Source organism: Parambassis ranga, unplaced genomic scaffold (assembly GCF_900634625.1).
Source record: "Parambassis ranga unplaced genomic scaffold, fParRan2.1 scaffold_33_arrow_ctg1, whole genome shotgun sequence".
In the NCBI taxonomy this organism is placed as follows: domain Eukaryota; kingdom Metazoa; phylum Chordata; class Actinopteri; family Ambassidae; genus Parambassis; species Parambassis ranga.
This window is the reverse complement of record NW_021144803.1, coordinates 694,116-765,916: the sequence shown is the minus strand read 5'-3', so window position 1 is coordinate 765,916 and position 71,801 is coordinate 694,116. Positions and strand designations below refer to the sequence as shown.

Here is a 71,801-nt window from a genome sequence, read left to right as displayed (position 1 = left end):
AGCAATAGAGAAAGCCCACACATCACCTGCTGCTGCCGCCTCCGCCGCCGCAGCCATGCTGCCCCCCCCGCATCCCACCTACCAGCCGGCAGTCGTCATTCCTCAATCTCTTCCTTCATCATCTGCTCATTCTGGCCTCTGCTCAGCCGGCTCCTCTCATAGGTAGGCCTTTTATTTCTCAGTCAGCTAACATCTCCCCTCGGCTGAGGGCCAAGATCCTGCAAGGCAGGGACATTAATCTAATCAGTCTCATTCTGCCTTCTCCTCAATGTGACAAAGCAGTTGCATCAGGCGAAAATCTCACCGCAATTTTAAAATCTGCCGATCCCAGGCTTAACTGTGACCTGACCATCGGGCAGTTTTTAGTTGCATTTGGTATCCTCCGCGACGTTATCTGTTCAGTGTTTCCTGCAAGGCGCCAAGAACTGGATAATTACCTCGCCTTAATCGGGGATCTGCACCTTAGATACGGAAAAAACATTTTCTATCAGTACCACAAGGCATTTTCAAGCAAAGCAGCATTATACATCTCCCACCACAATACTCGTCTGGATTGGTCTGTCCTCGACACAGAACTCCTCGTAATGATTGCCGGGGGATCCCAGATGATATCGTGCAACTCTTGCGGCGCTTCCGGCCATACAGCTCTCCTCTGCCCCTCCGTGCCTTTTCAGGCTGCCGTCACCCGCAGCAATCCTCCCTTCGTTCATCCCGCTATGGACAAACAAGGCCGCCAGGTTCACTTCTTCAACAAAATACCTATTTGCAATAACTTTAACGAAAATGTATGTACTCACCCCACTTGTCACTTTCTTCACATCTGTAGCGCATGCAAGGATGCGCACCCCAGATCTGTGTGTCCTCGTCGCCCACCCGCTCGGACGCACCCTCCGGTGCAAAATCGGAGAGCTTCAAAGACTTTCTAATCAATCACCCCTCTACCCCAATAAATTTAGCACACTTAGCAGCAGACCTGTCTTCTCATCCTGATTCAGTATTTGTTGATCACCTCCTCACTGGTCTCTCTCAAGGTTTTCACGTTGGTGTTTTAGCGCCTCTCTCAACCTCTTATGTATCAAAGAACCTTCAGTCAGCACTGAACGAGCAATCCATAGTTACCGAGCTTTTAGAGAAAGAAATAAAGAAGGGCTACATCTTAGGGCCTTTTAAATCCCCACCGTTTTCACCCTTTCGCACCAGTCCCATCGGCATCGCCACTCGCAAATACTCTGGCAAGAAAAGATTAATTTTCGATCTGTCTGCTCCTCGCTCAGGTCCGTATTCCAGCGTGAATAGCATGATTCCACCCGAACCGTTTTCCCTTCATTACAGCTCTGTAGATAATGCAATTAAACTCATTAAATTAATGGGCAAAGGAGCTTGGCTTTCCAAAGCCGATATCACGGATGCTTTCAAAATCGTTCCCATTCACCCTTCCCAGTGGAATCTTTTCGGCATGAAATGGGATAATAAATTCTATTTCGCTGTGCGCCTCACTTTCGGATGTAGAAGCAGCCCTTGCATATTCAATCTCGTGTCCGAAGCCCTGTGCTGGATCCTGCTAAATAAAATCAGGGTTCCTTCGGTATTACATTTGCTGGACGATTTCCTCTTAATAGATCCCCCTCACGACAGTTCGGGTTCGTCCCTAAAAAAATTAAAATCCTGTTTCAGTCATCTCGGTGTTCCGCTATCAGAGGAAAAAACACTGGGTCCCAACACCCGCCTAGAATTCCTCGGTATCACGCTCGATTCAGTTGACATGAAAGCCTCTCTCCCAATAGAAAAATTAAATCGCATTAGAGAGATCTCAAAATCCTTTTGCGAAAGGCAGGTTATTTCCAAACAGCAGCTCCTGTCCCTTCTAGGTCATTTAAACTACGCCATGCGCGTCATCCCTCAAGGCCGTTCGTTCATATCTCGCCTCCTGGATACTGCCTCCGCGGCGCCGAATCTCCATGATCTCGTCACACTGGACCAAGGCTGTCGTTCCGATTTGCGTTTCTGGTCCGACCTGCTTCAGCACTGGAACGGCGTCTCCTTTTTCTACGACGACGTAGTTCACTCTTCCGATTCTCTTAGGTTTTTCACAGATGCAGCCCCCTCTGTAGGTTTTGGGGGGTTTTTTCAAGGCCAGTGGTTCGCTTCCAGCTGGCCTCCCCAGTTTTCTCAATTCTCCGGCTCCTCCACGCTTCACGAAATATATCCCATAGCTGCAGCCTGCCACATCTGGGGTCACCTATGGAAACGTAAACGCATCTCAGTGCTTTGCGATAATCAAGCTGTCACCGAAATCATTAATAAAGGACGCTCCTCATGAAAAGACGTCATGCTTTTCATGAGGAGCATCACTTGGTCCTCCGTCATGCACAATTTCATCATTACGGCTAGACACGTCCCCGGCCATTCCAACACTCTCGCTGATTCTCTGTCTCGTTTCAACTTTCAGACTTTCCGGTTCATCTGCCCCGAAGCCAATCCCGTTCCAGTCTCAATTCCTCCATTCCATCTCCTAGCCCTCTCCTAAATCCCAATCCCCTCAGCTCCTATTTACTTTCAGCCAGCGCTTATATGAGAAAAGGCCTGGCCTCGTCCACTCTCAAATCTTATGACTTTGCTTGGAAGGTTTTTGCTTTCTTCTGCTTATCCATTAACATTCCCCTCGAACCTGTATTTACTAACACTGTTTGTGCTTTCGTTTGTTATTGTTTTGAAGTGCGCCACTTTAAACTTCCATATATTAAAACTCTGCTAGCTGGCATTCAATTTAATCTGCGTTGTTCCGATCCTTCTTTCCCCGGGTTTCTCTCTAACCCTTCCATTAAATTGCTACTCAAAGGTATTTCAAAAGTCTCACCCTCTACCGTAGATAACAGGCAGCCTATCACTCTCCCGCTCCTTCATAAATTAATTCTAACCCTCAGATCAGGCGTATTTTCCCCTTATATCGATTCTCTCTTAGAAGCCATTTTTCTCCTAGCCTTCTACGGGTTCCTCAGAATAGGCGAATTTACCACAGCCTCCCTCACTTTCGACCCATCTAAAGACATATCTTTCTCAGACCTAGTTTTTTATCCTAGTCATTTCAAGCTTTCCCTAAAACACTCTAAGAGCAGTGGTGCCTGCTCCATTATCATAGCCCGCAATAATTCATCTTTCTGCCCCTTTAAATCCATGACTAATTATCTACGCGCTCGCCCTCAGTCCGAACCTCTAGCGCCTCTCTTTCTTATCCCCGGAAATTACCCTCTGTCTAGGAATTGGTTTTACGCTCATTTCAAACAAATTCTCATCAAATCTCATCTATCCCCAAATCAATACTCGGGTCACTCCTTTAGAATAGGCGCTGCCACTTCCGCTGCAGCTCAAGGCATGTCCCCTTCATCTCTGCAAACTCTCGGCCGATGGTCCTCTGCCGCCTTCACCTCCTATATTCGCCCGAACACAGACCACGTTCTCGCATCTCAGAGATCTCTCCGCCCCTGGTGAGTTATTCCATTACTGGTGTAATTATATATTCTCGTCTGCTATCCGCATGCCTTCTCCTCCCTCTTCTCGGCATTCTCTAGGCCTCATATTGACACACCCTCAGCCAGTGGGCTCAATTCTCTCATAGCCAGTGGGCTCATTTCTCTCATAGCCAGTGGGCTCATTTCTCTCATAGCCAGTGGGCTCAGTTCATGCAAGCCGTTAGCCATGCTATCCCAGCATCTAATTTATCTCAGCTGTTTCCTTCATCCAGGCATTATCGCCAGCGAGCTTCATTCTCTTAAGGTATCTTGTCTTATCGTTATTTGCAAAAATAAATAATTATATATATATATTATGAGCTCGTCCAGTTACCTCCCCTCATGTTCTATTTTCTTTTCTCTCCGGCCTTTTCCGGCCTTCTTCGACTTCATTGTCATGATCTTGTTAGTTTTCTTCATCTACTGGTGGTGGTGTATCTCTCTAATCATGTTATAACGTTCTCTCGCCCTTCTCTCCTATCCTACTCGCTTCTTCTATTAATTTCATTCTGTCAGCCCGTGGGCTCTCTGATCAAGGCTTCATAATGAATCCATAATATAGCAATCTCTGCCCGTGGGCTTCATCCCGATTAGGCCGCATCTGATTCTACCTCAGCCAGCGGGCTTCGTTTAATTAAAAAAAAAAAAAAAAAAAAAAAAATTCTCTTTCTACGTCGCCCTATTCGTCTTTAGCTTGAGCACACGCTCGCTAAATTCTTCATAGCTCGAGCTTACGCTCGCTTCAGTCCTCCCTCGCCTTCTTTACTAATCTCTCCTCTGTACTGTTTCCCATCTTTCCGCTCTCTTCCTCCTCTCACGGCATCGATTGTTATTTAGCTAGTATATTCATTGCATTCTCTCTAACAAATATGTTTGTCTTTCATGTTCTCCATCTAGAGCCCGCATCGTAAGTATCATCCTTATTTCTCATCTCTGTTCTGTTTTGGGGGGGTTTTCTGTTCAGCGGTCTCCCCTCCTGCGGTTTCTCCCTCCTTTCGGACGTGGTCTCCACGACGGGGTCTAGGACGCCAACGCACATTTCTAAATGTATTCTCAATAAATCTTTCTCATTCAGTTCGCTGAGTCTCTCATGATTGAAATGTAGCTCTCAGCGTAAGTTCAATCAGGAAGACTCTGTTTCCCATCATTCCCTTCATCCCCATCTGCTTCCTAATCTCTTTTCCTCCTCACTCCTCCGCTCCCCCTCTCTTCCGCTCTCTGAGTCAGGTGCTTAATAGTTAGCACCTCCCTCTCCAATCAGCTGTCTCCTTCTGTCCCTCTCCCGACCAATCACAGCTTAGCATGGTATTTAAATGTCTCCATCTCCTCTCCAGCTGCCTTCTGATCGAATTCGGCAACCCTCCTCCACCCCATGCACCTCCAGGCCCACGCCAGTTCAGACCTCCTATCTCTTGCCCTCCAGCTCTCCACCACCACCAGGTCTAGACCCCCGGGGGGTTTTCTGTTCAGCGGTCTCCCCTCCTGCGGTTTCTCCCTCCTTTCGGACGTGGTCTCCACGACGGGGTCTAGGACGCCAACGCACATTTCTAAATGTATTCTCAATAAATCTTTCTCATTCAGTTCGCTGAGTCTCTCATGATTGAACTATTTTTATTTTATTTTAGATACTATATTAAGGAGACAAAGAAGCAAAAGAGACTCATTATTTTCTACTAAAGGAACAAGAAAACACATCAGGTTTTCTAAAGGAGCAACAACAAGCAGCAGCCCTACTAACAAAAGGACAAATGTCCCTCTGTGTCTCATCTTTCCTCCTTTGTCCTTTGTCTCCTGATCAGCAAGTGGAAGCAGGTGAGCTCAGTCAGAGGAGGACTGGGAGTGTCTGGAGGAGCACAGGAGAAGAAGCAGCAACTACTCTTGTAACAATTCACCAGGAAAACGCCACAACGCACTATTCTCATGGGCGGGTCTTATTCTGCTGCTGCTGGTTTATCTGTTAATAAAAACCACCAGGCTAGGCCACACACACCACACCAAAATCCTAATAATATTTACAAAAACACAGAGGAGTCAGAAATCGATTGTTTAGAGTTCACGCTGTATTGCAGGCAGAGCTCAGGTGGTCAGCTCGCACACACAAGCAGCGCGACACAACCGGTCTTTTTCCCCAAAGTTTGTCCCCTGTAACCCCCAGAGTTTAGTGCAACCCGATCAGTCCCCAAATAATACAGAATATTTATAGTTCAGAGTTCGAGAGAACGGTCCAAATGAACCCGTGTCCCTCCGTGTGGACTAGATCAGCAGTTGCTCGGTGAGACGTCGCTCCATTAAAAAAGAATAAAACTCCAGTCGTTCGGGTAAAATCCTTTTTAGTCCTGGGGTAATCCACTGTCTTTGGTAAATCCAAATGTCCGTAGATTCCACTTAAATCGCGGTAAATCCAGCCAGGGAAAAGGCCCAAACGCTGCTCCACATGCCGGCGTCTTTCAGGAAAAGGTCCACTCCTCCACCTGTGTCTTCCGTGTGTCTCCTGTGTCCTCCTGTGTGACCTCCGTAGAGACATTTAAATGTTCCGCACAGGGATCCCACACCTCTGCAGCGTAGATTGGCAGGTGACAAATATACATACATGACATTGATGATGTGAAATAATATCCTCTTTTCTCTCATTTCTCAAACAGCCATGTAAAAAGGTGATTATGAGGCAACCTTTACACTCTCTAGGAAGCTTTGAAGTATTCAACTTTTGCTGTTTGTGTTTCCTGCTTCTGGTTTATTCAGGCTTTTGCTGCACCTGTTGACTTGCTTTAGTTTCCTCTTTTATTTGGAAATGGATTGTCCTTGTGTGTCTCCATGTGTGTTACTTGCTCTGGTTTTCCCTCCTGTGTGATTGTTGGCCGCCCTGATCATTTTGACCTTTTTTGTTTTCTCCTTGTCCAGACAAGACGGTAATTTATACTAAAAACGTGCTAATGATTACAAACGGTTGTAGTTGTTTTCAGTCAGAAATGGTGTTTCTCCCTGTGTTGCAGTTTGTTCTTCTTGTGGGGGACTCCCATTTGCGATCCTCTGCAGATGGGATTGTGAATATGCCAGAGGCTCCTTACAGGAGTATCACATAACGCAGGAAGCGCAGCATGCACATGGTCCTGAGCATATCAGCACATGCTCCTAGTGTGGACATGACATTGGTGTCATGACATTGGTGTCATGTCCACACTAGGAGCATGTGCTGATATGCTCAGGACCATGTGCATGCTGCGCTTCCTGCGTTATGTGATACTCCTGCTAGAGCCTTCATATAAAACACAAAGGCTCACAATGGATATCATGGCAGCCAGAGTTTTGTGAGATTGCCACATCTTCCTCTCGCACAGATAAGACTGTTATCAGAAGTTGAAAAACACAGTTCCATTCAAATGCCCTGTAAAGCATTCAGACTGCAGCATTATGTTGGACCTGTTCCAGAGGGCCTTACAGTACAGGGAGCTACAGACAGAACAGTCTTGAAACCCAAGGTGTGTGGAACAGTGCTGAGAAGGAAGCAGTTCGTATGCCTGCTGGACCATCACTGAGGATGTGGAGTGTGTCAATCTCCTGGTCGCTCCGTCCATGATCGGCATGTCCACATGTCATGACTGTGGTACTGTTGCACGGGGACCCACCAGTATGATAGGCTAGGATTTCGGTGTTTAGCTTGCAAGCATGATTTTCACTAAAATCAATATGAAGCACCATCTTGTTGTTCTGCAAGTTCTCTTTGAGATTTATAAACTGCTTAATTCAATTCAATTCAATTCAGTTTTATTTATATAGCGCATATTACAATCAGACATTGTCTCAAAGCGCTTCACAGGAACCCCCCTAAGAGCACTGTGGCAAGGAAAAACTCCCTTTAAGAGGAAGAAACCTTGAGCAGGACCCGTCAACTTAAGGGGGAACCAGTCCTGCTGCTAGTCAGAGAGGATGAGGGAGAGAGAGAGAGAGAGAGAGAGAGGATGAAGGAGAAAGAGAGAGAGAGAGAGAGGAGCAAACATGATACAAACATGATACAGTACAGAGCAAACATGACAGCAAGATGAAACAGTGATTATATTGCAATAGATATCTATATATATCGTCGGTCCATAAGTAGGAATAGTAATTTGATAGTAAAGATGAGCAGCAGGGGCTAGTGAAGTCGATGAGCACAGGAGAGACTGCAGGTCAGTATGCAGGTCTTGAGACCTGCAAAGAGAGAGAGCGAGAGCGAGGCACAGAACTACAAGGAAGACAGTTAACACAGATTATGAGACGATATTACCCAGTATGATCCAGACTAAGGAGAGTGGAGGAGAGGTCAGAGGGTGTTCAGAGGATCGTGTTTGTGCCCCCCGACAACGTAGAGCAAGAGAGACTTCACGGGCCGGACTGCAGGTCATCATCCAGGTCTTGAGACCAGTGTGAGCCAGACTAAGGAGAGAAAAGGAGAGGTTAGAGGGTGAGAGGGAAACTGCTCAGTGGATCATGTTTGTGCCCCCCGACAACGTAGGCCTAGAGCAGCATAGCTGTGCTACACACTAGGTCTAAGGCTAACTGTACGCCTTACTAAACAGAAAAGTTTTAAGTCTAGTCTTAAAGGTGGAGGCAGTGTCTGCCTCTCGGACCCAGATTGGTAACTGGTTCCATAATAGCGGTGCCTGATAGCTGAAAGCTCGTCCTCCCATTCTACTTCTATGAATCCTAGGAACTACTAGTAAACCTGCACTCAGAGATCTGAGTGTCCTATTAGGAACATATGGTACAATCAGGTCCTGCAGATACAATGGAGCAAGTCCATGAAGAGCCTTGTAGGTTAGAAGAAGGATCTTGAAGTGTATTCTTGAGTCCACTGGGAGCCAGTGAAGAGACGCTAGGACAGGAGAGATATGATCCCTTTGGCTGCTTCCTGTCAGAACTCTAGCTGCTGCGTTCTGGATCAGCTGCAGACTCTTGATGGAGTAATGTGGACATCCTGACAATAAAGAGTTGCAGTAGTCCAGTCTTGAAGTGACAAAAGCATGGATGAGCTTTTCAGCATCACTCTGAGAGAGGATGCTCCTGATCTTAGTAATATTACGCAGGTGAAAGAAAGCGGTCCTGGAGACCTGCTTAATATGAGAGACAAACGACATGTCTTGATCAAAGATAACTCCAAGGTTCCTCACAGTCGTACTGGAGGCCAGAGTAATTCCATCCAGGGAGAAAGTATTATCTGATAAACTAGTTCTGAGATGTTTCGGTCCAAAAACAATGACCTCAGTCTTGTCCGAGTTTAATAGTAAAAAGTTGGAGGACATCCAGTCCTTTATGTCCTTTAGACATGCCTGTAGTCTGACTAGCGGCTCAGTTTCTTCAGGCTTCATGGATAAATACAGCTGGGTATCACCAGCATAACAATGAAAGTTTATGCCGTGCTTCTGGATGATGTTTCCTAGAGGGAGCATGTAGAGGGTGAACAGGATCGGTCCGAGCACAGAACCCTGTGGAACACCGTGGTTAACCCTTGTACCTGTGGAAGACACATCGTTAGTGTGAACAAAATGAATCAGGTGAATCCTATTATAATGGCGCAGCCAGCTCCTCCAGATCTTTCTGGAACACTTTTATCAACTCCCCCACTGGTCCACGTTTCTTTTTTCACCCAGTTATGTTTTTTCTTTAACCATCCCATGCTGGATCATGTGCGCTGATTTCAAAACAGCATTTTGTGCATTGTCGTCTCATGCACTAGTCATTTTCTGTGCTGCAGCATGTTGATGATAGTAGTGTTGGAAAACTTGCTGTTGTGATTAATCCTCTCTTTGAAACAGTTGTAGTCTAAAGCCTCATGTTTCCATGTTGATGGCATGCACAGGTGTTGTGATCAGTGATGTAGAATGGTTTGTATCTGATGAGCTGCCGGTCAGACATCCTGCGCATTTCATCACTGTTGCCATTATATGCTCTGTCAAGGTCTTGAAGAGTGCTTGTTTTTTGGGTGCTCTGGGTCAAAAAGTGTTAACAGATTTTTCAGTAACTGTATTCAGTTGTTGTTCTTTCAGTTTATTGACAGATTCTTGATTCTGCCTTAAGAAATACTTTAATAATCCCAGAGGGGAAATTGCTTATGGCAGGGGAGTGCTGGAGGCATGTGAAGAGAACGAAGGGTCTGGAGGTGTGGAGCTGTTTATTGGTGGTGCAATGTCATCATTTAATGAACCATCAGGAGATGGAGGGGTCAAGTTTATTAAGGCATCAAGCTCACTTTTTCTGGAAAACCAGTCACACTAAAGCTGCAATCAGCAGCTTGGACAATATATGTTCAATGAACTGGGATCAATAATGACCACAGTTTATGACAGAAGATGAGAAGTTGTAGCTCAACATGTTACACCACTGAAGAAAGTAGAGGAGTTCTTCATTCCTAAAACCTTCCCACACCTTATACCTGCAGTGAAGAAGGCAGCAGGATACGACCCCAAAACCAACACATATCAAACCCAAAGTCTTCAGTATTGTCAGCGACAGCAGCGCATCAAGTACATACTAAGTTTTGCATGTTTTCTTGGAAATGCTCTCATTGTGTTACAGATGATTATATTATTATCTATTATTATACCACTTGCTACATTTGTCATCCTTCTCCTGCTGCCCAGCTCATCCCACCAGCAGGAAGGGCAAGACCCCCCTCAAGGCCTGCATCCAGGCAGGATGGGGGCAGAACAAACCCACTTGTGCAGAGGTGTTGGGAGCCTGGGTCCTGTTAAAATCACTCCCCCAAAAATCCCAACGTCGCACCTTGCACGAGTTTGGTGGATTTACCCGGTGGGCAGCAGGAAGTCATCCTGTTTGCAGCGCTAAGAATATCCACACTGGTGATGAGCTGCTGTGGGACTATGGGGTGACTAGGAGGTGCTTTGGGGGGGAAGGGAATGATGTGTCCTGCTTGAGAGCTGAATTATTATAAATAATTATGACAAAAAAAGACCTGACCTTCCAGCTCCAAGATATAACCAATAAAACAAGATAACTGAGCACATGTTAAAAATGAAGCACATGCACTCGCACAAGATCGAGCTGAACCATCTGAATACATAGCAGTTTCAACTTGGACCACTAGATGGAGCCAATGGTTTCTCAGCCGGTGTGTCGCCAAGTGGAGAAAAGTGGTTCAGTACTGGAAGTGGCTGCTATTGAACAGGCCTTTATGCATCTATATGAACACCGTCAGAGCCGAGGTTTAAAATAAAACAATTGTTACTTTAAAAAAAAAAAAAACATTTAAAAAATGTCTGTGAATTAAACTGGGTTTTTGGAGACTTAAAAGTGAGTTCATACACTTCCACACCAAAAAAGAGAAACTCAAATAACAAAAGAAATAACATGGAAAAAACTGTGAGTCCAGGAGAACAACTGCAGACACAAGCTGTGTCTCATTTCAGGGTCTGCATCCTTCGGAGGACGCAGCCTACGCGGTCTCAGGAGGCCGCGTCCTCCTGAGGATCCTCCGGAGGATCCTCAACCATTGGTAAATTGGGACAGTCTGGCCTTCAAAGCACTTCCTGATTGTGGCGCGACGTAATAAATTCTGCCCCCCAAGCCCGGGAAAAACAAACGCGGACAGACAGCAGACGGACACGGAGTGAAAAGAGAAAAGAGACGCAAGACACGAAAAGGCAGAAAAACGATGGAAATGGAGATCGAGATTTATATTTTGTTTTGTTTAATATTTATGTTGTTGGAGGAAGAGGAGAGGTGGCTTCAGCGGCAGAGAAATCAGCGGTGGCTTCAGTGGCAGCGAAATCGCCGCTGACTCGTTTATTTCAGGCTGGGAGAGCGCAGTGGAGATGTAACGTTAACCCACTGCTGTAATAACCCATACTATTGATAATAATTAATATACCAGTTACTGAACAAATGCCTGCCATATAAACAGTAGTTGACAAATATGATTAAATGTAATATGTATTTATTCATTTGTAAGACTTGAATACTTTACTAAATGTGTAAGAACTGTTAACATCCAATAGAATTGTATCAGCTGTAAATCAATAGCTGTAGTTTAATCCTCTTGTTCTTACCCTCATGTCTCCAGACAGGGCGGATTTACTGCCGTATAAATGTACAGGTCCCTGTTCTACAAACCTTCCGGCTGAGCAGAGAGTCCCTGGCGGTGCTGCTGGAGCTTCTACACCAGGAAAGAAGACACGGATGGGGTGCCACAATAGAGACCTTGGTTTTCCTCTTCTGGCTGGCGAGTGGGACGTCCTACAGAGTGGTGGCAAGGGTGTTCGGGATGCCTCGCTCCACTGTTCACCGCATCGTCCATTGAGGTGGTGGCTATTTGCCACAAGGTCATCTACCTCCCCAAGACGGCAGAAGACCTGGCGGCAGTAAGCAGGGGCTTGCAGGGCTGGCGAGACACGGAGCTTTCCGCAAAGCTGCTGGAGCAATCGACGGCTGCCATGTGAGGCTCAAGCCTCCAAGCGGCCCTGATGGTCACTGCTACCGCAACAGGAAACTGTTTTCCTCCATTTTATTGCAGGCAGTGTGTGACCATCAGGGCCGCTTCATTGACACGTACGTGGGCTGGCCGGGGTCGGTGCACGACTCCAGAGTACTCCGGCACAGCCCACTGTACAGGCGTGGCTTCTACCCTCCTCCAGGGCACTTCATCTTGGCAGATGCGGGTACCCATGTCTCCAGCATCCACTCCCCCTCATCACTCCTTACAAGCAGCCGGTACAAGGTGTGGCAGCCCAGCGCTTCAACAGCCATCATTCCAGGGCACGCTCCATCATAGAACGTGCCTTTGGAATGATGAAGACAAGGTGGCGATCCATCTTCCTCCAAGCGCTGGAGGTGCACCACACCTTTGTGCCTCAGGTATTCTCACTACATGAGAGAAATATTGCTTATTGTCAAATGGTGAATACCATGTAAGTAATTCTTCTTTTCTACAGGTCATCACAGCATGTGCCTGCCTGCACAACATCTGCCTGGGTGCTGGTGACATCATGGCCCCAGAGGATGGAGTGCAGGAGGACATGCCGGAGGATGAGGGGGAGAATGGGCGGGAGGCAGCCAGAGGGGCTCCCTGTCGGGATCAGCTGTCTGCTGAGGTGTCTGCCCTGGAGGACGGTATGCTCGACCATGATTACTTTAAGAGGGTAATCCTCTGCAGCCTCATGTCCTCCCTCTGCAACCTCATGTCCTCCCTCATTAGCTCCAAAAACTCGTTGTTTTCTCTCCTCCTCTTCCTCCTTGTTCCTTGTTGTGGTCCTGGCTGCCTCTCCTCATTATCGTCATCATCATTATCCTCTTCCTCCTCTTGCTGCTCACCCTCTGCAGCACCTGGCCCTGGTGTGTCCTCAGGGATGGAGGCAATTAGGACAGGTGGGGAAATAGAGGGCCTCTGTCCTAATACCTCATCCATAAGGACAAACCAGGGCCAGGTGGCAGCAGTGGGCTTTCCAGCGACTCCGAGCCCTGTCCCTGGATCTTTGCATTCCTAAAGCAGAGGAAATCAATCATGTCAGCAGATGCAATTTTCTGCAGTGTTTATTTAAAGTCTAAATGAGTGCTTGATGGTCTCAAATATAAACATGTTTAAGGTGCTGTTTGGAATGGGATTCAGGTAGTCCTGCAGAAACAATCAATCTGTGTGATTTCCTGAGAAAGGCTTGATGCCAAAAGGTATTATAACTACTTGGGAACAGTTACTTTACACAACAACAGTTAGTTTCCCTATCATTATCCAAACCTGCACATACTTTATATTTCTTTTTCGCCTGTTGGGGCTCAACTGTGCCCTCCAGGCCCATTCTGTGCAGGATTGTTCTACACACAAGAAAAGCATGACAACAGGTAAACGCACAAGATCACACTATCACAGATATGTGAAGATTCAGGAAAGAGTGGCATCAGGTTTATCACTCAACAGTTACCTCCAGCCGAGGATGGCTGTGTTTTTTGCTCCTGTGAACAGGTGATCATTTTGACCAAGGAGTTTTATAAACTCCTCAGTCTGCTCCTTACTCCCTACAAGAAAATGACAACAGGCAAAATGACCGTTTGATGTAATATTGCTCCTCACGTGAACTATACTTTATACTACACTACAGTAAACAGTCAAGAAACAACATTCAATCAAAATGTTTAGTTTACAGCGCCTCGCATCAACAGGACGTCATGTTTGTAAACATAAAACATAAGCATTTTAAAAATCCTTTGAACTACTGCTCTTTACTTACATTTAAATGTGAATTCGGCACTCCTGCCGGTGCCTCTGCCGCTCGCTTGGTCCGTCATTGTACTATTGGACAAAAAGTAGGCCCGCAAAGCATTGTGGGATATTTAAGGCCACGAAGGATGGTAGCGATGCATCCTCCAAATTCAGGCAAAAGGAGGACGCATTTGGAGGACGCATTTGAAGAACCCTTCGACTTTTGGCGAATTGGGACAGCCTTCGCGCAGCTTTGTGACGTAAGCGGCCTTAAAATGCGCACTCCGAAGGATGCAGACCATGAATTGAGACACAGCTTCCATGTTTCGCCCACACCATTAGTCGTGAAAGACTCCATTAAGGCCCTCCCTGATCTGCTTGACATTCAGCAAAGATGCAGTGCTATTGTAGCTTTTTTTCATGACAGCACAACTGCAACAGAGAAGCTCAAAGAAATTCAAAAACAACACAAGTTTCCAAAACACAAACTCATACAGTCTGTTGAAACAAGGTGGAACTCTGTGTTCCACATGTTCGAGAGACTGCTTGAGCAAAAGGAAGTTGTGACAACAGTACTTTGCCTTCTTGGAAAGAGCTCACTGTGCTTGAGTGAGGAAGATTGGTCCGTGGTTGGTCTCTACCTCAATGCCTTGAGACCATTTGAGGAAGTAACATGGGAGATCTCATCAGAAAAACATGTCTCTGTTTCAAAAGTGATCCCCCTGTAAAAATAATTGATGTGATTCAACTTAAAAATTTGAGTTCATTTGCTGCCTTAAAATTGTGAGTAAGCTCAACCTGAAGAGAAGGTTTTTTTAAACCCAAAATGACAAGTAATAAAAGTAGCTTAACTTAAATTTATTTGTTGTTTCAACTTGTTACTTCAAGTTAAATTAACTGTGACATTAGTCACAACAACTTGCTTCGTTATAAATCTATAGTATTTTAACTCACATATGCAAGTTAAAGCAACTATCAACTATATTCATTCTAAAAGCATTTAAAGTTAGGTGTACTCACATTTTTAAGGCAGCAAAAGTTGAAAACTGAAAATGTGCTACCTTAAATGAGCACTGTTTACTTTGAGCATCTGAGAGTGTTAACATCCCCTTTTCATCCGGAACGTCTTCGACGTAACTTCCGGGTTAGCGTAACAAAACATAGTAACGCTAATAAGTCAAATTAAAATAAAAAAATAACAGTGCATAACAGGGGTATACAGAACAACGCACTTTCCGGCTGAGATAACGTTCCGCTACGTGTCTAGTCATATACGACACGGTCGACTCCTTCGGTGTCAAATAATAGGGGAGCTTTGTAATATTTTAAGAAGGCTGAAGCCCGCCTAAATTATGGCTAGCGACATCACTCTTTTGAAATTGCCGCCAGTGGCCTTTTTTCTCTCCGGTTGCTGTTTATCAGGGTGAGCTTAAGCTGGCAGCAAACAACGAATAAACAACACTGAAACGTTTATGCACACGTCATACTTAAAGTTGTCAAATGCCTACATCCTAACCTAACCCCAAATCCGAATTTGACCCTGGGGATCAGCTAACTCTCTGTTCAGACACTGACACACACACACCACTTAAGCTAGCTCACTCAAGGAAAAATGGTGTACTACAACAGCCCATTTGTCTAAATATCAGTATGCCTCAAATTTATTTCTCTTTGACTTAGGTATTAAAACGGTTGACTTAAATTGTTTAAATGGTTCACTCACCTCCCGTTGCTTTCCTCTCCTCCTGGAGTGAAATGACGAGCACCAAGCACGTCGTCAGGTCATGTTCACCAGCTTCGTTGTGAACAAACGTGTTCTTCCGCCGACCGCTGCTCGGCTTACTTCTCTGTTGTTGCTCCGCTCCACTCCTTCTCCTCGGTTTTTAATTAGCAAATCGAGAGGAGCATAATCATATCTGCTGATGAATTAAACAGTTTTATGTTGTGGTAGAAGCCACGTTGGTTCAAGAATTACCAAATTTTAAGTTAACACACATTAACTATTTAATGTGTGTATTAATTCTTGCAGTTGAACAGTTACATCCATAATAAAAACTTACAGTTTTAAGTTCATCTTACGCATTGATTTTTTTCATGTAATTGATTTGGCTTGTAAACATGAGTTTAAATGCTGACAACTTAGGAAGCTTAATTTAGAAAGCATTACTCATGATGTTAACTGGGAGGAAATTAAAGATGGAAGTTTGCATGACTTATTGCTCAGATCCTTTTTTACAGTAGTTACTCTACTTCTGAGATCAACAGCATCTCATGAGGCCCAAGGTAGCAAGCTAGCTGGTGTGCTGTCAGCACAGTGTCAGCACCGTTTCAGAAGTATTGAAACCTTTTATGGTCTTGGTGTCAGCACTTACCTGGATACAAGATTTAAAAACGTTGGGTTCCGGGACAAGGTAAATGTTGACTCCGTTGTAAAATGTTGTAAAAGCGCGACTTATCACTGAAATTCAATCAGTGAGACAAACCTCAGCCCATTCTTCTCCTCAACCAAGCGCAAGCTCTGCAAGCTCTCTCACAGCAGTGCCTCATCAAACTACCTCACACTCCGCTGCAGGGGGTTCTGCATCTGCAGCAAAAGGTGGAATATGGACAGTTTGACACCCAAACCTTGCATCCCAGCAGCATCGCACAGCTGGCACTGATGCTGTTGTTGAAATGTGCCGCTACTCAGAGGAGAAACCTATTCCATGTGATGCAGACCCCCTTCTTTGGTGAAAATTTATGAGGCAACATTTCCTTCTCTCAGCAAGGTTGCAACAAAACACCTGGGTGTAATTGCAACTTCTGTACCTGCAGAAAGGATTCTCTCTAAGGCAGGACAGATAATATCTCAGAAAAGAAGTGCGATAAAAACAAAAAATGTAAACATGTTAGTGTTTTTGAACAAAAAATATGAGGTGGCAGCTGGAGCGGTGTGTAACAAGGCCCATTGGACCCTCATGGTAAGAAATCACAATATGACTGCCTGATCAGCGTACACCCTGCTTTGACACCCTGCTTTGACCTGCTTTGAGTTATTGTTGAAGATCATGTACCTGAAAGAAGAGGTCCCTGTACCTTGATCCATTTGGCGCAACAGCAGATTAAGTTGCAAAGTGCCGGGATGTCACAAAGTAAACACCAACGGACATGTGTGGGTTTTAAATATGACAGCATTCACTGTTTTCTCCTTGTGTGTAGAGCACTGGTACAGCAGACATGCCCTGCACTGGGGAAGTGGACATGTGCCACACTGTCCCACCTGAAACAGCAGGATTCAGCTTCATGTGGTGCTTTGTTTGTAAGGTAACTAATCAACTTACACCGTATAATTTATAATACTTATTTATAATCACAATTAAGGCTGCACATGGCTGCATATTTGCTAGAAGAAACAGGTATACTTAAAGACCATGAATGCATCTGTATTAAACATGTTTACATGTGCATTATGTGCCCCCATTGTTTCTGTCTTCCAGAGCAGTGGTCCCCAACCACCGGGCCGGGGACCGGTACCGGTCCGTGGGTCATTTGGTACCGGGCCGCACAGAAAGACTGAGCAAAACATATATTATTCATTATCTGAGTCTGAAAGCCGTTTCATTTATAAATCGATCAGATTCATCCGCCTGTGCCTTTAAGCACCTGCCCAGACGCTTGTCTCGGTCACGGGATACGGAACCCCAAAATTAAGCCCACAAGCAAAAATGAATAAAAAACAAACGTCTTTGGAGAGCTTCTTCGGAAAGGGGAAAGACCTAACGAGGAGACAGAAGAAGAGGAGCCTACCCCTTCAAAGAAAAAGAAACCCGCATTTAAAAGACTATATCAGGAGTCCTATTTAAAATACGGATTTATTGCAACAGGTGATTCTCACACACCAAGTCCGCTCTGAGTGATGTGGCGACAGACTCGCAAATGAGGCAACGAAGCCTTCAAAACTGCGAGACCGAGCACCCTGCATTAAAAGACAAGCCATGGAAGAAAACATGAACAAGAACGACTGAAGCAATTAATGACGGCCAAAACAAAATTACGGAGTGGACTGGACATAAGAAACACACTTCGGGTGTCATGTCTCCCATTATCCCTAGATGGGACCGCCTCATTGCTGAGAAAGCTCAAAGGCTCCCACTAATTAAGCATAAGAGTAAGTTGTCTCTTTATGCACTTTTTTTTCTGTGCCGGTCCGTGAAAGTATTGTTTTACATGATACCGGTCCGTGGTGCAAAAAAGGTTGGGGACCGCTGTTCCAGAGAACCTGTCTGAGCTGTGCAGGGCATGTGGCGAGAGCAGCTCTGGAGCTGAAGGTGATGAATGGGTGTTCATCTGCAAGACTGGAAAATGGAGGCGACATCCTGGACATCACTGGGTGGACTGGCACATCAGGTCAATCCATCCAGGAACATGGTTTAATTCACTTCACATGTGTTTCTGTGGACCCCTGAGGACACTGGGACACCTGAAGGAACTCTACTGATTTCTAATACCCACAGCTAAGACTTCAGTCTGTTTATTTGCTGTTGCAGTTTGGTTGAGGCCAATATGATTATCACATTTGTATCTCCTGAAACATTTACAACAAACAAAAAGAGTAACTGAACAAAAAAAACAAATTGTGAAGACAGACAAAGACAGGACCAGAGAGGACACACAGAGTGGAACATACACACTAACCAAGAACCAGGAGAAGCTCGGGGATTATATACACAAGGACACAGGTGAGAACAATCAAGGCGGGGCAGCCAATCAACATGGAGGAACAACAAGAGGAAGCAAAGCAAACAGAGACACACAAGGAAACTAGATCTTTCAAAATAAAACAGGAAGCTAGAGACAGAGGAAATGAATCAAAGCATGATCAAAGCAAAAGCAGGAAGAAGACAAAGAGTAATTTTCAAAGACAAATGAATCCAAGAATCAAAGAGGAAGAAGAAGAGCTAAAGCTTTCCTTACATGGAACTTTCAATACATTAACATCTTCATATGATCTTCCAGCATGTGCAGCTAAAAGTCCATTTACATCCCTCAGCAGGTCAGAGGACAAGGAGAGGAACAAAAGCTGAACTAGGAGACAAAGAAGCAAAAGAGACTCATTATTTTCTACTAAAGGAACAAGGAAACACATCAGGTTTTCTAAAGGAGCAACAACAAGCAGCAGCCCTACTAACAAAAGAACAAATGTCCCTCTGTGTCTCATCTTCCCTCCTTTGTCTTTTGTCTCCTGATCAGCAAGTGGAAGCGGGTGAGCTCAGTCAGAGAGGAGGACTGGGAGTGTCTGGAGGAGCACAGGAGAAGAAGCAGAAACTACCAAGAGCCCTGAGCACAGTGTTCAAGAGTTAACAAGACACAAGTGACAACAATCATGGCGGAGCAGCTGACCAACAAGGAGGGAAACACAAGAGGAAGGAAAGAGTCCTTTCACAATAAAACAGGATATCCAACAAAACAACAAAGTACATGAAGCAGGAAGATAGAGGACTTAAAGGGAAACAAAGCTGACACAGCTGGCATCATGACATTAGAACCAGTTCAAATGCAGTAAACATGCTGCAGACATGTGTTCATAAATGAACTCAAACATCAAATGTGCCGTCCCATTCACCTAAATGTTACTAAGAAGAGGACTTCCTGCTGCTCCTTAAACATGATGGTCTGCTGTGGGTCATGTCTTTGTTCTGCACATGTACAGCTAACATCTCCAGTGTTACACAAACACATCGTGTGCTGCTTGACTTGTTCCATTCATGGTAGGAAAGCATGTGGAAGTCACACATGTCAAATCTGTGCTAGTCTCCCTTCATTCAGCCCATATGAAGACAAAGAGTCTTCAGGTCCAGGAAGTTATAATTAACTATCATTAAATAACAAGAACTTATGATGCAGCCCGCACATTTATACCATGAAGACCCCTTTAAAAATAATAAACCTCAAAAACTGGTGTTTTCATCAAAAAGTGAGTGGCCCCACAGTGAGTCCAGGGGCTTATTTCTGCCTCAAAAGGACTTGATTTCACTCTGGTCTGTGATATTTAACAGATTATTGTTGAATCCTGGAACACTTCAAACAGACCAGTGCTGTAGGTGGACTGACTTGCAGCCACCCTTTCAAATATCTTAGAAATAAAGGTGAGGTTGGAGATCACAGCAGTTTAATAGCCTGTGGTACTTAACCTGTTGCCAGAGACAGGTTGATCTGGCCACACTTGTGTGAAACCAGCCTGTCCAGTTAGGATCAACACTGATTGTGGATCAGTTTCAGCTGCTGTTGTGCAAATGGAACAGACAACAGGTGGAAATGAGAGGCAGTTATCAAGACAGCCCCTATAAAGGAGAGGTTCTGCTTCTCAGGAGGGTCACACCCTAATACAACTTCCTGTTATGCAACAAACTTTATGATTCAATGTTGAGCTAATGCCACAGCCACAAAAAGACATTTCTCCCAGCTGCTAGACAGCAAGCCTTATCTAGACATGGAGGACAGTCTCCTCATGGAGGACAGTCTCCTCATGGAGGACAGTCTCCTCATGGAGGACAGTCTCCTCATGGAGGACAGTCTCCTCATGGAGGACAGTGATATGCAAAGTGTTCAGTCTTTGTTGACACAGTTAGAAGAAATCTTTGTTCATATCTTTACCAATGTCAAACTAAGAAGAACATGTGCTTTGTGTTGTTCTTCCACCGACTGAAACATGAAAAATAAAAGGTCACACATGGCTCGTTGGTCTAGGGGTATGATTCTCGCTTAGGGTGCGAGAGGTCCCGGGTTCAAATCCCGGACGAGCCCTGATGTTTAACTTTATTCCATTGGAGACCAACTCCTTTTTGTTGAACTCTTTTCAGTTCCTTTCCAACTACTACATAGCTTTACAAAGCTAACAAAGTTCTATTCAGACTCATCCCAATCCAGAGCAGTTGTTACACACCCTTGTTCGGGCTGGGTGAATGGGTGGCCGTCTTACACACACCTCCGCCACATCTTTTACATTCCATTTCGTGTTTATTCAAAGCTGAACAAAGGTCTTAAAAAAAATACAAAATAATTTAACTCAAATGAAAATCACTCAAAATTAATAATGCTTGGCCAAAGGTGGTCAAGAAACTGTTTGCCACCTTCTTCCACCCTCCCCTTCCTGTAAAAACCCTAACTAAACACTAAATGTAGACTTGTTACGGGTTGCAAAATAATAATAATGGCACAACTTTCAAATAGACTAAATAACCAAAAACAATATTGTACAGTGCCAAATTAATCAAAAAATGGCTACAACAATATAAGTGTCACAGCAAAGGCTCTGAATACTTGGGACCATGTCATATTTCACTTTTTCTTTTTAATACATTGAGTTTGGCCACTCCCCCGAGTAGCATCCTCAGTTCTGCCGAGTGGCTCATCAGATTACGATAACATCTTCCCAACCCATCTACTCTTGGAGAGACACAGTCATGCTGTCTACACTTTAACAATGCTACGTGACTATGCTGTAAATGTGTCTTCACATCATCTGAGCTGCTCTGCACTGTGTGCCCTGGTGCGGCCTCTGCAGTGCGCAGTGCTGCCTTTGCAGTGCAGCCTTTGCATTGTGCAGTGCGGACTTTGCAGTGTGCAGTGCGGCCTCTGCAGTTCAGCCTTTGCAGTGTGCAGTGCGGCCTTTGCAGTGTGCAGTGCGGCCTCTGCAGTGCAGCCTTTGCAGTGTGCAGTGCGGCCTTTGCATGTGCAGTGCGGCCTCTGCAGTGCAGCCTTTGCAGTGTGCAGTGCGGCCTCTGCAGTGCGGCCTTTGCAGTGTGCAGTGCGGACTTTGCAGTGCAGACTTTGCAGTGCCATTGTACAGAACAGAGCATGCCTCACTGCACTGGACTGCATATATCCAGGGGTGGCAGTAAAAAAAAGCAGCTTCCCTGAGGGGAAGATGCTGTAACCTCTGTTATGCTGACTTTTAAAAAAAAAAAAAAAAATACTTTAAAGCCACTGCTTTGTGGCTTTGGTGCACAATGGATAGCGCATTGGACTTCTAGTTAAACACAGGAGAAGTGATTCAAAGGTTGTCGGTTTTGAGTCCCACCAGAAGTGCTTTTTAACTTCCTGTGGCGCTGTCCTTCAGGGTGGATACCTGTTGCAGCAGCTCTCGTCCTGAGAGCTAGAAAAAAAATGAAATGTTCCTTTCAGTTGGATGAATCGACAGAGCAGAGCATCTCCAGTGCTGCTCAGTTGATAGTTTTGGTGTGCTATCCCTGGAAAGGCGATATTTTGGAAGACTTTCTGTTCTGCAAGTTATTGCGCAGATAAAGTCTGTCAATCCAGAGATTAAAGCTGCTCACTGTATGCTGCTGAACATGAGGCACTGCTGGATCGCTCTGAGGTGCGATAGGTGTTGCAATGGCTGCAGCACAGCGCTCAATCAGAGGGGAAGTAGAAGGAGCAACATCACTGGAGAGCAGACTGGAGAAGAAGGCAGCGTGGTCAGAGCAGTCAGAAACAGGTGCTGCAGGGTTTCAGCCTTTCTCTGACACACAGGACACGACCTGGTTCAGACCATGTGCTTCATCTGGTGCAGAATGATACAGCTGTAAATCCCTCTGTGCCTCATCTTGAAATCTGTGTCAACACGTGCTGTCTCAACAAGTCTTTAGACCGAGGTGACATTCATGATCAGTATTGAGTATTTTGGTGTATGAGATGAGGGTAATATGTTAAGCTAGTTGTGTAACGTCTGTTTAGAAGCTGTGTTCAGCAGTGTCCTCAATCAGCTGTGGATCAGCCATGGTCACAGACACTCACATGTTGTCATCAACTAAATTAGCTGTCAGTGTTCCAGCAGCTCTTTGATGCTAAGTGAGTGCTCTACCATTTGAGCTAATCCCCCTTGCTGGCACGTGCCAATGCCAAACATTGCGCCTTGTCCTGCTGCAATATGGAGCCAAATCTGGGTCATACATTGTCAGCCATGCTGCTACAGTCCTTGTGTGGTGCACCCAAATATGTGCAACCACATTTGGTATTTTGAGAATCAAAAAGCAGGTAAAAATTTTATTTTGTTGATACTTTAACAGTGCTGTAATACTTTAATAAGTAATAAGATCATTATTTTGCATGTATAAAAGGTATGCCTGTGCGAATATGAGTGAATTAAGTGTTATAATGGTAAGTGGAACCTTTGGCATTGTGATTGTCACTCCTCGGTTGTGTACTGCGGACCAACTTCCTGTTTCCTGTTAGAAGCAACCCGGAGAACGAAGCGAGTGCTACTGTGTTTCTTTTGCTAACATTCTATTATTCTCAGGTCAGTATTTGGTTAAAAATGGTCACGAATGAAAGCCTTAAGCTTCGTATTGTTTCTTTATTCGCTGACAGTGATTTCATAATGATTTGGGTAACTTTGAGTAACTTTAAAAGTAGTTTGTAGAAGCTAACGATGCAGCTAATTGGAAGATAGTAGCGGTATAGCCGAGCTGTGGGTAATCTCGCGCTACTTCGAGTAATTATCGCGCTGAAATGCTCCGCTGTAATTTGTATCAAGTATATGTATATAGCACACTTACGTCGCTCCAATTGAATGTATGTCTCCTGATGTGTTGATGTGTGATTATAAGATAGAGCTGCATTATTTGTTCAGTGTTAAATGTAATGTTTGATGAAAGAATGCAAATATTATTGGGTTTATTTTGGTGCAATGTCCAAGTCTGTGTAAACTTGTATGTTTATTTAGTGAGAAATACTGTTATACTGTTTGGTGGGGAAACATGGTTTATATGTGGTTACAGACCTGCTGGAAAAACGGAGGTGGTGGCCTCAGACATCATCTTTCTACCACATACAATGCAGTGGTTCCATCCATTCCAGGAAGTTTGCACATACTCACAGCAAGAACTGTGTCAACCAGAAGAAGGACTGTCAACCAGTCCCCCTCCGGCAGTCTCACAGTGGTTAGCCAGTCGTTAGACACACCTGGCCCAGGCAGCCAGAACATCACAGGTAACTATGGAAACATTTAGTGCTATTGTTTTTTTAAGTTTTACCCAGACCCACCCACTGAGGTCCTCCACCACATATAAAACATGTTTCCCACCAAACAGTTAGAACTGATGAAGCTGCTTGGATGAGCAGCGAAACGTCTTCACGAAAACTCTACAAGTCCAGACGCCTTGCTTCAATCTTCTCTACGTATGATGACCTGGATGACTGAGAATCTTCATCAACAGGAAACATGACCCACAGCCTGAACAAAATGTGCTTAAAAATACACATTATGAGGCTGGAAAAAGAGAAAGACTTCATGAGGATGTTTTAATGGAGATGTATCTCACCCAGTCTCTCATGAAGGAATGTGATTTTAAGTTTCACAAGGTGCCTGGATATATACAGCATTACCAGGTTGATCCATTTGGAGTACATATGTACACAGAGACTGGAGTAAGCATCCTCATGCGGGAAAAAATGTGGCTGTATATCTAGATGCTACAGGGAATGTGGTATCCAAGGTCCCTAATCAAAGTAAACGACTGCTATACTATGCCCTAACCCTTCCAGGTTGTGGTCAAAATGCACCCCCCTCCCAGTCTGTGAAATGATGACCAATGAACACTCCATCCTACTTTCTGGCTACAGTAGGATGGAGTGAAAAGTATCACAATACACTCAGAAAAGTATCACAATACACAACCCTGAAAGTAAAACAGGTTGAAACAGAGAGGGAGAGCATTGACAGCTATTTAGACAGAGCTTTTGCAATGTGTTCTAAATGGAAGACAGAGAAGGACATACAAACATTCACAGTCTTGTGCATATGCTCTGCACATGTGATTAAAGCTGTCAGTAAGGCAATTGGGAAAAAAAACTGCAGATAAGAACTTGAAAAGTTTTGCCACATTTGCATTTGCTAGGTTGCAAAACAGTACTTCAATGGCTGCAGTACTCACCATCTTCCGTTCTCTCTGCCGTGTGTTAAAAGCCAAACACAAGAGCAGTTGTGTCCAGAAACATCTTGAGACATTGCATGACTTGATTAAAACAAACATCATTCCAGACATGGAACAAACAGGAAATGCTGACACACCCCTAGCTCTGGAAGATGACAAACAAAGAAGAAATTTCAACACCATTGTTGGAGGATCTCCCTTTACACATGTGTTTAAGAGCATCTTGGAGGAAGTACAGACAGAAATGGAAGAGGATTCAGAGACCTCACTTCCTGAAGACATTCCCTACTTCTGTCCTGCCGTCCTTGATGTTCTCTTTGACAACTGCCTTGGCATATTTCCCCTTTGGAGTGGTCTCATGTTGAGACGTGTGAAAAGGGATGCATGTGACCAAACAACAAATCACAACCAAAACCAGAGAGACAAACTGCCACGTGGAGAGATGGTTTGGAATAGTTAAACATTGTATTTTGAAAAAGCAGAGGTGCCTGAGGCCAGCAGCATTTGTTAGAATAATGTATGGGTCCTTACAGGGAAGATACAGAGAGCATATCATGTATCATAACTCTGAAAACCTGCTCATTGAAACTATGCTCAATTATGCTATGCTTATATATCATAGCATAAAACACAGGACAGGAGAAGAGCAAGCAGAGCAGAGAGCAGCAACAGAGAATTTGGGTGTAGCTGTTTTTCCTCTGTCCCCTTGGAGCTGTGACTTGTGCAATATGTCACACTAAATAAAGACATTTTTGTGACTGTATTTATGTATTTGTTTCTATTTGTTGTATAAATGTTGTACATTATATACATAAGCTGCATATACACAATACACCCAGTAGGCATATTATGTCAGATTTGGACAAACTTACGTTTGTATTTAAACATCTTTTTTTCTAACCAGTCCAGTGTACATGAGCACCTCACCTATGGATACAGGGATAGGCTCCAGCCCCCAGTGACCCTGAAGAAGCAGGTTCAGATGATGGATAGATGGATGTTGTCCACCACGAATTAATCGTGGAAGGATGATGGTGAAATTATTAATAGTCTGACACACTCACACCAATAATTCAGACTATTAGATATAAAATGAGTCCAGTGTTACCATGTATTGCTTTGCAGCAATCAAACTAATAAGATAATGATGTCACGTTGATACAAAGTCAGGCACAAGATTCAAAGGTAAGTAAAGGATCCTATGGAGAGGCTCCCTCCATGCCAACTGTCAGCAGCCAAGCTAGTCGGCCTATAGGCTGCTTGTTTCTGAGTCTCTTCTGCCACCTGCTGGTCATATAGAATAACAGCATCATTTCTTTAGTTTAATCGTCACAATTTAGTGCATGTACTGTAGATGTGCTACATCAATGAGCCTACTTAACCAAAGTCTCAAGTACTTACTTTCAATTTCCAAGAGTTTAAATCGAGACAATTGGACTCAAGGATTGTTTTTTACATATACATGAAAAATTACCTAAGTACAGTAACAAAGTACAAATACTTAGTTACTTTCCACCACTGTGGACAGTCTTTAGAGAGAACATATTTCTATGATGAATTTTGATTGTGTTGTACAGGTTTTTTATATTTCCTTAAGATAATATTTTCATATGTGTGTTCCACATTATTTAAATAAAAGGTTGCTTATATAATCACCACTGTACATGTCTTTGTGTTTGGGGCGGCATTTCTATAGAATCTAGTAGCCCGTAGGGCCCCAGTGTTACCTTCTCGCCTAGGGCCCCTATAGTGTCAAGCAATGGCTCTGTTCAAGAGTTAACAAGACACAGGTGACAACAATCAAACCCTTTGCAGTGCGCAGTGCAGACTTTGCAGTGCGGACTTTGCAGTGCACAGTGCGGACCAGTGCAGCCTTTGCAGTGTGCAGTGCGCCTTTGCAGTGCGGACTCTGCAGTGTGCAGTGCGGCCTTTGCAGTGCGCAGTGCGGACTTTGCAGTGTACCCTTTGCAGTGCGCAGTGCGGACTTTGCAGTGCGCAGTGCGGACTTTGCAGCGCAGCCTTTGCAGTGCGCAGTGCGGACTTTGCAGTGCGCAGTGCGGACTTTGCAGTGCGCAGTGCGGACTTTGCAGTGCGCAGTGTGGACCAGTGCAGCCTTTGCAGTGTGCAGTGCAGCCTTTGCAGTGCGCAGTGCGGACTTTGCAGTGCGCAGTGCGGACCAGTGCAGCCTTTGCAGTGTGCATTGCGGCCTTTGCAGTGCGCAGTGCGGACCAGTGCAGCCTTTGCAGTGTGCAGTGCAGCCTTTGCAGTGCGCAGTGCGGACTTTGCAGTGCGCAGTGCGGACCAGTGCAGCCTTTGCAGTGTGCAGTGCAGCCTTTGCAGTGCGCAGTGCGGACCAGTGCAGCCTTTGCAGTGTGCAGTGCGGCCTTTGCAGTGCGGACTCTGCAGTGTTCAGTGCGGCCTTTGCAGTGCGCAGTGCGGACTTTGCAGTGTACCCTTTGCAGTGCGGACTTTGCAGTGCAGACTGCAAAGGGTCCGCACTGTCATGAGTCCGCACTGTCATGAGCCAGGGTCTTGGCTCATTGTCTTTTATTATTATATATATATATATATATATATATATATATATATATATATATATATATATATATATATATATATATATATATATATATTATATTGTATATTTTATATTGTTTATATTATATTGTTTATTTTGTTATTTAGTCTTCAGTGTTTGTCCTCTTTCTCTGCTCCTCCTCAGTCCTTCCCTCTCTCCTTCTCTTCCTCCCTCCTCTTTCTCTGCTCCTCCTCAGTCCTTCCCTCTCTCCTTCTGTTCCTCCTCCCTCCTGTTCTCTGCTCCTCAGTCCTTCCCTTTCTCCTCCTCTAGCCTCCTCCCTGATTATCAGCTCCTCCCTAATTGTGTTCACCTGTGTCGTCTCTCCTCTTTTTAAGCCCTGTGCCTTCCCTTGGTCTTTGTCAGTTCTTCCCTTGTGATTCCCCGTGTGCACCCCTGTGTGTACTCCCTTGTGATCCACCTCGTGATCCACCTCGTGATCCACCTCTTCGTCCTTCTTCTTCCTCCGTGTTTCCTCATGTGTTCCCGATCATCCTCAGGTTTGGTTTGGTTTATTCTTTTGTGTTTATTTTGTACTTTTTACCTTTTGTCTGGCACTGTTTCCAGTAGCCCTCCTTTCGTTTACCTGCTCCTCTGGACTGCTTTTGTTATTTAGCTTTGAATAAAGCTCCTTTTGTTGAACATTATTTTTGTCTGCGCCTGGGTCCTACCCCACACGTCACATAACAGAAGAACTGACCAAAATGGACCCAGCAGACGTTTTATTTGATTTCATTGCTGCCCTGAAGGGGGCAGAGGAGCGTAGACAGTTTTTTCTGGATTATTGGGAGTTCATATGGGACTATGCCCTTCTTTCTAAATTCGAGCCATTGTTCGAAGGGACTCGGCTGGCCTTCAAGTTTCCTTCCGAAGGTGGGGTTCAGTTGATGTCATCACCTCAGGTTCCGCCCGGAGGCGGGCTCCCGACGACGTCACCACTTCCGGTTCCGCCCGGAGACGGGCTCCCGTCGACGCCACCACTTCCGGTTCCGCCCGGAGGTGGGCTTCTGAGGACGTCGCTCCTCCCCGCTCCGTCAGAGGGCGGACTCCAGAAGTCGTCGCTCCTTCCCACTCCGTCAGAGGGCGGACTTCAGACGTCGTCGCTCCTCCCGTCTCGGCCAGAGGGCGGACTCCAGACGACGTCGCTCCTCCCCGCTCCGTCAGAGGGCGGACTCCAGACGTCGTCGCTCCTTCCCACTCCGTCAGAGGGCGGATTCCAGACGTCGTCGCTCCTCCCGTCTCGGCCAGAGGGCGGACTCCAGACGGCGTTGCTCCTCCCCGCTCCGTCAGAGGGCGGACTCCAGACGCGTCGCTCCTCCCCGCTCCGTCAGATGGCGGATTCCAGACGGCGTCGCTCCTCCCCGCTCCGTCAGAGGGCGGATTCCAGACGGCACCGCTCCTCCCCGCTCCATCAGAGGGCGGACTCCAGACGGCGTCGCTTCCCCTGTCTCGGCCAGAGGGCGGGCTCCAGACGGCGTCGCTTCCCCCGTCTCGGCCAGAGGGCGGGCTCCAGACAACGCCACCTGCCACAGAGACCTCCAGTGCCCCCCGCAGAGGACTTCCTGCCAAGACAGGGGTGGCAGAGACACTGGAGGTCACCTGTCAGGATGCTGGGGATGCATCCAGCCTTGACCCTGGAGGGTCATCAGATCTGGATCCACGCCCTGACCCAGAAAGACTCTCAGCCCCAGCGACTGGTCCAGTCACTGGGGAACCCCCAACTCTGGCTTCCAGCCCTGACCCGGGAGGGTCCCCTGCTCTGGTTTCCTGTCGGGACCCTGGAGGGTCTCCTGCTCTGGCTTCCTGTCCGGACCCCGGAGGGTCCGCAGCCTCGTCTTCGTCTCTGGCTTCCTGTCCGGACCCCGGAGGGTCCCCGGCTCTGGTTTCTTGTCTGGACCCCGGAGGGTCCTCGGCTCTGGCTTCCTGTCCGGACCCCGGAGGGTCCGCAGCCTCGTCTTCGTCTCTGGCTTCCTGTCCGGACCCCGGAGGGTCCCCGGCTCTGGTTTCTTGTCCGGACCCCGGAGGGTCCTCTCTGGTTTCCTGTCCGGACCCCGGAGGGTCCCCGGCTCTGGTTTCCTGTCCGGACCCCGGAGGGTCCCCGGCTCTGGTTTCCAGTCTGGACCCTGGAGGGTCTTTTGCCTCGTCTTCGGCTCTGGCTTCCAGTCTGGACCCTGGAGGGTCTTCTGCTCCAGCGCCGGTCTCCAGTCTGGACCCTGGAGGGTCTTCTGCGCTAGCGCCGGTTTCCAGTCTGGACCCTGGCGGGTCTTCTGTCTCGTCCTCGCCGGCGTTCTGCCTGGACCCTGGAGGGTCAGCCTCATCGTCTCCGCCGACCTTCTGCCCTGACCCTGGTGGGTCAGCCTCATCGTCTCCGCTGGTCTTCAGCCCGGACCCAGGAGGGTTTGTCGTCTCGTCCTCGCTGGTCTTCAGCCTGGACCCAGGAGGGTTTGTCGTCTCGTCCTCGCTGGTCTTCAGCCCGGACCCAGGAGGGTTTGTCATCTCATCCTCGCTGGTCTTCAGCCCGGACCCAGGAGGGTTTGTCGTCTCGTCCTCGCTGGTCTTCTGCCCGGACCCAGGAGGGTCCGTCTCGCCTTCCTCGCTGGTCTTCAGCCCGGACCCAGGAGGGTCCGTCATGTCATCCTCGCTGGTCTTCATCCCGGACCCAGGAGGGTTTGTCGTCTCGTCCTCGCTGGTCTTCAGCCTGGTCTCGCCTTCATCGCTGGTGGTCTTCCGCCCGGACCCTGGAGGGTCCGCGTCTCCATCGCTGGTGGTCTTCCGCCCGGACCCTGGAGGGTCCGCGTCTCCATCGCTGGTGGTCTTCCGCCCGGACCCTGGAGGGTCCGCGTCTCCATCGCTGGTGATCTTCCGCCCGGACCCCGGAGAGCCCTCAGCCATGTCCCTGCTGTGCTGCCACCCGGACCCCGGAGGGTCCTCACCCCTGTCCATGCTGGGCTTCCGACCGGACCCTGGAGGGCCCGCGACTCTGCCCCACTGGCCCTTTTGCCCTTTTCCTTGCCTCTGTTGGGCAGCTGCCAGGACCCAGAAGGTCCCAAACCCCTGACTGTTTTGGCCCCCTGGCCATTTTTGACTCTGTTTTTTCCCCCTGGCCATTTTTGACTCTGTTTTGGCCCCCTGGCCATTTATGAACTTTGTCTTCTTCCCGGACTTTTGCCCATTGGGTCACCTTGTGTTGAACTCTGGCCTTGTAATTTTGTTTTGGTCCCTCCTCCGGACCTCCCCCCACCCTCCCGGCTCAGTTTTGGACTCTTGTTGTATTTTTCCTTCAGGGACGTCTGGGAGCCGTCCCTTGAGGGGGGGGGGGGGGTACTGTCATGAGCCAGGGTCTTGGCTCATTGTCTTTTATTATATTGTTTATTTTGTTATTTAGTTTTCAGTGTTTGTCCTCTTTCTCTGCTCCTCCTCAGTCCTTCCCTCTCTCCTTCTCTTCCTCCCTCCTCTTTCTCTGCTCCTCCTCAGTCCTTCCCTCTCTCCTTCTGTTCCTCCTCCCTCCTGTTCTCTGCTCCTCAGTCCTTCCCTCTCTCCTCCTCTAGCCTCCTCCCTGATTATCAGCTCCTCCCTAATTGTGTTCACCTGTGTCGTCTCTCCTCTTTTTAAGCCCTGTGCCTTCCCTTGGTCTTTATCAGTTCTTCCCTTGTGACTCCCCGTGTGCACCCCTGTGTGTACTCCCTTGTGATCCACCTCGTAATCCACCTCTTCGTCCTTCTTCTTCCTCCGTGTTTCCTCATGTTTCCCCGATCATCCTCAGGTTTGGTTTGGTTTATTCTTTTGTGTTTATTTTGTACTTTTTACCTTTTGTCTGGCACTGTTTCCAGTAGCCCTCCTTTCGTTTACCTGCTCCTCTGGACTGCTTTTGTTATTTAGCTTTGAATAAAGCTCCTTTTGTTGAACATTATTTTTGTCTGCGCCTGGGTCCTACCCCACACGTCACATAACACGCACTGCGCACTGCAAAGGCCGCACTGCACATGCAAAGGCCGCACTGCACACTGCAAAGGCTGCACTGGTCCGCACTGCACGAGCCGATATTTTGTGGCCCCCCACTTGACATCAAAGTTTAGAGTTAGTGCGGCCCGCACATTTTTCTCACACGCACTTATTTACTGAGTCCGCACTGCGCACTGCAAAGTCCGCACTGCACACTGCAAAGGCTGCACTGGTCCGCACTGTGCACTGCAAAGTCCGCACTGCAAAGGCTGCACTGGTCCTATTTTTACTACTTTTACTATTAAACTCGGACAAGACTGAGGTCATTGTTTTTGGACCGAAACATCTCAGAACTAGTTTATCAGATAATACTTTCTCTCTGGATGGAATTACTCTGGCCTCCAGTACGACTGTGAGGAACCTTGGAGTTATCTTTGATCAAGACATGTCGTTTGTCTCTCATATTAAGCAGGTCTCCAAGACCGCTTTCTTTCACCTGCGTAATATCACTAAGATCAGGAGCATCCTCTCTCAGCGTGATGCTGAAAAGCTCATCCATGCTTTTGTCACTTCAAGACTGGACTACTGCAACTCTTTATTGTCAGGATGTCCACATTACTCCATCAACAGTCTGCAGCTGATCCAGAACGCAGCAGCTAGAGTTCTGACAGGAAGCAGCCAAAGGGATCACATCTCTCCTGTTCTAGCGTCTCTTCACTGGCTCCCAGTGGACTCAAGAATACACTTCAAGATCCTTCTTCTAACCTACAAGGCTCTTCATGGACTTGCTCCATTGTATCTGCAGGACCTGATTGTACCATATGTTCCTAATAGGACACTCAGATCTCTGAGTGCAGGTTTATTAGTAGTTCCTAGGATTCATAGAAGCAGAATGGGAGGACGAGCTTTCAGCTATCAGGCACCGCTATTATGGAACCAGTTACCAATCTGGGTCCGAGAGGCAGACACTGCCTCCACCTTTAAGACTAGACTTAAAACTTTTCTGTTTAGTAAGACGTACAGTTAGCCTTAGACCTAGTGTGTAGCACAGCTATGCTGCTCTAGGCCTACGTTGTCAGGGGGCACAAACATGATCCACTGAGCAGTTTCCCTCTCACCCTCTAACCTCTCCTTTTCTCTCCTTAGTCTGGCTCACACTGGTCTCAAGACCTGGATGATGACCTGCCCGTGAAGTCTCTCTTGCTCTACGTTGTCGGGTGGCACAAACACGATCCTCTGAGCACCCTCTGACCTCTCCTCCACTCTCCTTAGTCTGGATCATACTGGGTAATATCGTCTCATAATCTGTGTTTACTGTCTTCCTTGTAGTTCTGTGCCTCGCTCTCGCTCTCTCTCTTTGCAGGTCTCAAGACCTGCATGATGACCTGCAGTCTGGTCCCTGATCTCTCCTGTGCTCATCGACTTCACTAGCCCCTGCTGCTCATCCTTGCTATCAAATTACTATTCCTACATATGGACTGACGATATATATAGATATCTATTACAATATAATCACTGTTTCATCTTGCTATCATGTTTGCTCTGTACTGTATCATGTTTGTATCATGTTTGCTCCTCTCTCTCTCTCTCTCTCCTTCATCCTCTCTCTCTCTCTCTCTCTCTCTCTCCCTCATCCTGTCTGACTAGCAGCAGGACTGGTTCCCCCTTAAGTTGACGGGTCCTGCTCAAGGTTTCTTCCTCTTAAAGGGAGTTTTTCCTTACCACAGTGCTCTTAGGGGGGTTCCTGTGAAGCGCTTTGAGACAATGTCTGATTGTAATATGCGCTATATAAATAAAACTGAATTGAATTGAATTGGTCCGCACTGCAAAGTCCGCACTGCGCACTGCAAAGGCCGCACTGCACACTGCAAAGGCTGCACTGGTCCGCACTGCGCACTGCAAAGTCTGATTCGTTATACTCTGTTTATAGTCGTATTGATTTTGTGCATTTTTATCACCAACACCTTGCAGCTGTGGAGCTGACTGACTGTTAAAGGTGAACTGTTATCAGTGTAGTATTCTAGTGTGACCCATTTCAGGGTAAGTCTGACCTGGAAGTGGTCGAGCTGCGGGCAGAGTTTGTCCTGAAGCTCCGCTGGGTGGAAGGAGTTGAAGGAGGAGGTGGAAGAGACACATTGGCCTGTGAGGGGTAATAGAGAGGAGCATTAAAGGGTACGCTGCTGTGGCTGCATTAGTCCTGCTGTTTGAGCTGTTTGAGCTGTTCTGCACCTGCAGGAAGTATTTCTCCAGCGCCGGTCTGACGTCTGGGTTTTTCTCCATGGCCTCATTCAGCATCTTGTCAATAACCTTGTTAAATTCCTTCATCTCTGTCACTTTAATGTCCTTCTCTTCAAAAGGAGAAGAGCACTTGGAGCACTGGAAAACAGCAGGACATTACAGAATTAAACAGGTGGTGTTCTGTATACACACACAACACCCCCTGTGTTTACTGCCGCGTCATGAAACGAGCGGTTGATTTTAAACCTGTTTTGTGGCTCTGTCGAGTTTCTCCTTCTGAAATGTGATGTCTTTGTTCAGTTTCTCCAGGAGTGTCTGATTTATTCTCATCTTTTCTCCCTCCTCTAGTCTTGTTCCTTTCCTGGAAACAGACACACACCCATGAATACACTAAAGCTGAACATGCACATACACAGAGATTCATACGAGATCAATGTCAGGCAGATAGTTTAAACAAGTTTATTTTTGGTCTAAAGCTTTCACAGGGGCGCTACATAATACACCCTCTGTATTCCCTGTAGTATTGTGCAGTGATGGCTGCACAAAAGAGATGCAGCTTTAGGCCACATGGTCTGTGGGCGACTTCTACAAAGGAGGGATCTGTGTGCTCCATGGGTGCTGGACTAAGTGTGTAAATGATTGATTCTCTAACTTGGCCCAAAGCATATCCATCACTGTGTTGCAGTGATAATACACTGACTTCCAACAAAAAAACAGTAATTTAACTATTACTGCCTGCTGAATGTTGACCATTATGCTAATAATATATGAGCTAACAAAGTATTTGCATGGTTAAGATCCAGTTAATCCAGAATCAGTCTGAATGTAACCTGAGCCGTCGAAGACTAATTGCTTCGTTCTCAGTGATCTGCTCTACACTGGCTATAAACAACAATAACCTGCATGTCCTGTTGGAGCTCCTGGATCATTTGTTATCCTTCAGCTTCCCTTCAGCAGCTCTCAGCTGCTCCTCCAGCTTCAACTTCTCCTGATAGTCCGGACCTAAAACGAAAACAAATTACATTGTGGCCAATTAAAGCTGCCACCATCATTTAACAATCAATCAATCAACAAGTATACAGTTGAAGAGGGCTGTGGCTGGTTTACATACTGGATTCTTCAGCTTTGTTGAAAGATTTGCGGTATACAGAGTTAGAGTTGCTGAACAGCTGGTTGGTCCAGAGCTCTCTTTTCCTGCTGTGGAAATATATGGTCAAACCTGGTCAAAATATATGTCTGTCTGCATATATGGTAAAAGTGTATGGTTGTGCATAGATCCAGACCTCTGGCTGAGGTCATAAAGCATTCTGATGTTTAATGATGTGTTTAGACATTCGAACTGCAAACCCCTAGTTGACCCAGAGATGTAACCAAAGAGACAAGATATACTCAAGGCCGTAACAGGAGGATCTGTGAGAATACACACACACCCTCACATCAGAGATGTGAGTGGGAGAACTTCAATGTCTTTTAGTTTCGTATACGCCTTCCACCTTGTGATTATTGAATATGCATGTTTCACTGAAAAACATTACCTTTTATGCCTTTCTATGTAAATGTAACCACACCTTGTTGTAAGACTAATAAAACGAGCCTAATGCATGGGACCGACAGAATGCAAATGGTCAGCTGCAGGAGCAGATCGAGGGGTCTGTATTGAGCTGTGCATTCTCCCTTTATAAAGGCGAAACTGAAACTGATCAGTACTGGTTTTCATTCAATGTTCTGTGCATCGGGGGCGGAGTCTGGGAATCCGGGGTGACCAGATTAGGTCACAACACTGCTCCAGCTTGTGGATTTTAGCATCCAGCTCATCACCCTTCTGCTTAAGTTCCCCTTTCTCTTGTGCAACCTGGTGAAAAGCACACACAGATGATGCAAAAGTCTGGAACCATGGTGTGTGCTTCAGTAGACTATGTGTGAAGAGCTCCGACCTTAGTGATGTAGTAAGCCTGTGACTGCTCCCCCTCCGCCTCAGGACCTGCCTTGGTCAGGGTCACGACCTCAAAATGTTTCTTAATGGTTTCAGTCTTGGACAGTTTCTCATTGAGTTCAGCACTGAGACACAATGATTGACATTGAGTGATGTGACAAACCTTTGAGAACTGAGTGATTTGTTTTTTTTTTACCTGAGTCTCTGCCTCTCCTGTTCACCGAGCTTCAGCTGCTGGCTGAGCATTTCTTTGTACACCTTGATCTCATCCTCCCTCTCTGTCATAGCTTTCTGCAGGTTCAGCTTCCTCTTCTCCAAAGACAGCACGCCGTCTGCCTTGTTGTACAGCAGATCCCTCATACGCTCCACCTCTAGCTTCATAAACTTGTGCTCCACCATGCTGTCCTGATAGGGAACCCATGAGTTTAAAATCACAGTGCATACAGCCTTTCTGTCAGGTCCATTCTTAGCTTTGAGGAAAATCTACTTCAACCTTCAGTTTCTCCTCCAGCGCAGCATTGTGGATCTTGGCTTCCTTCAGTCTAAAATACACAGAAACATAAAACAGACATTGTGTAGTACATTACCACAGCTCCAGTCAATACACACACAGAGCCCTGCTGTGATACACTGACTTGTCATTGTAGTCCTGGATGTCCTTCTTCATCGTGGATATGTGGGACGTCAGCATCTTCACATCAGAGGTTGTTCTCTCTAGGTTGCCTTTGCAGCTTTTCAGCTGCGGGACACACGAGAGTCAGTTCACTTATAATAATATCAATATGAAGGCAGTTTATTATTAGTCCACATTCAGCACCTCATCCTGCAGCCTGCCACAGTCACTCTCCTGCTCCTTCAGCTCCTGCTGCAGTTTTACTGCCTGTTTGTTGGCCACCGCTGACTTCCTCTCGGTTTCTTTCCTGTTGTTCCTCTGGATCTCCATCAGGTGCTTCTTCTCTGCAATGGCGGCCCTGTTTTCCCTCAGCTTCTGGTTGGCTTTTGCAAGTTGCTGCAATAATAATTGCAGATTAAGATTAAGATTAAGATTAAGAAACCTTTATTAGTCCCACAATGGGGAAATTGCATTTTTGCAACGGCATACAGACAGCAAGGGATAAGTTAGGAAAAAGATATATACAATATAAAATAGGCTACCAATAAAAGATATATACATTATAAACAGTTTACATATTTAACAGTTATTGCACAGGTGAGTGGAGGTAGAAATGGTTTATAAACTGTACATAGTGCAACTAAATAAATAACAGTAAAATAAAAGCACACTGTGGTGTGTAAGTATTTATTATAGAGTCTGACAGCAGCAGGAAGGAAAGACCTTCTGTATCTCTCCTTCACAGTCTGCCACTGAAGCTGCTCTGCAGGGCTGACAGGGTGTCCTGCAGGGGGTGGGACTCATTGTCCAGCATGGATGTTAGTTTTGCCAGGACCCTCCTGTCACCCACCTCCTGCACTGAGTCCAGAGAGCAGCCCAGGACAGAGCTGGACTTCCTGATGACTCTGTCCAGCTTCTTCCTCTCCCTCTCAGTGATGCTGCTGTTCCAGCAGACCACACCGTACATGATGACCGATGCCACCACACAGTCATAAAAAGTCTTCAGGAGTGCCCCTTTCACTCCAAAAGACCGCAGTCTCCTCAGCAGGTAGAGCCTGCTCTGGCCCTTCCTGTACAACACAGACGCACTGTCTGTGTTGTGAGTCCAGTCTAGTTTGTTGTTGAGGTGAACACCCAGGTATTTGTAAGAGTCCACCTGCTCAATGTCCATTCCCTGGATGTTCACCGGTAAGGGGGGGGGCTGAGTGTCGTCTGCGAAAGTCCACCACCATCTCCTTGGTTTTCCCTGCATTGATCAGGAGGTGGTTTCGCTGACACCAGTCCACAAAGTTCTGCGTCAGTCCTCTGTACTCCACGTCATCGTCATCTCTGATGAGACCAACAATCGCAGTGTCATCAGAGAACTTCTGCAGCACACAGCCGTCAGTGTTGTGTCTGAAGTCCGACGTGTAGAGGGTGAAGAGAAAGGGGGCCAGGACGGTCCCCTGAGGGGCACCCGTGTTACAGGTGAGCAGGTCAGACACACAGTTCTGGGCTCTCACAAACTGTGGTCGGTTTGTGAGGTAGTCCCTGATCCACTCAGACAGCAGGTGGTCCACCCCTGTCTGCTCCAGTTTGTCCTTCAGGATCGCCGGCTGGATGGTGTTGAAAGCACTGGAAAAATCAAAGAAGGTGATTCTCACAGTGCTGCCGGGCTTCTCCAGGTGAGAAAGAGCTCGGTGTAGCAAGAAGGTGACAGCGTCCTCCACTCCAACATTAGGCCTGTAGGCGAACTGCAGCGGATCCATGGAGGAGCCCACTGTGGAGCGGAGGTGTCTCAGGACCAGTCTCTCCAGTGTCTTCATGAGGTGGGATGTCAGAGCCACTGGTCTGTAGCTGCTGAGGTCTTTGGGGTGCGGTGTTTTAGGCACTGGTACCACACAGGAGGTCTTCCAGAGCTGTGGTACCACCCCCAGCTTGAGGCTCAGATTGAAGACATGCTCCATAACTCCACACAGCTGGTCTGCGCAGGACTTAAGGAGCCTGGAGCTAATGGCATCAGGTCCAGCTGCCTTCCTTGTCTTGGTTTTCCTGAGTTCTGTTCTCACCTGGGCTGCTGTGAAGGACAGGGGTGGGGGTGGGGGATGAGTGTCACTGTGTGGGTGTGAAGTGGTTTGATGTTGTGATAAGCTAAGAGTGTGGGGGGCTGTGGGAGAGGAACAAAGGCCAGGAGTCAGAGAGTGGAGGTGCGACTGCAAGGGGGGAGGAGTGGGTGCTACATCAAACCTATTGAAGTGTAGGTTTAGGTCATTGACCCACTTCTGATCCCCCTCAGCCTGTGAGTGGGGTGTGTTGTAGCCAGAGATGGTTTTCAGGCTTCTCCACACCCCGCTGACGTTCTGTTGCTGCAGCTGCTCCTCCATCTTCTTCCTGTAGCTGGCTTTTCCCTCTCTGATCTTCCTCCTCAGCTCCCTCTGTGCAGCCCTCAGCTCATCCTTGCTCCCTGACCTGAAAGCTCTCTTCTTCTCCTTCAGGAGAGCTTTGATTTCAGGGTTAATCCACGGCTTGTTGTTGGAGAAACACCGTACCTTCTTGGAAGGAACAGTGTTCTCAACACAGAAGTTAATATAGTCCGTTATGCAGTCCGTTATTGTGTTAATGTCCTCCCCATGTGGGTCATAAAGCTCTGTCCACACAGTGGTGTTGAAGCAGTCCATGAGAGCAGCCTCACTCTCCTCGGTCCATCTCTTCACTCTGCGTGAGACCGCCGGTTGCCTGTGCACAACAGGAGTGTACACAGTCTGCAGATGGACTATGTTATGGTCAGCTCTTCCCAGGGGAGGGAGGGGGGATGCAGAATATGCCTCCTTGGTGTTGGCATAAAACAAGTCCAGTGTTCTATTGTCTCTAGTGGGGCAGGTGACATACTGGGTGAATGTGGGCAAAACAGATGAGGGAGACGCGTGGTTAAAGTCTCCAGAGATGAGGAAGAGGGCCTGTGGGTGCTGTGTCTGCAGCCTGCTGGTGACTGAGAGCAGGGTGTCACAAGCTGTGTCCGCGTTAGCAGAGGGAGGGACGTACACCACCGTTACAATCACATGTGAGAACTCCCGTGGCAGATAGAAAGGCCTCATGCTAACTGCTAACAGTTCGATGTCCCTGTTGCACAGTTGTTCTTTAATAGTGCAGTGTCCCGGTTTGCACCACCGCACGTTCACATACACAGCCAGCCCCCCTCCTTTCCCCTTACCGCTGTCCGCCGTTCTGTCCGCCCGCAGCAGGTGAAAGTTTTCCAGCAGAAGAGTAGAATCCGGGATGTTCTGTGTGAGCCAGGTCTCGGAGAACAGAAGGACGCTGCTCTCCATGTACTCACGCTGATGGCGAGTTAGTGCCGCTAGCTCATCCATCTTATTGGGAAGAGATCTCACATTTCCCATAGTGATGGTGGGGAGAGCCGGTCTGAAGCATCTCTTCTTATACGTTTCTTCCCGGCACTGCAACCCCGGCGGGTCTTCCGAACCAGTTCCGGGGGTATTTGGTGTCTGTCCCTGGGGAACACCACAGCGCTACGCAGCGCAAACAGCTGTTCCCGACTGTAAACAACGCGAGCCGCTTCATGCATTGTCGCGCTGGATGTGGTTGTAAAAGCAGAAAAACAGCGAGAATCCTGATAAAAAACTGCAGGGACACAGTACTATACCCTACAAGTGTGTAGAGAAGAAGTTTTGTACAAAAATAAAAAGTGAAGAATAGCAAAAAGTAGGAAAAAAAGAGACAGTAAGCAGGAGCCGTTGCAAACAGCAGCCGGTCTCCACCAGCGCCGGAAGTAGAAGAAAAGAAAAGAAAGAAAAGACTCCTGTGTGAATTCACTCTAGAATGAATGACCAGTAGATGTTTAATGTCCCATGCTTTACCAGTGCACACTGCTGCATCTCAGCATCTTGTTGCTTCATGTACTTGATAGTGTTTTCCCACAGGTGGGTAAGCTGCTGTGTCTCCAGGTGAGCCTGCTGCAGATTCTCTGTCACCTTATCCAATGCAAGCTGGTACGACAGCAGAGGGATTTTAATGGGAACTGCCACAACTGCCTACACATACTGTTAGTAATAACACCATGGATGTGCTGTGTTTTTACACATTACCTGGGCTAATTTTGTCTCAGTCTTCTCTTTATCGAGTGCTTTGAGCTTTTCATTGGCCTCCACAGACTTCTTCTCTATCGCCAGAATGAGCGACTGCACCAGGGGAGGTTAGACAGCTGTTAGCTGATGATAACTCAAAGCTGTAAGTGCTGCAGAAGAGAGATGTTTTCATCTCTTTACCTTGATCCTCTGCTCATCTTGCTGAGCGTATTTGTTGATGGCCATCGTGTCCTCATATTTGCCTGCTGACTCCTCCAAAATGCAATCCATTGTCTGCTGGTCCCAGTTCATCTGCTGCCTGAACTCCTCCAGCTTCTGTTTGGCCTTGAAAATGTTGTTCTGGGGATACAGATACATGTTATTGTGGCATCACAATCTATAGCTACTTCTCTTTTCTATTTTTTATTTATGAAAGGCTCGGACCTCCAGCGTGTTTTTCCTCTCTCCTAAGGAGCTTCTTAGCCGTGTCCTGAGTCAGACGGCTAGTTTCTCTCTCCGCGAGGGCTGTGTGGAAGTATATAAAGGTTACCTACGCGCTGATATGATACAGAGCACATATTTACTCGTATGTATGCTTTCACTCAGAGAAAAAGGGGGACTCTCCACACACACACACACACACACATACACATACACCCTTACAGAGAGTTAGGGAGGATGTTTATATTACTGGAGCCCTTTTTGTGGTGAAGGTGGACGTAAGATAAATCATCCAACATAGGAGGGAAACAGAGTGTTTCACAGTCATAAATAACATTATTATAATAAGTAGGTGTGGATAACGGGTAACATGTCCCAATATGGGAATACCAACGAGGGTCTTGAAGAACTGTTTATCTATTATGCAAATGTACCTCAACTTTCAATAAAACATGCCTGTGTACAGGGAAGGGCAGAACACTTATGGACGGGAGTGAAGCAGACTGAAAGGCCTGTGGTCACTAGGTGTTCTCCCTTTTGCAAAAGGTGAAACTACAAAACCCAGGGTATTTTCTTTCACTCAATGTTCTGAATACAGGAGACGGAATCTGACAATCCGGGGTGACCAGGGAAGGTCACGACAATTTGGTGGCCCGTACGGGGATAAAAGGTAATTATATTTTTCTCAGATCCGTCAATTGAACACAGGGGTTGATTACGAACAGACAGAGGACATGTGGCGCGCCAACAATAAGGTGAGCAGACCTTTTATATCTGCATTGACTACTCTAAAGTGTAACGTGTCCCGAGCCTTAGTAGTAATCTGCCTGTAAATTATACGAACATTGACTGAAACAAAAGAATAAGAGAAATGGAAAAAAGAGGTTAAAGAATTCTTGTAAGAGTAAAGATAAAGAGTAAGAGAAATGAAAAAGAGGTTAAAGAATTCTTGTAAGAGTAAAGATAAAGAATAAGAGAAAGGAAAAAGGAAAAAGGGGTTGCAAAATCCTGAGTGTGGCGACTCCACCGGTGCTCTGACGAGAGGCCGGAAAAGCTGGGTTTGAGTCCCGGGGCTTGAGGAACCCTAAATCACTACATAAAGAAAGAGGAAAAGGAACAACAGGCAAACACATGGTATGGATGTTGGAACGACTGGAAACTGAAACAACGACCGCACTAGTTAGGCGGAAGTTGTAGTAAGTCAACAGGCTTCCAAATTACAGATGTATAAGATTCTGGTGTCGTGGAAGAGAGGCTAGTCTCAAATCCACTGGACTGAGTACTAGGGACATAGCGTGCCATATTTCTCAGTCGGCCGGAATCCAGACAGTGCAGGGCACTGATTTATGACTGTGAGCCTCTCTAAAAGAGAGACGGCAAGAACAGATGAACTGTGAGTAGTCGGACCGGCTACAAGAACAGAGGGAAGTCCTGTGAGTTCAAAAGCACCCCTTACTGAGACACACAGCTGAGAGTGAAGCTGTAACACACACACATATTGAGCGCTCATATTACGGGTAATGCATGAATGAGAAATGTGGATGAGTGCCAGGGACGTGTGAGCTTAACGTAAAGCAGTGGTCTGTTGAAGTAGGTTCACTCACGAACTGGATTAGTTTTTTTTCTGATGTGTACACAGTTTGGTAGACGACATAGAAACCTTGTAACTGCAGTTTTGTAAATTTGAATTTAAACTATAGTTTTGTAATTCCTACGTGACCACGAGATTAAGACTTTAATGACTGACGACATGGACTTAAGTGTGCACAGAGACATGACTGACGATGGGTGGGGTCCGCACAGCCCACTAAAGACGGTAGAAGAACAGCTGACGGTCTTAGGCGACATACTGAACCAGACTTATGACTCTAAGACTGCAGCGGCAGAAGTGATTCTTATGAAGGATGCTGTAGATAGTTGTGATAGTAGTGTAGATGTTGGCAGAAAGATGTTGTGAAAGTTGACGGTGAAAGATAGAGGAAGTTTGCAGAAGGAGTTTTGGAGAAAGAGGGAGAAGCGAGGTAAGACAGAGAGAGGGCCAAGGAAAGTGCAGAGCAGTGTGGTTGGACTAAGAGAGGAAATTTTAGAAAGGAGCAGGAGAAGGCGGAGGAGCGAAGAACTCAGTGGGCGAGATGGGCTTTGGTATGTCAGGGTGTAAATCACCTCATGATAGGAAAGCCCAAAGCAAAGAAAGGGAAAACAGAAAAGAGTAGCGACCCTCCCCCCTACACACAATCTAATATACTGCCCTTTATATCCTTTGCCTAGTGGAGCAGCCTGCCCCACCTTAAAATGGGATCTGAAACAGAGTCCAAGAGAATATATTAATCAAAGCAAAGACGCATGGATTAGACACACAGGTTGTCATCCAGGTAAATCAGGCATTCAGAGGGTGTGGTACAGGACCGCCGTCCTAAACAGGGTCCCAGAGAATGTGAAAAATGCCATGGAAAGTAAACTAGACATGGCAGATTGTGATTCCAATGTGTGGGAGAGACATTTAAGATAAGATAAAACTTTATTATTCTGGAAGGGAATTCTTGTGCCAGAGGAATCAAGTTACATTAAATGCAGTTAAGTACAGAGTATGAGTGTATAAGTGTCACTATAATCCAAATCAGAGTATAGTACGCAGTATGGGGACAATATATGATACTTGGATTTTTTTAGTGCATCATTTGACTCGTTCCCAGGATGCAGCACACACACAAAGTAAGGATGTACAGGAATTATAGACTCAATTATTAAAAATGCAACTGGCTGAGGCCAGACAAAAAGCTAATGACAAAAAGAAAGACAAAACTAATAAAGTCATGGTGGCCACTGAGGGCTCCACTACACCGCCTGACACACCTTGGGTGCCACAGCTATTTTATCCTAATTATGATCAGCCGCCCACAGGGTCATACAGGGGCAAGGGACCAGGGAGGGGCAGCTGGGGAGGCCGGCGCAGAAGGGGTAGACCGCCTAGGGGACAGCTGAGGGGAGACTTCAGTCGTGACCGCTGCTACTACTGTGAGGAGCTCGGACACTGGACAAAGGACTGTCCATACATTATGAGGCAGTACAGCTGAGAGGGACAGCAGTCGAGGGCGTGCAGCATCTGGTCCATAAGGGGCTTCTTTCCGCCCTGCTGGAGCTCCATGGAAGGGGCAGTTTTCTGTTTCCGGCTGGGAACAGGGAGGGGATAACATCTCCCGACAATGACACTCCCCACAGAGCAGCTCTGATGACATCGTTACGGTAGATCCGATGTTGTCTATGCGAGTAGAAGATGAGACGCTGCCTTTTTTGGTAGACACAGGGGCCACCTGTTCTACTCTGATTCATACATCTTCTAAGAAACTGTCAAATGACTCTATCACAGTGATGGGCTTCTCTGGGGAGAAACAGACTCTGCCTATAACCACTCCAATGACTGCTCAGCTGGGACATCAGACTGTGTTACACTGTTTTGTATATTCACCCACAGTGCCTCTGGATATACTGGGAAAAGACTTGCTGATTAAGCTTGGAGCATCTATTTTATGCAGCCCTGACGGGTTGACAGTGACACTGCCGGACGGCACCATGTTCCACTGTAATGCCTCTGACACAGGTGGACAGTATCTTGTGAAACCTGTAGCTGACCCTTGTGCGGATATCTACTGGGGTCTGTTACATGCAGAAACGCCACACGACCCAGGAATCCTCTCTGCCTACCTGCAGTGGAAGCCCTGGATAGCCCAGCTCGAGCCATATGTCACTCCCCCTGACCCCCCTCATGTGACTTTGTTTTATGGCAGGCGGCAAACTGATTGGTATCATGATAACATCACATGCTCCATAGAGCAGAAAAACTGGTTGATTTTAGTCTGAGATATTTTTGTGGCATCTGAGGACGTAGCAGCTGGTGTGGATTTTACACTAGAACAACAGGCTTGGTATATGATCAGTGACGAAGGGCATTCCCACGTCTCATTAGCTGTACATCCAAAACATCAGGCAAAAGAATTAGGTGGCATGGTTAAACGTACCATAGCTCAAACAGATTGGCAACCTACACCTACATGTTTCAGCTACTAACACTGTTACATTAGCACACGAACAGCTTGCCAGACATCATGGACGAGAAAAAAACAGACCACCTTCTTGCTCAGGCTTTGATTAATGACTTACCGACACATTTATGGGCAGAGGGCCCCACTGATGTAGGCTTAGTGAACTGTGAGCCTGTGACATTCCGGGTTTACACATCTGAATCTTGGTGGATTAGATTTGGCTAATGCTTTCTTTTGTCTTCCTCTGGCTCATGAATGTAGAGATATTTTTTAAACTACGTTGCAAACTACACTGGTCTCATACAGCCACTTAGAGACCTAGTTAGAGAACATGGCATGTATAATTTAACAGCCCACCTAAATTGGACACAGGAAGCTGAACGCTCTATTATTGAACTGAAACCATCTTTGGCTACAGCAGCAGAACTAGCCACGCCAGACTACACTTTACCATTCTATTTAGATGTCTCTGGAACGGATACCTGTGCAAACGGCATCCTGTTCCAGAGAAAAGGGGGAGAGAGAGTAATACTGATGTACACGGAAAAAAAACATCCTCAGTGCACACAACATGCAGCAGGAACAGCTAAGCTAATTCAGAAAACTGAACACATGGTCATGGGACACAGCTGTACGTACTCACAACACATAGTGTAGTCGCATATGTAAACTCAGAGACATTCACACTCACCCCACTGAGACAGAGGAGAATGAGCAAGATTTTGGAAGCACCAAACATTACCTTCACACATGATGGTATAAACATGGCAGAGCAGATAGGAGCTGGAGAGCCACACACATGTGCAGAGAGGGTAACCAGAGACGAAAAAGTCAGAATGGATTTACAGGCCACACCACTAACAGAGGCTAGAAATCTGTTCACAGACGGGTGCTGTTTCAGACATGACACAGAAGGACTCAGAGCGGCATACGCAGTTGTTGAAGACACACGGGAAGAGATGAGAACACTAAAAGCAGAAAGACTGGAGGGACAGCAGTCAGTACAGAGAGCAGAGGTGAGAGCAGTGATTGAAGCACTCAAAATAGGGGAAGGACAACACATCAATGTTGTTCACTGATTCAGCATATGCGGCAGGAGCAGCGTATGTGGAGTTGGGCCAGTGGCTGAGAGTAGGATTTTTGACTGCAGATAACAAACCCATAAAACATGAGGCAGAAATGAGAGAACTTGCAGAAGTCCTGTTGTTGCCTAGCAAGGTAGCTGTAATAAAATGCAAAGGTCATGGAACAGGCACTGACAGGATCACCAGAGGAAATAATGCAGCAGATCAGGCAGCAAAGCAGGCAGCAGGCTATGTTGAACAGATGATTTTGATGTGTTCAGAAACGGACTTACCTCCCCCTGTTGACTGGAATGACTTAACACAACTACAAAACAAAGCCTCTCCACAGGAAAAGACTTTGTGGAAAGCGAGGGGGGCAACTGACACAGGAGGAGTATGGAGGATGGACGACCCATACTGCCACCTGGATTGAGACAAACTGCCATGGAAGAAGCACATGGGGTAGGCCATGTGGGGTGTAGTGACAAACTGTCATTAAATTTCTGATTAACACCTACATTCCTAGACATGGTTTTCCTGAAAAAATCAGATCTGACAATGGAACATATTTCAAAAATAAAGACCTCCAGCAGGTGGAGGCTATGTTGGGACTGAAGCATGCTTTTGGTACTGTTTATCATTCACAGCCTCAAGGAAAGGTGGAAAGGATGAATCAAACCTAAAACAAAAATTGGCTAAAATCTGTGCACAGACCAAATTTATATGGGTTCAAGTATTATCTATTGTATTGATGTTCTGGTAATAACGCCATATAATCTACACCTTATGAGCTTCTTACAGGTCGATAGTTTCCTGGACCAGCTGGCCGGCTGACACTGAAAGAGTATGTATTATGATATTAACATAAACCATAATGAATTTAAAGCTTTGGTGTTAGTATGTAGCCGAGTGGGTACTCCTGAGGGTCATCAAAAGGAAGTGGTCGGAGCCAAGGTGGACAGGTCCCTATCAGGTGACGGAACGCACCTCACACGCGGTTCGGCTGAGAGGAAAGGGGGACACCTGGTTCCACTGGAGCCAGTGCACAGCTGCAGAGGAGCCTCAACGATCTCTACAGGACGTCCACGCTGATCTGAGGGCGCAGAAGTCTGAATCGGCTGATTCAGATACGGATCCTGTCACAAAAGGGGCAGAATAATCCCCTGACAGGAATCCAGGATCCCGGGTAGTCTAACCCCAGGGATCCGAAGAAAGAAAACACATCCTGAGGACGAGAGGACCAGAGAACCAGGCGGGGCGCTGGACGATGAGGCAGACAGGAACACATACATGAACTGATAAAACACAATTTTGAACATTCTAACTGTAGGATAATTTTCATTACATTTGAGCTGTTAGGAGTATCTGGGGCGGGAACAGTGAAAGACCGACCGATTAAAATACCCCCACATACTATGATGTATAACATGTATTTGTTTTCTTGTTGGGATAACCATATTAGGGTTGTTCATATTTTTTTTGATCTTCTAGTTATACTGCGAGTTCCCTGGACAGAGGTATAAACTACATATTAATTTTTATATTAATCTTTATACTGTTCTACTCGTCACTTATATTACTTTTATATTATCCTATTGGTTATAATCATGGTTGTGGTTCTATTCCTCCTGACGGTCTATGTGTTGTTACAGATAGGTCAACACACTGTAATATTTGATCCATGCACTAACTCCACTAATACTTCCCGAAACACAGAATGGCACATGGTTCCTTGTCTGTGCTGTTTTTGTAGGTCATGACCCCTGTTGGAAGGTGGGATTTTGGCAAACACATAGTCTGCCTAATACAACCACCTCCACAATCCCAGAGAGTTCAGCAGTGCAGGGAAGCTTAGTGACAGGTAAGAATAATGCTAATTCAGGAGGGGTTGTTATTGTATCAGGAACAGAAGGATTGTCTACTGCTCAATGGTTTCAGGTTGCTACAGGAGTCACTGGCTACAGGAATAATTGGCTTTTATTAGCTGAATAGTCAGCTAATGCATTCCAAGTTGATTGTGTGGTCTGCTTGGGACCCAGACCTTTGTTATAGGTGGTGTCAGCTTATCTGACCACTGATTGTTTTATACCAGTTACGACTTGCTCGGTTCCCCCTAAAGAATGCATGGCATGGGATGTTATATTCCCCATCACCAAGCTATCTGAGAAACATCCTGTGTTTTCCACAAATGTGGCCTCTGGAGATTTTTCTTGTGTAAAACCTTACTGTTACAGGTGCAAGCTTAGGACAGATAAACGAGACATGGTGAATGATTACTAACTTTTCACTAACTTTTTATTAGCTTTGAACACATGTTTACTGTTTGATTGTTCATGATCATTTACTTATATTTTGATACGTATAACCTTTGTCACGGTTTTCTTTAGGTGTTGGACTCTAGTAGAGTCCAAAAGGGGGAATTGTGGAAGTATATAAAGGTTACCTACGCGCTGATATGATACAGAGCACATATTTACTCGTATGTATGCTTTCACTCAGAGAAAAAGGGGGACTCCACACACACACACACACACACACACACACACACACACATACACCCTTACAGAGAGTTAGGGAGGATGTTTACATTACTGGAGCCCTTTTTGTGGTGAAGGTGGACGTAAGATAAATCATCCAACATAGGAGGGAAACAGAGTGTTTCACAGTCATAAATAACATTATTATAATAAGTAGGTGTGGATAACGGGTAACATGTCCCAATATGGGAATACCAACGAGGGTCTTGAAGAACTGTTTATCTATTATGCAAATGTACCTCAACTTTCAATAAAACATGCCTGTGTACAGGGAAGGGCAGAACACTTATGGACGGGAGTGAAGCAGACTGAAAGGCCTGTGTTCACTAGGTGTTCTCCCTTTTGCAAAAGGTGAAACTACAAAACCCAGGGTATTTTCTTTCACTCAATGTTCTGAATACAGGAGACGGAATCTGACAATCCGGGGTGACCAGGGAAGGTCACGACAGCTGTCAGGTGTTTCTCTAACTCTATCTCTCTCTCCTTTGCCTCACACAGAGCCTAGACAACACAAACAAACCCACCACAAAACAAACATATCACAACTCATAGATACTGACCTCAGTGTTTTCCAGCTCTTCTTTAATATTCTTTAGGTAATTGGCCATGTTCTTCTTTTGTTCCTTGTTTTTCTCCAGTTTGTCTTCCAGTTGTGTCCGCTCTATCTCTTTTCTACAAATCTGTTGACATCATCATGACACAGCACACGGTGAATCAAAATTCAGATACCGAAAACCGATGTGCAATAACATTAAGAAAACACAATCCAAAGTGTAAAGTGAGGACCTTTTGTCCATACATACATATCTGACACTTAACAAGAAAAAAAGATTCAAATGTTACATTTTATTTGGAAATTTCAGCTGCTCTTAAATATTTAAAATAATGAATTGAACAGTAACCCTGGTGTCACTGCAGGAGGACCGTGTGCACAACCTGCACTCAGTCAAAACAAACCTCATCAACGGTTTGTGTTACAACATTATTCTTCAGTGAGTAATTTTAAACGACCCACATGATGACACCCAAAAACAAACAGAGAAAAGGAAGCTAAACACGTCTGTGCCATTAAACATGTTAATAATAAGTTTCCTCACCTCCTCCAGTAAGGCTTTGTTTTCAGCGTTGAGCTCGGGGACAGCATAACGGCTACCCCACCCCACTTCAGCCAAAACTGGGTCGAGAACATCAGACATAGATTCCATTTTAACACCGCGCCTAACAAATGCTATGGAAAGCAACAACGCAGTAATTCTCAGCAATATCTCTTGACTCCGGCTTTATACAGCGTCTCTCTGCCGGTTGCTAGGGCTCAGGTCTGTTGTCAGTCGCCCCTAGCAAACCCCCCGTTCGGCATGTCGCCACAAGGAGGCAGCGCGAGACCAGAAGTAATGCTTCCGGTCAGCTTGTAAAATACATTTAAGAAGTAATTTCATAGTGTGTCATATAACTTTGTTTTCTGCAGTTCAGGCTGTGGCAGATGAGATCAGTTGTTTTTCTGCTCTCTGGAGCTCCGGTTGGTACGAGATGGTCATAAATTCAGACTAAGGACAGCAAAACCTCTGACCTGATAAAAGCCAGATTCTAAAGGAATGTGTTTTTCTCCTGAGTGCCCCATGTTATGGTCATCCCTAGATCAGACTCACAACCTATGAGTATTGAATTATTGAATGAGTACTATCAGTACTTTATCAGTATTTAAAATACTTTTTATGTAACTGTGTTCATTATACAAGGTCCAAACTCATTTTAAGATGATATGTATGTACAAAATGTACTGATGCGTACAAAAATATATGGAAGTGTGATGCGGTGCACCTAAATTTTGTGCCGGTGCACCTAAGAAAAAAAGTTAGGCGCACCAGTGCAACCAGTGCAAAAAATTAGTCTAGAGCCCTGTCCTCCCCACCGTCAAAGTCAGGCACCTCCACCTCTGCCGGCACCGCCACACCCCCATTGGATGACGGCTGAGGCTGTAAAAGAAACATTAGATCAGAGCCTGGCATTCTCCTGCCGGTGACAGTGAAATTCTTGCTGGGGAACAATTTGTCTCAGTGGCTGAAGCAGAGGGTTGGTTCTTCAGGAGGCATGGCTCCACCTCCACCGGTGCCTGCACAGCCTATAGATGTGCTAACTCTGCCTCCTGCTGCACCTGATCCCACCACCCCTCCTCTACCATATAATCTTCACCAGAGCTGGATGATGACTGAGGCTGTAAAAGAAACATTAGATCAGAGCCTGGCATTTTCCTGCTGGTGAAATTCTTGCTGGGGAACAACTTGCCTCAGTGGCTGGAGCAGAGGGTTTCTTCTTTTCCAGCCCCCTGCAGCTTTCTCTGTAGAGAGAGAAGATGAAGTGCATTGTATGTGAATACAATTTACATAGAAGTGAAGCCATACTGTTACCCTTCACTCACCTCCAGCTGTGCCAGCTTCTCCCGAAGAGCCCGGTTTTTGGCCGCCAGCTCCCTGCAATTGGTGCAGGCCGTCCCCACTGGCACTGCACACAGCCAAGGGCTATATGGCCTGTGGCCAGACCATTGACCAGGGTGCACTCCTGTGTGTTCTGTATGTGGTGGGCCTTCATTAGGTGCCTGGAGACGTACCAGAAGGTCCCACCACATACAGGACATGTAAGCATCTGCTTAGGCTTTGTCATCTGAAAGAAAAAGGGGTTCAAGATTGATTCAGCATTAATATATCATATATCTCTGGTTCTACTTGATGCCTGTTGACGTCAAAGAAAAACTGGGAGAAAGGTTGCAATCTGAAATTAATGCAGCAATGCAGGTGGCCTAGATTGAATCCTTTGACTTTTTCTGCTACAGAAAAGTTTTTCAACTCTAATTTTACAGCTACAGATCCTGCAGAATCAAATCACTGAAGCTGTATAAAAGTACATGCATCAACACTGGTAATATGAGCTGTTTTGACCTGCACAGGGATCTATGCTAAGCTATTAGCATGAAGAAGAACCTAGCTTAACTTACAGTTGCTGGAGCTCTCTCAGAATGGTCTGCTCTCTCCCTCTGTCTGCAGCAGAATGAGCTGCTGCACTGTCTTTCCCTCCACCTGGCCCCTCCCTCTCCCCCGGCCAGATGTCCTGCCTGTCCCTTGAGAGGGGGGCCTGTCTGCACTGTGGGACTCTCTGTCCTCTGGGTCCTACAGAGACCCTGTAGGGATCCAAACATGATTTCCAGCACTAACTCAGCAATTCTGTGACACACCTCAGGCCTCCTTCCAATGAAGAAACATTCTCTTCTTCTAGGAATGTCAGGCTGATATTTGACTATGTTGCTCAACTCCCACCACTGAGTGACAAAATGTTTGTTCCAGCTCATTAGCCACTTGCTAAAGCTAAGTAGCTAACTGAGTGGCCTAGAGACATGAAACTTTGCAAACATGTCCAGGGCTCAGAACATTAAGTTCTGAGCCAATTTTGGAGGTTTGGCCATTCTGTGTCTGAATGGCACAGGCTTGAATGTGGAAAAGCCAAACCTGATTTACCGTATTTCCAGCAATTTCTCAGCAATACTTTGACACACAGGCACCAAATTCACAGGACTCAATCGCAGGAATATACATGTACATACAGTACAATATACATACAGCCTTATACATGTGTGCCAAGTTTGAAGGATTTTTTTAGGCCTGAATATCACCTAACTTGCTGCTGATGAGTCTGTGGTTGCCAGTGCCATTTTGTTTGCTGTTGTGTGCTGGGGCAGCAGACTGAAAGCAGTGGACACAAACAGATGATCTGATCAGACTGATCAGAAGGACATGATGGTCTGCTGTGGGTCATGTCTTTGTTCTGCACCCGTACAGCTAACATCTCCAGTGTTACACAAACACATCATGTGCTGCTTGACTTGTTCCATTCATGGTAGGAAAGCATGTGGAAGTCACACATGTCAAATCTGTGCTAGTCTCCCTTCATTCAGCCCATATGAAGACAAAGAGTCTGCAGGTCCAGGAAGTTATAATTAACTATCATTAAATAACAAGAACTTATGATGCAGCCAGCACATTTATACCATGAAGACCCCTTTAAAATAATAAACCTCAAAAACTGGTGTTTTCATCAAAAAGGGACTGTGGCCCCACAGTGAGTCCAGGGGCTTATTTCTGCCTCAAAAGGACTTGATTTCACTCTGGTCTGTGATATTTAACAGATTATTGTTGAATCCAGGAACACTTCAAACAGACCGGTGCTGTAGGTGGACTGACTTGCAGCCACCCTTTGAAATATCTTAGAAATAAAGGTGAGGTTGGAGATCACAGCAGTTCAGAAGCCTGTGGTACTTAATCTGTTGCCAGAGACAGGTTGATCTGGCCACACTTGTGTGAAATCAGCCTGTCTAGTGTAGGGTGAAAGAATTGATTCTGCAGTGTGTGTTCAGATATATAGGAGTGTGCCCCTAACATGAAGTATTCATGTTTAAATGTGTTTATCACTTAATAATGTGATTTTCATAAGTGTTTATGTGTTAGGAAGTTTTATAGAAAATCAAAGTAATTCGAGGATACTGAATGTATTAAGAAGTAATTTCATAGTTTGTCATATAACTTTGTTTTCTGCAGTTCAGGCTGTGGCAGATGAGATCAGTTGTTTTTCTGCTCTCTGGAGCTCCGGTTGGTACGAGATGGTCATAAATTCAGACTAAGGACAGCAGCACCTCTGACCTGATAAAAGCCAGATTCTAAAGGAATGTGTTTTTCTCCTGAGTACCCCATGTTATGGTCATCCCTAGATCGGACTCACAACCTATGAGATTTGAGGAATTGGAGCTTTACCTTATTAGGGAATAAACACTAATAGTCTATTCGCTGTATGACCCAGGGTCTGCAGGGGGATAGTAGATGCCCCTGTGGGCCGGCAGGCAGGAACGCTCATGGGGTATATCAATGTGTGAATTCCATGTCCAGTTGTTGTTGCGTTGCTCGTTGTTGCTGTGTGGTTGTTTGTTTTTGTTGGTTGTCCTGTTCTTGTGTTGTTCTTCTTTGGTTCTTTGTGGTCAACAACCCAGAGCTCTGTGACTCAGAATCTGCCTCATTGTTCAATAAATTGTAATCTTGAGACCAGAATTTATCCGTTTCTTTCTCATAAACCAACTCGGGAGGGGATCAGAAGAAACAAGGGGAATTGACCGTTTTTGACCTCCCCATTTTTTCCAGAGTTTCTCACTAATATTGCTTTATTCTTTACAGACCAGACTGGAGCTCTGCCAAGCAATTACTGGGAGATTTCAATTTCCTTAGGCGTCTGACAGACTATGACAAGGATAATAGCAAACCTCAGATCCTGCTGAAGCTGCAAAAATACATCAACAACTCTGAGTTCCTACCTGAGAAGGTCTGTTTGAATTTCATGTCCAACATTTGGACATGATCTATCGGATCTATCAACAGAACTTCTCTTATCTTTTCTTTTACTTAAAGTAAAAAAAGATTAGAGTTCAGACACTTGGGCAGTTTTGTAGTAAATGTCATAATGTCAGTATTGGAATGGCAATGTAATTTATATCCTTTATCCACTGTACTGTAGGCTATGTAGATTTAATGATATATATTCTGAAAAAATAGATGGAATTTGACACAGTTTGTTTCAGTGTGCTGGGTGTAATACTTTATCATGTGCTGCTTTTAGGTGGAGAAGGTGTCCAAAGCTTGCGGGTCGTTGTGCATGTGGGTCATAGCTATGGATCTTTACTCCAAAGAAAGAGAAAACGTGGTTAAAGCACAGGTCAGTCATAAAGAGTGCAGTTTATTATTACTGATACACATGCACATTTGCAATATTTCTTCACAGTCTTTCTGCTGTCTGTTCCTTTGTCACTTTGGCTATTCATCTGCCATGCACCGCTCTGTGTGACTGGTCTGCATACTCTTCTCCCGCTACCCTTACCTACGCAGGCAGAGCTGGATACAACCAAGAAAACACTAAGGGAAAAGCAACAACAACTTAAGGAGGTGGAGGGTCAGATGAAGGACCTACAAAATGGCTCTGACACAGGCTCGACTGGACAGAGCAGGGAAACTGACTTCTGCTCTGGGGGACAGCAGATACGCTGGGAAAAAAATGTTGCAAATCTTGAGCAGGACATCAACAGTGTTGTGGGAAATGTATGCATTGCAGCTGCCTGCATTGCCTACTATGGAGCCTTCACTTCCCACCATAGACAGCTGGTAGGTACAGTGTGATGGGATGGTTTAAAACCTTTAGGGCCTCTGTGATAAAGTGTGCAGCTGGTATGGCCAATGTGAGCCTGGTCTAGAGTTTTTTTTTTAGAAACATATTGTGAAAAAGCAGTAACAGCTAATACCATATACCCTGTTTACTCTTGTTCCCCAGTGGATTAAGCAGTGTCAGAAGCTAAACATACCCATTAGTTCCCCCTTGAGCCTGATCGACTTTCTGAGTGATCCATATGACATCCTCCAGTGGAACACTGAAGGGTTGCCCTGTGACACTGTATCTACAGAGAATGGAATCCTGGTAACCAAAGACCATCGCTGGCCTCTTATGATCGACCCACAGGATCAGGTGGCGTAAATTAATTCAGAGGACATATGTATTCTATGAAAATAGAACCTCCTTTCAGACACAGTCAGAGACAAAGTCACAGACTGGCCTCCGCCCCAGCATACCTAACGCAACAATACCAAGCTTCCCTTCATACAGTAGAAAGGACACCAACCAGCTCGTTCAGCATTGCAAATTTGCACTAAATTAAGATATTTTCACTGCTTCCTTATTGTGTTTCCATGTCTGATCATGTTTCCTTGAATGCTGTAGGTAATACACTTGGCATCAGCAAGTGTGCACCAGAGACAGTTAGGTCACTATGGAGTCTTGGAATTCACATTCAACAAACCTTTGCTCACAAAATCCCAAACGGCTATCAACTATAATAGGTATTTATGTGCTTTCCAAGAAGCACACGTTTGGAATAAAAACAGTATCGCACACAAGAACCTTTGTGAATCCTTCTGCCATTGAAGCTACATATTGGGCAGTATAATGAACGCCTGGCATCAAACCGTGTTTCTGCAGACATTAAATCACCTGCCAGCTACACCTGTGTGCAATGCCCTTTTGTTCAACACCAGCCAGGAAAGCAGAAGGACCCTGTGAATGCAAGGGTTTACTCCAGTGTTTATTCAAATCAGGGGTTGCATGGTGACTGTAACGGCCGAATAAGTCTGAGGATCGTTTTTGTTAGACAGAAAAAACAAAGGTTACTGATGATGCAGAGTGACATGACAGTTAAATCTTCATAAATTAATGAGTGTTTCATTAGAATTGTAGTGTGTGTGATCCTGGCTTCGATTGATGTAAAATGTGTCTTTTGGCATGTACATTTTTTTCTGTTTTCCAGAAATGTATTAAAGTTACAATCATCAATTTCACTGTGACTGAGTCTGGCCTGGAGGACCAACTGCTCAGGTAGACACAAGACAGATATTGAATTCTGACCAAACTTTAAGACTCACATTCACAACCTTACCCTTTTCCTTCTCTTTTCCCCCTTTCTTCTCCTTTCTCTACCTCCAAAACCCTTAAATTACAACCCTGCAACTTGTTTCTCTCTTTAAAGTGATGTGGTGCGTCTTGAGAGTCCACATCTTGAGGAACAGAGCAATAAGCTGATTGTTCGCATCAACGCTGACCGCAATCAGCTGAAAGATATCGAGGACCGCATTGTTGAGCTTCTCTCTAACTCTAAGGGGAATATACTTGACAATGAGGAGCTCGTTCAGACTCTCCAGGAGTCAAAGGTGGGGATCTGGCAGAGATCATACCTGTCATCATTTTCAACTTTCTGATCGTTTTCCTATGTTGATGAAGATTCTCATTCATCCAGGTCATCATACGTAGAGAAGGTTGAAGCAAGGCGTCTGGACTTGTAGAGTTTTGTAGAGTTGCTTGGATGAGCAGCGAAACGTCTTCTAGAAAACTCTACAAGTCCAGACGCCTTGCTTCAACCTTCTCTATCGTTTTCCTAATTGTAATTGAAACTTTTTGTTGTTCTTGTTCTAGTTGTCATGCTCCTCTTTCACTTCTTTTGTCTGTTTTTTCTCCACTATCTCCAGGTGACATCAGAGGCCATAAAGCATCACCTGAAGGAGGCAGAGGGGGACTCCTTCCTTGTGTATCTTGGGGAGTCCATACAGGCGTGGAGTGGCTTCCCCAGGATACAGTCGGAAGTAGAGCTTGCGGTTGATGATTTGGTCTCAGTTCTAGAATGATTGCTGCTGGGAGTTTGAGCAGACAGCTGTTTACAGGGTCTAAGTTGGAATAAAGATTAATCCTGTAAATGCAAACATCCAATCTACTGAAGTTCAAAGATGTGGGCTCGTCCGGGATTTGAAAACAGGACCTGTGAGGAACTGGAACCACTTCTTCATCTGAACCATGGGGATGCCAATTTATAACACCTGAAACCACCTCCACTGTCTGCACACACAGGAAGTTCACCCTGAATCAATGCTCTCTGTTTCAGTTAACCTGTCTGCACAGAATTATTCTCTGTAACAACATGTAGAGCCCGGATAGTTCAGGCTAATTTTCATATCTGTCCAGTGAGAGACAATTATCAGAGGAGAGGTTCTGCTTCTCAGGAGGGTCACACCCTAATACAAGACCACTTCCTGTTATGCAACAAATAAACTTTATGATTCAATGTTGAGCTAATGCCACAGCCACAAAAAGACATTTCTCCCAGCTGCTAGACAGCAAGCCTTATCTAGACATGGAGGACAGCCTCCTCATGGAGGACAGTGATATGCAAAGTGTTCAGTCTTTGTTGACACAAAGAAATCTTTGCACGTATCTTTACCAATGTTGTATCTTTACCAACTGCTGACAGTCGGCTGGGTAGAGGAGGAGAAGAAGACCCATGAGAAGCAGGTTCCATGGTGTAATGGTTAGCTCTCTGGACTTTGACTCCAGTGATCTGAGTTCAAATCTCAGTGGAACCTTTAGTTTAGTTTGGACAGTAATACTGGTGTCCTTTCTACTTTCTCTAAAAATTCAGGGCTCATTTTGCAGATTTCCAGTCAGCATGTTGTAACTGAATAACAGAGTGTATCAGAAGGAGAAGTTACATAAAGATATAATTTAAATCTCTCTCCTAAATGACACCTTAATCTGGGATTAATAATGAGTATAAAAGTAGCTTAAAACATAATTTAGTATTATAACACATACCTCCTTTATAGGGCTGTCTTGATAACTGCCTCTCATTTCCACCTGTTGTCTGCTCCATTTGCACAACAGCAGCTGAAACTGATCCACAATCAGTGTTGATCCTAACTGGACAGGCTGGTTTCACACAAGTGTGACTGACTTTTTGGGGCAATATTATAACAAATACTTATGAGACAAGATATATAAAAAGAAAGGTCAGTGCATCATGACTTCAGCTCCATTCAAAGCTTTAGGAGGCTTCATGGCCTCCATCACTCCATAAGACTGTTCCATCTGTTCTGCATCTCTGATATGTGCTGGGAGGTGGTGGCTTGGATGTTTCACTGCAGCTCATCTAGTAATAATGTGTAACACATATATGAACATCAAGCTAATCATGTCATGCTAAACTGAGTCCTTGGAAGAGCAGAAGCTGTGAACAGACCTCATGGAGCAATGGTAGCACGTCTGAGTCCAGATCAGAAGTCAAGTCAAGTCAAGTCAAGTCAGCTTTATTGTCAACTCTGCTATATGTGCTGAACATACAGAGAATCGAAATTGCGTTACTCTTCACTCCGCAACATATAACATGTAACTAAAAACTAAAGATAAATATAAAGTGTAAAAAATGTACCTACAATGAGGCACACACAAAATACAAGGCACATAATGAAGGCACAATGCAGTCAGAGTGCAAAAGATGTATAGTGCAAGTCAGTGCAGTTGGCATAATATAAACAGGAATGGTTTAACTTATAACAGCTTATTGAGACTGGTATGAGAGTGCAAAAGATGCAATGGTGCAAGTCAGTGCAGTTGGCATAATGTAACAGTCCAGGAATAGATTAAGTTATAGCAGCTTATATGAGACTGGTGTGACATGACAGGGTAAAAAGTGACTGGTGCACAGAGTTCCTTTGGTAAAGTGGCTGGTACAAAGAGTTCCTATCTTGGGTGGTGGTAGGGGTGAGGGGATGGTGGTAGGGGTAGGGGGTGGGGGGTGGTGTCAGGGAAGGGGGAGAAAGTGGGGCGCAGCAGGGAGAGAGTTCAGCTTCCTGACAGCCTGGTGGATGAAGCTGTCCCTCAGTCTGCTGGTCCTGGCCCGGAGGCTGCGCAGTCTCTTTCCTGATGGCAGCAGACTGAAGAAGCGGTGTGAAGGGTGGGTGGGGTCTCCTGTGATGCGGAGGGCCTTTCGGGTGAGACGGCTGTCGTAGAGGTCTTGGAGGGAGGGGAGAGGGACGCCGGTGATCCTCTCAGCTGCTCTCACTATGCGATGAAGCGTCTTCCTGCAGGTGGCGGTGCAGGCTCCGTACCACACAGTGATGCAGCTGGACAGGATGCTCTCAACAGCCCCTCTGTAGAAGGTGTACAGGATGGAGGGAGGGGCTCTGGCTCTTTTGAGCTTGCGGAGGAAGTAGAGGCGCTGCTGTGCCTTCTTGGTCAGGGATGCAGTGTTGTTAGTCCAGGAGAGGTCCTCAGTGATGTGCACACCCAGGAACTTGGTGCTGCTCACCTGCTCCACAGCAGCACCGTCGATGGTCAGAGGGGTGTGCTGACTCTGTGCTCTCCTGTAGTCCACAACCATCTCCTTTGTCTTCTCCACATTCAGGGAGAGGCTGTGGTCTCTGCACCACCCGGCCAGAAGGTGCACCTCATTCCTGTAGTATGTTTCATCTCCACCGGAGATGAGACCCACCACAGTTGTGTCGTCCGCAAACTTCACAAAGATGTTGGTGTTGTGTGTTGGCGTGCAGTCATGGGTCAGCAGAGTGAAGAGGAGGGGGCTCAGCACACATCCTTGGGGAGCCCCGGTGTTCATTATGATGGTGCTGGATGTGTTTCTGCCGACCCGCACTGTCTGAGGTCTCCCGGTGAGGAAGTCCAGCAGCCAGTTGCACAGCAAGGAGTTCAGCCCCAGCTGGTCCAGTTTGTTGATGAGCTGCTGTGGGATGATGGTGTTGAATGCTGAGCTGAAGTCTATGAACAGCATTCGAACGTATGAGTCTTTATTTTCCAGGTGGGTGAGAGCTGTGTGGAGTGCTGTGGAAACAGCATCACTGGTTGACCGGTTGGGCCGATATGCAAACTGGAAGGGGTCCAGAGAGGGAGGAAGGGCCGTCTTGATGTGTTTCATGACTAACCGTTCAAAGCACTTCATGATGATGGGTGTGAGTGCTACTGGACGGTAGTCATTGAAGCAGGCGGGGGTGGACTTCTTCGGCACAGGGATGATCGTGGTGGCTTTGAAGCAGGTGGGGACAACAGCCTGGCTCAGTGAGATGTTGAAGATGTCTGTAAACACCTCAGCGAGCTCCTCAGCACAGTCTCTGAGCACACGGCCAGGTATGTTGTCAGGACCGGGAGCTTTGCGTGCGTTGATCTGGCTGAGAGATGTCTTCACGCTGGCTCGGGACAGGGAAAATACCTGGTCAGTGGGAGAGGATGTGATCTTTTGTGCAGGAGTGCTGTTGAGTGCTTCAAAGCGTCCAAAGAAGTCATTCAGCTGGTTCAGCAGAGAGGTGTCGCTGTCACAGGTCTGTGGTGGGGGCTTGTAGTCTGTGATGGTCTGTATCCCCCGCCACAGGCTCCGGGTGTCCCTGCTGTCGCTGAAGTGGTGGGCAACCCTCCTGGAGTACTGTCTCTTCGCCTTCCTGATGCCACAGGACAGGTCGGCTCTGGCTAACTTTAGGCTGGTGTCGTCGCCTCTTCTGAAGGCAGCGTTCCTGGCCCTCAGCAGCCTGTAGACCTCCCCTGTCAGCCATGGTTTCTGACTGGCTCGAATGCTGACAGTCCTGGTTTCAGTTACATCATCAATGCATTTGGTGATGTAAGCAGTGACAGTTTCTGAGTACTCCTGGAGGTCAGTGCAGTTGTTGTGGGTTGCAGCCTGCTTAAACACATCCCAGTCTGTTGTGCTGAAACAGTCCTGTAAAGCTCCTGTGGCTCCCTCCGGCCACACTCTCACTTCTTTTCGGACCGGTTTGGCAACTTTTACCAGTGGTCTGTATGCTGGCATTAGCATAACAGTGATGTGATCAGAAGCTCCGAGGTGGGGGAGGGGGAGGGCTTTGTAAGCGCCTCTCTGGGTGGTGTAAACATTGTCCAGTGTGTTGTTGCCACGAGTTGGAAAGTCTATGTGTTTGTGAAGTTTTGGAAACACAGTCTTGGGGTCTGCATGGTTGAAATCACCCGCCAGGATGAGAAAAGCATCCGGGTGGGCTGTCTGCTGCTCACTGACCTGCAGGTAGAGCTCATTCAGTGCGTCGCTCCTGTTGTTGTTGCTGGAGCTCGGCGGGATGTACGCAGCTACAAGCAGTATAGCTGTAAACTCCCGTGGCAGGTAAAACGGCCGGCACTTTATAATCATAAGCTCCGCAAGTGGCGAGCAGTGTTTTGAGACCACAGCAGCGTCCCGACACCAAGAGTCATTGATGTAAACACAGAGCCCGCCGCCGCGGGTCTTACCTCCTTCAACCAAGGCTCTGTCCGCTCTGAAACACGCTAGGCGGTCGAGCTGAATGGCGGAGTCCGGGATGCTGTCGTTCAGCCATGTTTCCGTAAACACAAACACACAACACTCCCTTATAGTCCTCTGTGTGGCGCGAAGTAGCCGGATATGGTCCATTTTGTTGTCCAAAGAGCGTACGTTGGCCAGTACGATGCTAGGGATGGCCGGCTTATGTGGATTAGCTGCTAGCCTGGTCCGTATCCCTCCGCGCTTGCCCCTCTTCTGCTTCCTTTCACACCGCCTGTGGCGCTTCCACTGCGGGCGAGATGGTGTTGCAGGGGCCGGTAGAGGTGCCGGCAGGCGGAGTAGTCCACAGTCCCGTAGCTCTTCAGCGATTGCAGGGTCTAACTCAACATTTACAGTTCTGCTGATGTTAAAAAGTAGCTCACGGCTGTATGTGCGCTTCCTGACATACAAACACGGCGATGACTTGCTATAAGTCTGCGGCACGTGTAACATAGAACACGAAAACAATGAAGAATCGGGAGAGAGAGAAGCCGCCGCACGTGTCTGCGCCGCCATCTTGGAAAGAAGGTTGCATGTTCAAATCATGTCAGGGTCACTGGTTTTATGTAATTTAGTCCTCTTTCTGTTCACACCAGGTCCACTAGAGCTCTCAGACTCCTCCACTGCACTGAATTCTGGGTAGTCTTCACTTGAAGCAGAATGTCGGCTTTCTCCTGTGTTTTCTGGTTAAATTACTGCACATTCAGGGAAAATAGAGTTAGGGTTAAATAGAGCAAAAAATCCTGAGTCATCGATCTGCATTCGTTTAGAGGGCAGAAAGGGAGCAAGTGTGAAAACACCCTAAATTTTAATCTTAAGTGGGACCAACACTCCCCCGAGTAGCTTCTTCAGTTCTGCAGTGACAATGTTCTTCCTCAGCCAGTTGTTGTCTTTGTCTTGTTGTCTGTGGATCTTGTTTTTGTGGCTTTGATGACAGCCCAGCTGGGATAGCCACAGGTTTGCAGGGCCTTCCTGATGTGATGTTGCTCCTTCTTCTTCTCCTCTGAGCTGGTCGGTACAGTTTGAGCTCTGTGCTGCAGCCATTGCGACAGCCATCGCACCTCAGAGTGATCCAGCAGTGCCTCATGTTCAGCAGCATACAGTGAGCAGCTTTAATCTCTGGATTGACAGACTTTATCTATGCAATAACTTGCAGAACAGAAAGTCTTCCAAAATATCTCCTTTCCAGGGATAGCACACCAAAACTATCAACTGAGCAGCACTGGAGATGCTCTGCTCTGTCGATTCATCCAACTGAAAGGAACATTTCTTACATGATCGCAGTCTATCCAGCAGCTGTGCCTGAATGTCAGCTGAGAGATCTTCTGTTCTCCTTTTCAGTTTATTAGCTGCCTCTGTGCCAAGCAAAATCTCACACCAGTCAGATCTCTGTCCACCTGTACAGTCACAAAGCCGGGGGCAGCGACGCTGTTTTCCAGGATGTCTGAGTGCAGTCCTTTTTTTCTAGCTCTCAGGACGGGAGCTGTATCCACCCTGAAGGAAGGCGCCACAGGAAGTTAAAAGGGACTTGAACCCACAACCTTTGAATCACTTCTCCTGTGTTTAACTAGAAGTCCAATGCACTATCCATTGTGCCACAGAGCCACAAAGAAATCCATTTTTTGTCCTAGAATGAAAGGCAGAAATCCGGAATAAGCAGCAGCATTCCAGAATAGTCATCAGTATTCCGGAATTATACGTAGAATTCAGGAGTAACAGTCAGTATTCTGGCAAGTCAGCAGTCCAGAAGGGAAGCTAACATCAGCAGTGGCTCAGTGGTAGAGCAGGGTTGTGTGTCCTTTACCCACATTGCCTCCAGTGCTGGTCATTGTATGACACTGCTTGGCAGCAGCTTTAAGCAATTTCCCTGGGATTATTAAAGTATTTTTTTAAAAAGTCAGCATAACAGAGGTTACAGCATCACTGAGTTTCCCCTCAGGGAAGCTGCTTTTTTTTACTGCCACCCCTGGATATATGCAGTCCAGTGCAGTGCGGCATGCTCTGTTCTGTACAATGGAGAAACCAAACAACTACTCCAAACACTGGCCTTCAATGTTTGTCAAAGTTTGTCTTCAAACAAGATGCTTATGTTTAAGGCAAAAGCTGTGACAGAAACAAGTTCTTCTTCAAAGATACACAACTCCAACATCTTTGTGAAGTTTGTGGACGACACAACTGTGGTGGGTCTCAGATGAAACAAACTACAGGAATGAGGTGCACCTTCTGGCCGAGTGGTGCAGAGACCACAACCTCTCCCTGAATGTGGAGAAGACAAAGGAGATGGTTGTGGACTACAGGAGAGCACACAGTCAGCACACCCCTCTGACCATCGACGGGGTTCCTGGGTGTGCACATCACTGAGGACCTCTCCTGGACTAACAACACTGCATTCCTGACCAAGAAGGCACAGCAGCGCCTCTACTTCCTCCGCAAGCTCAAAAGAGCCAGAGCCCCTCCCTCCATCCTGTGCACCTTCTACAGAGGGGCTGTTGAGAGCATCCTGTCCAGCTGCATCACTGTGGTACAGAGCCTGCACCACCACCTGCAGGAAGACGCTTCATCGCATAGTGATGATCCTCTCATAGCTGAGAGGATCATCAGCGTCCCTCTCCCCTCCCTCCAAGACCTCTACGACAGCTGTCTCACCCGAAAGGCCCTCCGCATCACAGGAGACCCCACCCACCCTTCACACCGCTTCTTTAGTCTGCTGCCATCAGGAAAGAGACTGCGCAGGCGGGGCCAGGACCAGCAGACTGAGGGACAGCTTCATCCACCAGGCTGTCAGGAAGCTGAACTCTCTCCCTGCTGTGCCCCACTCTCTCCCCCTTCCCTCTACAAAAGTTTTTTTGTACCAGGCTGTAAACATGTTCATTTCTGCTGTGAAGTTGGACATTTTAACATGGGAGTCTATGGGTAATAACACACGTGAATTACAATTTTTCACACGTCGTAAACATTCCAATTTAAGACTAGTGGTTAAGACCTTCAAAACTCAGTGTGTAACATTGTTGGTAAAAACTGTTTGATTTGGCATGTTTGTAGAGAAGATTGAAGCAAGGCGTCTGGACTTGTAGAGTTTTCCTGAAGAGGTTTCGCTGCTCATCCAAGCAGCTTCATCAGTTGTTGATCTGTTGGTGGGGAAACATGGTTTATATGTGGTTGCAGACCTCAGTGGGTGGTCTGGATAAAACTCACAAACAATAGCACTAAATGTTTCCATAATTACCTGTGATGATCTGGCTGCCTGTGCCAGGTGTGTCTAATGACTGGCTAACGACTATGAGACTGCTGGTAGACAGCCCATTGTTCTTGCTGTTAGCATGTGACTTGGAGTGAAACTTCCTGGGAATGGATGAAATAACTGCTTTGTATGTGGTAAAAAGATGAGGCCACCACCTCGAGAAGGTTTTACCAGCTTAACATAGATGGCTTCCTTGACTTCCTCTCTGTCTAAAATGTGAACATTGTTGTCCTCAAAGGAGTGTCCTTTGTCTTTGAGGTGGAGGTGAACAGCTGAGTCTTGTCCTGAGGAGGTGGCTCTCCTGTGCTGAGCCATTCTTCTGTGGAGTGGTTGTTTAGTTTCTCCAGTGTACAGATCAGAGCATTCCTCACTGCACTGGACTGCATATATGATATTGCTGTGTTTCTCCCTGGGAGTTTTATCCTTTGGGTGTACCAGTTTCAGTCTCAGGATTGTCCTCCAGTGGAGACTGCAACCTTAACACAGCGCCTTGGACGAAAAGCAGACTTGCAGAATGAAAGGCAGCATTTCGGAATGAAAAGCATTCCAGAATGAAATTCAAATTTCCGGAATGAAAAGCAGAAATCTAGAATAAGTGGCAGCATTCCAGAATAGACATCAGTATTCCGGAATGACAGGCAGAATTCCCGATTAACACTCTGTATAGTGGAACAGAAGTCAGCAAGACATCATTCTGGAATGAAAAGCATCCCAGAATGGAAGAAAGCATTCCCAAATGAAAGGCAGAAATCTAGAATGAGAGCATCCTGGACTAGACATCCATCCACCCACTCCAGAATGATAGGCAGGATTCCGGAATGGTAGACAAAAGTCTTGGATTAAACCCCTAACCTGACAGCGGCCTGTGATGTCATGGAAGCGTGCGTTCCAAAATGGAAGGCAACATTCCAGGACAAAAGTCAGCATAACAGAATGAAAAGATTTGCGGAATGAAAGACACCATTCCAGAATGAAAAGCAGTCCATAATGAAAGACAAAAGTTTGGAATGAAATGCAGAAATCCAGAATAAACAGTAGCATTCCAGTATAGACATCAGTATTCCGGAATGATAGGCAGAATTCCTGAATAACATCATAACATCATTTAATCAATAGGGCTCGACCGATTAGCTCGATCCCCATACGGCCAATCTGTGTTTTCATTGTTGAAGCGTGGACATGCCTGTTTCACTTACTGTGTGCTGGTTGGTACATTGGACTCAAGGATTGGTTTTTGAAGACACTCCTCCAAGTGGTGTCTTCAGTTCTGCTACTATTCTGGTTGGGAATCTGAGTTTTATGTGTTCAGGATCTCTGTGGGTGGATCTTGCAGGAAATCAGACTTTTAATCTGAGGGCCCAGGGTTCAAGTCCCTGTTCAGGAGCAACACTATATATTCCTAACCAGAAATCTTTGTACATATCTTTACCAATGTCAAACTAAGAAAAACATGTGCTTTGTGTTGTTCTTCCACCAACTGAAACATGAAAAGCAAGAAGTCACATGTGGCTCGTTGGTCTAGGGGTATGATTCTTGCTTTGGGTGCAAGAGGTCCAGGGTTCAAATCCCCGACGAGCCCTGATGTGTAACTTTATTTCATTGGAGACAACTCCTTGTTGTTGACTCTTTTCAGTTCCTCTCTAAACTACCTGTAACCCCCGCTACAAAAAGACTTGTAATGAAAAAAATGATAAGTAGGTCAGTAAAAAGTTAAGTTTAATAGTTAAATAATTCATGACCTTTTTGTGATGAGAACGAAAATAATAATAAATATTTTAATTTTAAACACCGTTGTTAACTGAGCGGTTGTCAATAAAGTTGTCCAAGACAAGTGCCCCTCCCCCATCCACGAAGCTGCGTAGCAGCGCACAGCCTCACTAGGTGGAGCAGACGATGCAGCGGCCATTAGCTGAACAACATCTGAGGATATTTGGGAGCTAGCAACAACTGAAAGACATTACAACTAGTAAAAGTCTTCATCTTTCCTTACCAGACCAGGGTGTGGATTACATAAGGATTAAATACACTTAACAGGACGAGTTTTGGTAAGTTTCCTTTCTGTTTTGCCTGTTTTGTGAAAATACCGCTGTTACAGGTAACGAGGCAATTAAGCCCTGTTTACACAGTGCCGAAGATGGCAAAAGAGCAGAAAATGATGGTTATGACCGACCTATTTTATTTTCCCAAATAGTTAATGCTCCTGTGTATTTTGTTTTTGTATTTTGAACCTGTTTTATGTGGAGACATGTCTGATTTTGCTGTTAATATGAGCGGCGTGGATGTAAGAAGAAAAGCCGCCATGTTAAGTTTCTTTTTAGTCACGTAGCCCTGTGAGGCGGCTGGATTTTCATTTATTTACATTTCTATTTAATTAAGTGAACTAAAATTGATTTCTCGTGGCCTGTCCTGCAGGCCAGGTTTTATTTTTTCCCCCGGAGAAGACCCGGAGTTTTGTACTTGAACCTCGGAGATCCGAGTGGCGAGCCAACCCATGGAATGTGGTGCCTAGGACCGCTAAAAGGACTGCACGTGGTACCTTCTTCACCATAAACTCACTGCTACATCAAGGTCGCGGTAGGAGTTGGAATTTTCTTTGGATTTATTGGACTTTAAAGGAGCTGTGTGTAAACCCAGACACACACACTGATAACGGACATTTGGAGTATTTACTGAGCAGATGGACATTGAGAAAATTTCTATTATTGCTTTGTAACCTCTATTGTTTTGATTTTGATACTGTCAACGACTTTAACTGATTTGTGTTGGTCAATTTAAAGGGACATTGTTGATATTGAAATGTGTATTGGGTGAGGAATGTAAACCTATGAGCCAGTTAAATTCCCAATTTAGATGAATATTAGGTTTATTACCCAAAACCAAACGAAAACTAGATCGACCGGTCGTTAGATAAAATTATACTAGAACAGGAGAACTCAAAACCTTTGTTTCAGCTTTAATACAACACTTAAGGTGTAATGCAACTCAGAGGGAAATTTTAAAGGTACCTTAACACTAATAAGTGCCTGAAATGTTTTTGTTTGTTAATAATTGTTTGTCTAATTTTCTAGTAAATTGCCGGCTTTTCATTTAAACTTTTCTTGCTCTGAATCTCATTTTACACCTACCACTCCTACGAATCTAGAACTGGTCCTGTAGCTTATTCTCCTCTGCCTAACAGTATAGGTGCTACATACCACACAGCTTTACAAAGCTAACAAAGTTCTATTCTATTCAGACTCATCCCAATCCAGAGCAGTTGTTCCACAGTAACACCTGCAGGAGGACGTCATCACCCAGTATGTGACCTGCACTGTGAGCTGTAAGGTCTTATACAGACAGGTGTGTGTCTTTCCTCATCAGGTCCAATCAGTATCATCAAAGACAGCTGGACTCAGATGAAGGTTAGAACCATCTGAAGGACGATCAGAAGAAATGGACGCACCTGAGTTCAATATATGAGAGTCACAGCAAAGGCTCTGATACTTAGGACCATGTCATATTTCACTTTGTCTTTTTAATACATCTGCAAACATGTCAACAACTCTGTGTGTTTCTGTCAGTATGGGGAGCTGTGTGGACATTAATGAGGAAAAATGAACTTCAATGATTTTAGCAAATGGCTGCAATATAACAAAGTGAAACATTTAAGGGGGTCTGAATACTTCCTGCACCCACTGTACACATAACAAATGAATGTGACTGAAACAACAGCTCTGTGTGTAATATAAATATACAAACTAATGTGATTTGATCAGAACATTTTAAAAGACAGTGATGATCTGTTCTTATTGTCTAAACAGGAACAGTTGAAGCACAGCTTGCAGCCCTTGTATCTCAGGCTTCTCAGCTTCTCTTCAGATGTTTGGACGTTTCTGCTGGAACCTCTCATTTAATGACTCACATTTAGAACTTCTGACTTTATGTGGAGGAGGGATTGATTTTGGAACGAGGAGGCTGCAGCCTGCGATTCCACCACTAGATGTCAGCATTGCACAGCATTGGTGGTTCAGTTCAGATTGAGAGAATGCAAAGAGTGTGCAAAGCTGTCATCAAAGCAAAAGCTGGCTGCTTGGAAGAATGTCAAACATCAAACATATTCTGCTTGGTTTAACACTGTTTGTTCACTGCATCATTCCACATGTGTTCCTTCATAGCTCTGATGTCTTCAGGATGAAGCTACAATGTAGAAAGTCATAAAAACAAAGACAAACCACTGAGTGACTTTTGACTGGTACATTTAAAATGTCATCATATGTCCTAACCAGCAGGGGGAGCACTGATCATAAACTCTCTGTTATTGTCATGTGTTTTTTATGGACGATGATGCTGACTGTTGTTTTCTTGCTTCTCTCTGTAAACCAGCTACACCAGTATTACTGTCTCAAGTTGGAATGTTTATGACACCATCAAGTGATGATCCTGTGTCAGGACCTTAAAATATGAAACGACGCGTGCAGAGCACAATGGATTAGCAGTCCATCGCCTTAACCACTCGGCCACCTCGTCTGTCTGATTAATATGTGTTCACAGCTTCGAGTGAAAATACGCTGCAAAACTTGAAAGAGGTCACAGCTTTTGCCTTAAACATAAGCATCTTGACAAACTTTGACAAACATTGAAGGCCAGTTTTTGGAGTAGTTGTTTGGTTTCTCCATTGTACAGATCAGAGCATGCCTCACTGCACTGGACTGCATATATCCAGGGGTGGACTGCATGTTTCCAGGGGTGGACTGCATGTGTCCAGGGGTGGACTGCATGTGTCCAGGGGTGGACTGCAAATATCCAAGGGTGGCAGTAACTGATTACAAATACTCAAGTTACTGTAATTAAGTAGTTTTTCTGGGTACTTGTACTTTATTTTTAAGCCAGTACTTTTACTTGTACTTAAGTACAAATGTAACAAAATAATGTACTTTTACTATTTACTTACTGTCAGCCATTTTGTCTCTGTTAAAACAGTGGGTGTTGTGGCTAACAAAATCTAAACCGGTAGATAATTAGCTGCCCCTTTGTAATAATATTGACACTTTTTCTGCTAATTGCATTATGTAATTGTTGATCACAATGAGAGGCTAACAGGAGTACAGGATTACTAATGAATTTTGAGTTCATTCGGATTTACAGCTGTATCATTCTGCACCAGATGAAGCACATGATCTGAATCAGGTTGTGTCAGAGAAAGGCTGAAACCCTGCAGCACCTGTTTCTGACTGCTCTGACCACGCTGCCTTCTTCTCCAGTCTGCTCTCCAGTGATGTTGCTCCTTCTTCTTTCCCTCTGATTGAGCTCTGTGCTGCAGCCATTGCGACAGCCATCGCACCTCAGAGTGATCCAGCAGTGCCTCATGTTCAGCAGCATACAGTGAGCTTTAATCTCTGGATTGACAGACTTTATCTGCGCAATAACTTGCAGAACAGAAAGTCTTCCAAAATATCTCACCAGTCAGATCTCTTTCCACCTGTACGGTCACAAAGCCAGGGGCAGTGACGCTGTTTTCCGGGATGTCTGAGTGCAGTCCTTTTTTTCTAGCTCTCAGGACAGGAGCTGTATCCACCCTGAAGGACGGCGCCACAGGAAGTTAAAAGGCACTATGACTCTGGTGGGACTCGAACCCACAACCTTTGAATCACTTCTCCTGTGTTTAACTAGAAGTCCAATGCGCAGTGGGATAGCAGGGTTGTCCAATAACCGGAAGGTTGGTGGTTCGATCCCAACTCCTCCCTAGTCACTGTTGTGTGTTCTTGGGCAAGACACTTCACCCTAGCCTGTGGCGCGCCTTGCTAGTCATTGTATGACACTGCTTGTGCAGCAGCCGTAACGAATTTCCCTCTGGGATTAATACAGTATCTAAAATAAATAAAAAAAAAAAATTTACTGCTGTGAGAGCCGACAGAGACACGAACACTTGTGGGAAGAGCAGAGGTGGGGGGCTCAGTGTACTGTGTTGTTGTCAGGACTTGGAACTGTTAGCCTGCGGCCATATTACTTGCCGAGGGAGCTAAGTCATGTGATCGTGCTCTGTGTTTACGCCCCACCGAGCGCGGACGCATCAGCTGCCTGTGAGAAGATACACACAGTAACAGCAAGGCTGCAGACAAAGCACCCCGAGGCGTTTATGGTTCTGGTTCACCTGCAGCCACAGTACACCCCCTGGTCAAAAGGATGTCTAAAACCACACGTTCAATCAGGAAGTGGTCAGCTGAGGCAGAGGATGGTCTGAGGGACTGCTTTGACACCACTGACTGGGATGTAATGCTAAAAACACATGTTGAGGACATAGGGGAGCAGACTCACTGCACTCAAAAAACTGATTCAAGCCCCTCTTAGAGGTGAAACATTATTATTTGTTTGTCTTATGAAAATGTTATTAATTCCAACAATACCCAAATATGTTTAGCAGATGTAACATAAATATATATTTGCTTTGACTCCTGTGGCCCTCTCAAACCGAATGAGTTCAACTAGCAGAGCAAGAGCATGCGTAGGAGATCAGCCTCTGTCCTACCCGTCATCTGCCTCTGCTTGAAACTACTGTTGGTAAGTTTTCTGTCTTCTATTCAATAAGTTTATTATCTTTATGTGAAACAATGTGCATGCCTTAAGATAAATGGACCTTGAGTTTAGGAAGAAGTGTCAGTCATTGTTCATGTTGGGGTAGACAGGCTACAAGCAGCTAAGATTAGTTAGCATTCGTTGTAGCTAACGTCTATGGTCGCGTCATATAGCTGTCAGAGGTAAGTGGTGAACACGGTTAGTACTTGGAGTTTTCTACACAGGCACGTTGAATTCATCCTTAACACACTGCGAGCGCAGCTCGCCGCCAGCTAACGCAATCCAAAAGTGCTTTGCTTTACTTTTGTAGTGTAGCTGGCAGGCTAACGTTAGCCCAGAGCTAACGCTCTGTGTTAGCCTAAGCAGCACTTGTATGCAGGGGTACAGCCCCCCCCCCCCCCCCCCCCCCCCCCACATTTAGTGAGTAGGAAACTCCACCTAATTCTGTCTCGATTGCTCGTGAAAAACTCTGTTCCACTAAGTTCGTAAGAGAATAACCTCACCGCTGAAATCCATCCTCCATGTTTTCCTGGTTACCACAGCGCTGCAATACCGTTACTATAGTAACGGACCTAACAAAGCCAGTGGCTTTCTTCGAGCGAGCGTAAAACACCGTAAAGAGAACCGTCAGTGCTGGTCGACGCTGGAGGAGGTAACGTCATCCCACAAAGTCCAGCTCATGCTGAAGCCTGACTGTTTGTCACATGGCCCCAGGTGACGTTAGGTTGATGTTAAAGAAACTTAGAAAAGTTGGGAGGAAGCTGCTGTTTACTTCCAGTTACAGTAAATGGTATTATTTGTCTGATGACATGTTGTTGCCTTTTCTGCTGCCTCCCCACACACAATGGACATGAGGAGATTCCCAACAAAGACACGGAGAGTTAGAGTTGTTTTCAGCATTAACCCATGTTGTAATGAGGCCATGTTAGCTCCTGTTAGCCTGCTAGCTTCAGCCTCGCCGAGCCAGTGCACACAGCCACCTGCTCATATTCTTATCAGCAAGAATAAAACACATGTGATGGACCGTCAGGACACAGTGGAGCATTATATGAACAGGGAAACACTGATGTAGCAGATGAGGCAGGGCGTCATTATCATTGACAGTAAAAACTATGGACAGAGCCTCCGTGACGTCACCCGTTTGTTTCTGAAGAGCCGTTTTGAGGCTCGATGGGAGGTTCCGGGACTTGATGACCGCCGCCATGTTGGCAGCGTCACGTCAACTAAAACTCCGATTATGGACAAAGAGG

The 71,801-nt window shown here is 45.9% G+C and overlaps 1 protein-coding gene and 3 non-coding genes across 4 annotated transcripts; 3 read left to right on the top strand and 1 right to left on the bottom strand.

The window, feature by feature from the left end:
* Positions 1-20,406: 20,406 nt before the first annotated feature.
* Positions 20,407-20,478, top strand: trnap-agg (transfer RNA proline (anticodon AGG)). Its single transcript has one exon. It is a non-coding gene; the product is annotated as a tRNA-Pro (tRNA).
* Positions 20,479-35,762: 15,284 nt separating this feature from the next.
* LOC114431017 (coiled-coil domain-containing protein 39-like) lies at positions 35,763-40,043 on the bottom strand. Its single transcript, XM_028398734.1, has 5 exons — positions 39,992-40,043; positions 39,764-39,892; positions 36,114-36,305; positions 35,932-36,035; positions 35,763-35,838 (listed from the first exon to the last, which is right to left on the bottom strand). Exons 2-5 carry the CDS (start codon positions 39,800-39,802, stop codon positions 35,763-35,765), a joined length of 411 nt encoding a protein of 136 aa, XP_028254535.1. The 5' UTR covers positions 39,803-39,892; positions 39,992-40,043.
* A 16,921-nt stretch (positions 40,044-56,964) lies between these two features.
* On the top strand, positions 56,965-57,036 carry trnaq-uug (transfer RNA glutamine (anticodon UUG)). The gene has a single exon. It is a non-coding gene; the product is annotated as a tRNA-Gln (tRNA).
* Positions 57,037-65,506: 8,470 nt separating this feature from the next.
* On the top strand, positions 65,507-65,578 carry trnap-ugg (transfer RNA proline (anticodon UGG)). Its single transcript has one exon. It is a non-coding gene; the product is annotated as a tRNA-Pro (tRNA).
* Positions 65,579-71,801: the final 6,223 nt, after the last annotated feature.

Excerpts from the sequence above, each read along its gene's own strand:
- LOC114431017 (XM_028398734.1), bottom strand. The coding sequence starts at position 39,802 with ATGAAGCAACAAGATGCTGAGATGCAGCAGTGTGCACTG. Across the intron at positions 36,306-39,763 it reads AGATGCAGCAGTGTGCACTG|CAACTTGCAAAAGCCAACCA; the intron begins GTAAAGCATGGG and ends TTATTATTGCAG. Across the intron at positions 35,839-35,931 it reads ATCCAGGACTACAATGACAA|ACTGAAGGAAGCCAAGATCC; the intron begins GTCAGTGTATCA and ends TGTGTATTTTAG.